At 39.8% G+C, this 72,089-nt stretch overlaps 1 protein-coding gene and 1 long non-coding RNA gene across 3 annotated transcripts; one reads left to right on the top strand and one right to left on the bottom strand.

Moving 5' to 3' along the window:
* Positions 1-26,701: 26,701 nt before the first annotated feature.
* Positions 26,702-66,760, bottom strand: TMEM38B (transmembrane protein 38B). 2 transcript variants are annotated; one of them, XM_039350442.1, is made up of 6 exons: positions 66,604-66,760; positions 57,495-57,651; positions 47,600-47,784; positions 45,715-45,802; positions 30,354-30,471; positions 26,702-28,942 (listed from the first exon to the last, which is right to left on the bottom strand). In XM_039350442.1, exons 1-6 carry the CDS (start codon positions 66,710-66,712, stop codon positions 28,730-28,732), a joined length of 870 nt encoding a protein of 289 aa, XP_039206376.1. In that variant the 5' UTR covers positions 66,713-66,760; the 3' UTR covers positions 26,702-28,729. The 2 variants fall into 2 exon arrangements, with proteins under 2 accessions (XP_039206376.1, XP_039206377.1); XM_039350443.1 differs by having other exon boundaries at positions 66,596-66,734.
* LOC120311215 lies at positions 28,833-30,320 on the top strand. The gene is made up of 2 exons (XR_005557556.1): positions 28,833-28,959; positions 30,082-30,320. It is a non-coding gene; the product is annotated as an uncharacterized LOC120311215 (long non-coding RNA).
* Positions 66,761-72,089: the final 5,329 nt, after the last annotated feature.

Raw genomic sequence — 72,089 nt, 5'->3', positions numbered from 1 at the left:
GACCAGAGCAAGGGAGAAGCCCAAAGTGGCCAGGGAGAATTGGACAGATCTGAATCCTTGAATAATCAGCAATTCAATAATCAACCTTTTGGCTAAGATCAAGCATAGGTGTACCAGATGATAACCATTGCCATGATTGGCAAAGTATGATGAAAAACACTACTTTGAAGCCAGAACAGCTAAGAGGTCCTTAAGATCAGTGGTGGGCTACTATGGTCCCTTTACAACCCATGAACTTCAACTCCCAGAATTCCTGATGCTGGTTCAGGAATTCTGGGAGCTGAAGTCCACAGGTCATAAAGGAGCTGCTATAGTTGCCCACCCCTGTTTAATATGCTTTGGCTCTAGGGGCTATCGGGAAAAAATGGCAGGAAACAAAAATGGTTCCAGCATCATGTCTGTATTGTGATTAGAAGGAATGGGGAAGGGCACATAAAATACAAGATCATTAGAGGAAAAGAAACTTCTTTTACAAAAGACATTTTTTTTCCAATGTGGTGAGAATAATAGTAGCAACACATTAGCAATGGGCACTTTCAACTTCAACAGTCAAGTTTGACAGCCTTAACAAATCAAATCCAATCCATCAAAATTTAGAAGTGGTTCTCCAGGCAAAGGCAAAGGAAGGCTAAATATTATGGTTAAAATAGTAGGTAAGATCAGAATGAAACCAGGTCACTTGATTCTGGGAAAATATTCCTTCAAAATAATAAACATTTAAGTTCTCTCACAACTCCTTCCCAAATCCATAAAATACAAGGAAAACAATATGCCAATTTGCCATTTGTCCTTAATATTTTTAACATAGCGAATATAACATTTGGCTTGGAAAAAGAAAACTGGCTGCAAACTATCCAACTTAAGCTAGCACGGGAAGCACAAGCGTAATGTGAACCCAGAGACTTGATCTGATTGCTATAGGAACCACTGGTGTACAAATATAAATAAAGTGGATAGGTGTGAAACAGTATTTTTTTACATTAAACTGGGCAGCCTTGGACAAGTCACCAAATAAGTTAATTTCCTTGGGTTTTGGTTACAAGGGTATAATGAGATAACCTCAAGCATAAATAGTTTTCAGCAAATCCTGCTGATTGTCTCCAGCTACTACTCCTGCTTATTCTTCAAAATTGGTTCAGAGGAAAGATTTACAGTATCCAAGGCAGATAACCTTGAAAGAAAAATATTGTTTCTGCAGCACAGACTTAAAATTCATCACATTCTAAGGTGCTTTTTACATCAAAGGCTGAAAATTGGGTTTTTGTTGAGAGAACAAAAAAGTCGGCCCATGCTGAGTTTTTCATGGCTCTCTCTCCAATAAAACAACCCAAACATTCTTCTCCAAATTGAAGTTGTAAAGGGAGGGGAGGGGCTGATCTGTATCTAGATGCTGCATAACTGTTGGAAAAATATTCTCATAGGGGTTACCCAATTCCAAATTGGATATTCTTGGTGCTGACCTATTCTGATGTTCCAAGCACTTCATCAGCCCCAACACCAAAACAAATACTGTAGTTCATGTTCGTCTCTGATTCTAAATTTGGAGATGACAAGCCCAGACGAGATTAATTCTATAGTTGTAGGGAGCTTGTTCTGCAGCTGGAGGAACATTCTTCACCTTTTGTCACAACTGAGCAAGCGGAACTCAAGAGTTGAATTTGCCTCCAACAAATTTAGGGCAAGGAGAGAGGAAGCAATGCACCAGCACTTGTGACTCGCAACTTGATTATCAAAACAAAAATGTGTAAGTCCTTAAGCAGTTGTACAATTATAAAAGTATCAATGGTCAGGCATAGTTCCAGCACAGCCTAAGCTTGTCTCTTCAGCTCAAGAACATCATTCTGCAAAGAATCTGAATGTGACTTGCTTTCTGGCATCCCAGGGTCCTTCAACAATAGCTCAAAATAGCAACCAGTCCTTATTTTAAATAAAAATCCCCTTCAGCAACATTGTTCTGTGTGCATCTGGGGTTGTGGATGTTAAAAGCACATAGGATTGAGGAATCCTTTGCCAGTGTCATGGTTCAAGGAAATGCAGCTGATCTGCAAAGCTAATCCCCATCTTTTTCATTGTAATTTTTTACCATTATTAGAAATATTTATTTTTTCATGCTTTATTGGCTTCTAATGTTGCAAGGCGCCCAAAGTCGCCTTGAAGTGAGGTGGGAGGCAAACAAATCTAACAAACAAACAAACAAATAATTTGTCCTTGAGACCAAAATTCTACAATACACATGGTTTTCCCTTGATATACTTTGTACAAAGGTACGAAGAAATTGGTCCTTCATGTATGGCTGAATTACAAATCTAAATGCACCTCACCCAGCATGCTAAATGACCGGTCCTAACCAAAGCTATTGTTGAATGACTGGCTCTAATAGCCTTCATTTAATGCCCATGCTTCTCAGTTAGTATGAGGAAGGACTGAAAGGAGTTAGGAACCCTGGTTCAACAAAACACTTTTGGGTTGCAAATCCAATAATCCTGCCTTAAGTCAAGCTTCTTCAACCCTATGCTCTCCAAGTGTATTAGAATACAACAATTTCCAGCCAGGGTAGAACTTGGTCCACTGGACCGGGAATTATAACATGTAATCAAGCACATCTTGGAATTAGTAGTTTGGGGAAGGTGGATTAAGCAGAACATAAAGATGCTGAAAGGACAGAAGTGGACACCAGCAGGATTGTAATCTAATTCGTCTTCCCAGCTTCAACCTGTATGAGAAAAGGTGAAGCAACTCCCACAACACCATGAAGTTAAGCTCTTTAGAAGGAAATGTAAAAGCATTAGTGCAGCAATTCATCCGAACTTCATCATGCATCGTAGACATTTTTTAAATTTCACAAAGAAAAGCACATCATTAAAGAATACTGCCGTATCACCATTCTTATGCAAATCCTTCCAGATAGTTGGGTGGAAAAATTCCATCTCAGCACGCAGTGAAAAATAAAATGTTGCTGTGTGAAAATTTCTGCTGTACTGAGCACATCTATCACATGTATAATCCAAACTACTGTATATGTGCCCCGACTACAGAATTAGTATCGATCCATTCACCATGTAAACATCAAGTACTTTCTATTATTACCTGAAATAGCATGCTATCACAATTTCTATTTCCTTCCCCCCTATCTTAAATAGAAGTCTTGCACATTAGTTCTTTCCTTCACATACTTTTTTGCACAGCTATCTAACTATAGTGTTCAAGGCTCTTTTTTTCCCCTCTGGGTTTCCTGCAGACATCTGCAGTATTACTGTCAAAGCACTTTACTTCAAGTCGCTTCTGATGGAAGGCCGTGCAACTTTTATTTACCCAGAATCCTGTGCTGTGACATGATTTGGCAAAGTTTGCCCAACAGCCTTTGTTTCAAGGCCATCTTTGCTATAACTGCCTCCTCTGTCAGATGAGGCTTTCCAAGGGTTACAGGATTTTTAAGAGGTTAAAACAAGAATGGGTCACTAATGTCAGGACATGAATACAGAAAAGGCATTAGACTTTCATTTGTGGTTTGCACTTTTAAAAAGAGGGAGGGAGAGAGGGAGAGAGAGAGAGAGAGAGAGAGTTAGAGATGGAGGGAGGGAGGGAGACGCTTATATTAATAGTTTTTAAAATGCATTAAAGATTGCATTCAGTCTGAGAAGGTCAGTGGTGTTCCTTCAGTTCATACTAGAATATTAAAAAAAACTGAGAACAACTATATTACATGTAAGTTGAAGGGTACTATCACACTACTTAACCGCTGCAGATGAAATGTAAATAGCAAGAGACTCTTACTGATGATATTACTTAAGATCGGCAGCAAGTCTCAGCTGCCAAGTACCATTATGGGATGGACTGCAAAAAGTCTTTACAACCACTAGATGAAAGAGAAACAAAAGTAATAACTCTATCCTGCCATCTGGTGGCCATCTTGACTGTTGCAGCCAGAACATATTTTTGTATTAAATTTATCACCATTCATTTAAGGCGTAGGCTTTGGTTAAGCTTACATCTTTTACTTATAGCTCCTCTTCACTGTAATCCTATAATACCACTACTCTTTCACTGGTACCTCCTAAAAGCAGGGGACAAATAAAAAGCCCAACAATTAAAGAGATCATTGCACAGGCTAACATTGCTTTCCTCCAAATTTTTTTTCCTGGATGATCATTCTAACTTTTTGTAAAATATTTTCTCTTATCATATTTATCTGTAAAGAAGAACAGTCTGAATGTAATTACTTTGCCTATCCTAAGGATGATTGTAAAGCCTGGGGGGAGGGAGGGGAGGAATCTACCTTATTTGGGAAAAACAAAAAAAAATGATCTGTGCGAGATGCCACATGTTAGTTGTCAGCATTTCTAGAATTTTCACCTATCAGGAGATACAGTCTTGTCCATATCTAGCACACACTTCCATACAACCTCTAGTTTCATAGCTGCTCCATACACATACAGGCAGTCCTTGGCTTGCAACATTTAGTGACCGTTCAAAGTTATAACAGCACTGAAAAATGTTGACTTGTGACCATTTTTCACACTTATGACCATTGCAGCATCCAATGGCCACATGATCAAAATTTAGAGTTGGCAACTGATTCACATTTATGATGGTTGCGGTGTCCTGGGATCGTGTGCTCAGCTTTGGCGGCCTTCCGACAAGCAAACTCAATGGGTAAGCCACATTGAAGGCAACTTGGTTTTTTCTTTGTAGGCAAACCTAAGAATAAAAGCTAGAGATTTTTTACTGCCAATCCTATTTTATGTTCAAGTTGGGGTTTGGGAAAGTCACTGTTCTTTATACCCCGACTTACAATCATTTGTTTAGTGACTGCTCAAAGTTACAACGGCACTGAAAAAAGTGACTTATGACCATTTTTTTCATACTTAGGACCCGTTGCAGCATCCCCAGGTTCAGATGCTTGGCACCTGGTTCATATTTATGACGGTTGCACTGTCCCGGGGTCATGTGATCACCTTTTGCGACCTTCTGACAAGCCGAGTCAATGGGGAAGCCAGATTCACTTAACCATCATGTAACTAACTTAACAATTGCCAGGATTCACTTAACAACTGTGGCAAGAAAGGTTGTAACTGCGGCAAAACTCACTTCACCTTTGTCTTGCTTAGCAACAGAAATCTGGGGGCCAACTGTGGTCATAAGTCGAGGATTACCTGTATAAGTCCTTTCCGTAGAGCAAGGGGGAAAAATGGTGAATAATTTGTTTGTGGGCTTGTCTACTTCGTCCAAATGTCAGCAACTCTGTTTCTGACTAGGTTTCAAATGACAGAGAAAGTCCAAAAATGTGCCACTGGGAAGATTTTAAATTCTGTTAATAAAAGCAATTATTGTCTGAGCAAATTATATTGTCACTTTTAAAACATATATTAGACAGGTTAATTGTAAGAGTAAACCAAGTTACACAATCTGCACTGCATGCTCTTCAAACAGCAGAGTGAACGCAGATAGATAAAGGATGGCATTAAAATATTTTTATTATTATATTTACCTCCCATCTTTATCTTGTACTACTCAAGGGGGTATACCCAATACTCTATCCCCCTATTTTACCCACCACAACCTGGTGAAGTGGGTAGGGCTGGAAAGAGCAATTGGGCCAAAGTCACCCACCTTGCTGTGCCTAAGGAAGGAATAAAAGTCAGAGTCTCTCAGTTTTCTAGTCCAGCATTCTTAGCTTCACACCAAAATGTTCTCCATTCCTACTTGCTCCACTCTGGTTTAACATTTGCAGACATTTCCCAACTCTTATCGTTGCCTCATGGTACGAGCTATCCTTCTCAATTTAGAAACCCTGATGAAATTCTGGCCCAGTACCAAAGAATATTAACTCAGTAGCAGCACTTTATTAAGCCCAGAAAAAATGGCTACCAAGCACGAGAACTGCTGTGGATGGAGCCAAGAGACATTTTGAGTTATTCCTTTTTTAAAAAAAAACAAAAAACAAACATATCTTTAATTAAGCAAAATAAAAAACAACGGGGAGGGGAAACAAAGAGAAAGCAGAAGGATACAATGTGCGCAAAAATGAACTTTATGCTAGAGTGAAGGTTGGAATGAAAATAGGATTATAAAAAGAGCAAAGTAAAGAGCTAAAACATGTTAAAAGCTATTCTAGTAGCTCCCCATTTCTTCCCCACCTTTTTCCACCAGCCTGAATGAGGCATTCCTGAGCATACTGGAATGATTTTATATTTATTTTCAAAATATATCCAAATATATATGCACAAACCTCTTAAGTGCCACCTAATGCAAAATATCTTTCATGCCTTTCAGGTTTTAAGGTATATTGTGAACTGTTAGTAGCCCAGTGCAGAAAGATCCTGCTGGTATGTAAATTGGTGGACAGACTTTTCCTGAATGAATTAATAGCAGGGCTATATAGCCTTCAGCAAGGCAAAATGAAAGTAAGGATGTTCAGAGAAACCTCTTTCTTGAAAGCAATGGGCTGTTATGAATGGTACTTAGATTTTGCCTTGGAAGACAGGCGTCAGCATAATGGAACAAGATTGCTGGCATGCAGCTGAGTTTTGATTCTTCAAGCAGGCCAGAAGGAAATATAGTATAGCCCACAGAGAAGGTCTCAGACTTCCTATTTTTTTTTTTTCTTTTAACAAGCCTGTAATCCCTTGCATCGAGGTGGAGTTGGGACAACTGAATGGAGCTTGAGCATTTATCGGCCAGATGCCCTTCCTGACACCTATGCTGAGTTCGCAGCAGATAATAACTCATTACACCCAAAAAGAGAAATATCTGCCACTACCTACCATCGAACTCACAGCCTCCTGATTGTGAGGTGAGAACTCCACTTCTAGGTCACCATGCCGCTCTCTCAGACTTCCTATAAGTCTTTAGAATTTAATCCCCACTGCTATTTAATCTTTCAGGTATGGGCTGTGTACAGAAGCAGGACATTTTAATTTATTCATTTGGAATGCATCAGCCAATTGCTGAATTTTAAGGACAGGTGAGGCAACGCCAATTTGCAAGCGATGGGACATCATTCATCACTTTCTCATTTAGAAAAGAAAAAGTACAGATGAAATTGAGTCTCCTAGAACAAAAATGATACAACGTGAAGCTAGGAATTCGATAGGCCAGATAAACTATTTTTCCCATGACTCTGGGCAAACTTCTTTGTGACCTAATAATTTCCACCTGTAAAGCAGGCAGAAGCAGAAGAGACATACAATATGCACACAAAAAAGGTCAACCAACATGATGAGTATGACAGATCTGAACTAGTCAAATGCAGGCCAAACCTTAAGATTCCTTATTTACTTGAAAAAGTTAAATATTTCCTCATATTACCTTTGTTGCACACCTGATCTCTCTCAAAGGAAAAAACTCCTCCCAAACTCTTGACTTCTCATATAGTAGCAGCCAAGTTCAATTAAAGGATTATTATCTAATTTTTGTGCATCACTATGTTTTTGTTGTGCAATGAAAAGGAGAAAAGATTTCCTATCATAAAGAAATTAATGAGCTTCCACGGTTGAACAAATATGATGCAACAGATCATTAGCACTGCAGTAAAAACAGTATTTTTCTTTCATAAACTTTCCAGCCTTGTCCATTCAATTAAATAATCAAGCTTTACATATAATCAACAAGCAGGTATCTAAAATCAATTAATACATGATACCTTACTTGTAGCCACCAAAGTGAGTTGATTCAAATCCAAGTTCGTTTTCTTTCTTGTTACTATAGTTCCTAAAATTGTCAACAAATGGAAAGATTTAAAGCATATAAAATTTTAGGGACATAATTACACTAAAACCGGATATCATTTTCATGACTGTTTCATTATCATGGCAATCCCCACCCACACAGAATCCTATCAGTTATGAGTTAATGAGAACCATTATTACTTAGCCAAGTTTTTCTTTTCCACAAATTTTTGAGACAACATACTTCAGTCTCGGCTAAGTACATGTCCTCAGTTTGGATAACAGGTTGTTTTAACAGTTTTTCTGATTAAATACTTTAGCTAAATGCTTTGCCTATTGATTTCTAACTAACAATTTGCAGAAGGGCAAACATATTTTTTCCCAAAGTTACATAACCAAAGATAATGCATCCCTTTGGTTTATTGTGAGCCACTGCAAGTTCTTTGTTCTGGAAAAATGTTGGCTAAACTCAAACTCTATTATGCAACATTACAGTTACAATTTCTGCATTAGCTGCTATAATAACATTTTTCATTTCATTTTCTCCTTCTCCTACCTGGCTCTTGTTCCTTTTCTTCAAAATGTTACTGACCCTGAAACGGAATAATGTGATAGAGGTATATGTAACTAAACCTTTTACAACAGTTTAATCTTTAAGCATTTCCACTATATGATTCCTAAACCAATGTATAAACAGATGAGATTATGTTTACTTATATGCCATGAAACATTTTCTCCATGCAACAAACAACTGGAAGGCCGTTTTTCATATCCTTCCCATCAACAAAGACTTTTTCCAAGATTGCTGTATAAATCTAACAGAACAAATATAAAATATATGGAATCAAGACCAGGAACACCAAAAATCCCTCAGTGACTCTGTCTCTCTATCTCTCTTCTCTCTCCTTCCCTCCCTCTCTCTTTCTCCATAAGGTATCCCAAAATGTTGCTGGTGTTCAAGATAAAAAAAAAACACTTTATTTTGCCTTGACATGTGAAGAAAAGACAGCACATAAATCTAATAAGCAATAATGTAATAATAATAATAATACCACTGGGTTTCCATGTTCTGATAGGTCTTTACCCTGGCACTAGTAATTGAGGTCTTTTATAACACCATGTAAAAAACTTGCTTTATCAGGTATTTTAATTGTTTGGATTACAGGAAGTCCACAATTTTTGAACAGTCACTTAGCAACTATTCAAAGTTCCAAAAGATCTACCTGGAAGATACTAACCCAGATTCAAAGTTCCAATGGCCGCTTCCTGGTCACATGACCATCGTCCAGGTGATCAGCAACCGGGCCACAGTTATGACTGTTTGTAGCATCCTGTAGTCACTTGGCTGATTTTATGACGGTTTTGCCAAAAACCTGCATTTACTTCAAATTTTCAGCAAAACTGCACCCATTGCAAACCCTTGGTTTGCTTAATCACTTCAATGATTCACTTAATGATAGTTGCAAAACAGGTCATTAAAATTAGGTTGGGCAGGCTCCGTTAAGGTCATAACCCGAGGGCCACCTATGCAGTATGGTTTATTTTAATGCTGGTTTAATTTTCATTACTGCTCTTTTTATAATGTAACCTTATTTATTTTATTTATTTATGAGACTTATATACCGCTTTAAGTGCAAGCACTCTCTAAGCGGTGTACACCAGTAAGCAATGTATATTTACATTGCCCCCAACAATCTGGGTCCTCATTTTACCTACACGGAAGGATGGAAGGCTGAGTCAACCTTGAGCCGGTGAGATTTGAACCGCTGACCTGCTGAACACAGTCAGCTAAAGTGGCCTGCAGTACTGCACTCTAACTGCTGTGCCACCTCGGCTCCTTGCCTGTTCTGGCATTCTTTTGACTAGTAATTCTTATTACTCCAGCATGCATGGAGTAGGGAGTCTGTATAAAAACCAGCAAAGCCTTTCTCAAGAAATTAAAAAAAAATGTCTTGCTTTGATCATCTCCTACTACCTCTGTGATGATGGGCAGCAAGAGGCAGATGGTGAAAAATTACAGCACAGCAAAAGGTCCCCTAGGGAAACAAGTGCTCTGTGGGGGTCTGTGATCTCAACCTCTTAAAGTCTTTAGAAGTAGGCACAATACAGTCCCAATTATAAATCTTCAGTTTGCACAAAATACTACACTAAGCCCTTTGTAGCTCTAAGGTTCTACAAAGCCAGTGTGGTTAAAGAGCAGCCACACAAACCACACTTTTAGCCAAGGTTTGTTGAAGGTTTATCCAACTCTGAAGATAACACTCCTTTTTATTCCCAGGTTTAAAGGTGGTAAGTAAAATAATTGCAAAATATGCCGCTCTGACTGCAGTATGTCTTTTTCCTTGCCTATTTTCACTCACCAAAATGTCTTCATTTCTTGTTTGACAACAACACAAGATTGAGCTACCCTGCCATTTGAAAGACAACTGAGAGATCAGACATGTTCACTGTTTCCCAGTAAACCAAGATTGTTTCTGCTGCCAGAATACTGGTTGAAGATACTCTGGTGGTTCAACTAGTTCCAAATCCCATTCAGAAAAAATATGTGTAATATAAATAAAGTTGGCTATCAATTCAAATTGAAAAGGAGTCCAAAGTTTGGGAATTAGCACTACTAGTACTTATATACTGCTTTATAGTGCTTTACAGCCCTCTCTAAGCAGTTTATAGTCAGCATATTGCCCCCCCCCCAAAAATTGAGTCCTCGTTTTACTGACCTCGGAAGGAGGGAAGGCTGAGTCAACTTTGAGCTGGTCAGAATCGAACTCCTGGCAGTTGGCAGAACTAGCCTGCAAATACTGCATTCTAACTACTGCGCCACTACAGCTCTTCAACTGATTAGGTTGTTTACAAAATAAAATTTTGTGTCACCTACAAATGCCATGCAACTGCTAGGAAACTCATTACTTGCGATTTATTCTATAGGTGAAAAATTAATTAAGAGAAGCTTATGTTTTACAAGGGGAATATATGATAAAGTATGGAAAACAAAGGTTTTGAATGGGAAGAGATATCAATTAATATGGGTGTGGCATGCCAAATCGAAACCCAATTCAGAACAGACTGCAACCCAATTCATTGAAATGTTGTGCTGCTGGTATTAAAGCAGCAATAGATATCCACTAGGGACTTGGATCAAATCTTACATCAGCCATGAATTATAGCATGCAGGTAATCCAGGATTACAGTCATCTGTTAAGCAACTGTACAAAAAACATTCCTTACAATGGAACTAAAAAAAAATGACTTACAACCTTGCACTTAACAATCATTGCAGCATCCCCACATTCATTTGATAAAAGATTTGGGCGTTTGGCATCTAGTAATAGTAGTAAAGTTGGAAGGGACCTTGGAGGTCATCTAGTCCAACCCCCTGCTCAGGCAGGAAACCCTACACCATTTCGGACAAATGGCTGTCCAGTCTCTTCTTAAAAACTTCCAGTGTTGGAGCATTTACTGATTCTGGAGGCAGGCTGTTCCACTGATTAATTGTTCTCACTGTCAGGAAGTTTCTCCTTAGTTCTAGGTTGCTTCTCTCCTTGCTTAGTTTCCACCCATTGCTTCTTGTCCTGCCTTCAGGTGCTTTGGAAAATAGCTTGATTCCCTCTTCTTTATGGCAGCCCCTGAGATATTGGAACACTGCTATCATGTCCCCCTTTGTCCTTCTCTTCGTTAAACTAGACATACCCAATTCTAGCAACCGTTCCTTATATGTTTTAGTCTCCAGTCCCCTAATCATCTTTGTTGCTCTTCTCTGTACTCTTTCTAGAATCTCAACATCTTTTTTACATCGTGGTGACCAAAACTGGATGCATGAGTCTAGCATGCATTTATAACAATTGCAGCATCCTGGGGTCATGTGATTATTATTTGTGACCAACTCAGCCAGTTTCCAACAAGCAAAGTAAAAGAGGGAAATCCAGATTCACTTAATGACTACGATTCACTTACATAATTGCAGTGATTTGCTTAACGACCATGGGAAAAATGTAATAAAACTGAGGGCAACTCAAGTAATAATTGCATTGTTTAGCAATAGAAATACTGGTCCCTATTTCACTCATAAGTCAAGGAGCTCTTCTTGAGTTTGCTATGCTGGCTGGGTTCCCCCAAGTGAGAATTTCTCCCTTTCCCCACCCGGTTTTAAGGCATAAACCCCCCCCCCCCGGTGCCATGTTGCAAAGCCATCCTTACTTCTGGGAATGAAGATGTGTCTCCATCACAAGCGTATCCCTGCTCCTCACCCAGTTCCTGGGCCTTTTCAGTCCTGACCAAAGGAAGAAGATGACATGTCAAAGAACATCCATCTAGCTCAGCCTCTTCTTTCTAAGGCTGGCCAGTCAGCCTGCCCATCTTTTTTTTTTTTCCCTGCAAACCCCTTGGGGAGAGGAAGCTGTCTGGGCGAGAGGCTCTTAAAGACTCTGCAGTCCATCAAAGATGCTCCACCATGCCCAAGGCTTAGGAGGAAGGTCTGGAACCTGTCAGTAGGCACAGGGAATTCTTTTACATTGGTCCATGCAACAGAAAAACAATGAAGCATTATCCATTTTGAGATGGAATACTAGTTGAGCACACACAACACCAGAAGGCAAGCTGTTCCACTGCTTAACGGTTCTCATTGTCTGGAAATTCCTCCTTATTTGCAGGGTTGGCTCTCTCTCTGATGAGCTTCCACCTGCTGCTCCGTGTCCTTCCCTCGGCTGCTATGGAGAATCAACACCCTCTTCCCTGTGGCCTGCCAGCATGTCTCCCCTCGTTCTTCTCTTCAGGGGGCCCTGGAAGCCAACTTGCTTCTCTACTGGGCCTCTTGGGCAATTTGAGCTTCCTTGACCCTTTGGGCCAGCACAGCCTGGCATCCCTTGCTCACCTGCTAGTAGGTCTCAATCCTGTCTGCTTAGATGAAAATATCCTTTCTTTCTGCAAATATCCATTTTCAGATGGAATGCTAGTTGAGTGGATGAAAGGGAATGACACGTATGAAACTGAGTCTGTCATACTCAAAGCATATGGAATATTTGTGACTTGATAACTCATGAACTACTGATTTTTCTTTTTTAGATTTGGTTCATCTCTGGCAACCAGTGATATCTAGATTATATCAAGGGCACATTCTTGTGGCAAGTGTTTGAAGACTTCCCAGTCTGTGACGCATAGATCAACACCCCTTCTGAAATTGTTAGAGGAGAAGTGTGTTAGTCTGTGGTAGCCCCAAAACAGAAGGAGTCTGGCTAAAGGGCAAAGACACAAACTTTTAAATGATCTGCTTTCTAATAAAAGTATGCTAGTCTGAAAAGTTTCTACCAAGCTTCTGCCCATAAGAATGAATGGGGATCATCCTTCCAAGGAGGATTAGGCCTTCATTTGATGGATTCTTTCCTACAGCGTGCAAAACAGGGAAATCTCACATCCTTCTCAGAAGGTAAACAAGAGAAAAGGCTGGATTGACACATTAGACTAAACCATCACATGCTTTCTTTTGGTTAAACAAGTGTGAATCCAGCCATTGTGGCTTGCAAACACTGGTTTATGTCTCAGACTATTGTGTAAACCTACCAATTACTGTTTATGGAATAAATCATTAAACAAGACCTAACGGTATGTGTGAGCAAGATGGATTGGGGCAAAATGATTTCGGAGCTTTTTCTCTGTGGTGCTTTACCTACGGAGAGATGGGTTTCCTCTCTTATTCCTGAGGGCTCCGAAAATGCTTTAACGTCAAATGACTTTTAATGAAGGGGATGCTAGTAATTCAAAAGAAACTCCGATAGCGTTAATAATATTGATTAAAATTCATGTGGTTCCCAACCACACCTTGCTTAGTCTGGGCATCCTTGGAGCCTTCTTAGGGGCTTCAGAATCTCTCCCTTGAAAGAATTTCCCTTGATAAATGATGAACGGACTCAATATCAGCAATAGATTCCACATCTGTTGAATGAGCAATGGAGTTCACATCTGTTGAATGAGCAATGGAGCCCACATCTGACAGGCCACAGGTTATGGAGCCCCCCTTGACTTCCATCAAGTCCTGCCAATGAGAGTCATTCTTTCCAAGGCAAATATCCAAAGATCTCTACATCCCAACAGGATGGCTAAAGCCTAGGGCTGGGGTAGGCAACCTTGACTCTTTTATGACTCATGGACTTCAACTCCCAGAATTCCTGCCAACCTAGGGCAGTGGTGGCGAACCTATGCCATGCGTGCCAGAGGTGGCACTCAGAGCGCTCTCTGTGGGCATGTGTGCCACCACCCCAGCCCTGCCTCTTCCCACGGCCCTCACTAGCAGCCCCCCCCCGGAGAAGAGTCAACTTCAGGTGCGGCCCGCGCAGAGCAGCACAGCCAAGGACATGGCAGCTGGGCAGTAGGGACAAGACTCCACCTTCATGCCCTGTCATGCGCAGTTGTTGATGCGGGGCACTGCTGGGCCGCCTGGGCGATTTGCAGTGGGCCATGGAGGCAGTGAGTGGCCAGGCAGGGAAGTGGGGCGGGGCAGAGGTGGGGGCAGGGCGGTTTTTGTGCACTCGGTTTCTAAAAGGTTCGCCATCACTGGCCTAGGGTGCATTCAACCCTTGCATCAACAGAAAGAGCATTTGGAAGTCTTAGTCCTATACAGAATCATATAAACATTTGTTTAAGGGGTCCTAAACTCTTTCCCCACAGTGTCACTCAACCCAGGAGAGGGCTGAAGCATGAGGAAGAGGTTCAAATGCTCAACCCCTTAATTGTGCCAGGGACAGTTACACCAATGGAGGTGTTGCTTGGAAAGGTTCTGCAAATGTTGTCACCTTCCACTGCAAGCTGCAAAGGTCTTTCCAAGAATCCAAGGGGCTCTTCTTCTTGAGGTTGCCAGCCTGGCCAGGCTCCCCAGGAAAAATTTCCTCCCCATCCCCAATCAGACTTGGGGGGGAGCATCCCTTCCCTTCCTCTCTTATCAAGATGGCATCTGCTCCTCTACCCCGGAGATAAGGAAAGTTTTGCAACATGGCCGCTGGGGAGGTCACACCTCAAGTCTGAGTGGAGATGGGAATTATATAATTCTGCCATTAATATCCGCCTTAGAGCAACCAAAACAAACAAGATTCTTTCCACACATATCTGCAAACTTCTGTAGTGTCGCAAGATCTGAACCTCTCAAAGGCTGAAGTTCCAGTTCAGATTTCATAATCCCTTCAAAAGAACATTTTTGGAACCCACATTAGTACAACTAAAGGACTCTCTTCAAGCCATTAAAATGGCTGCTGGCTTTGCAAAGTTCACAGGGCTGGTATTTACACAACTGCTTTGAGACACAATAGTTGTTGTATCTCAAAGGGGCTTTTCCAAAAGACAACTGAGTTTTGTTTTTCCTTGAGGAAGATATTTCGCTTCTCATCCAAGAAGCTTCTTCAATTCTGGATGATTCTTCAGAACTGAAGAAACTTCTCAGATGAGAAGCGAAATGTCTTCCTCAAGGAAAAACAGAGTCCAGTTACCTTTGAGGCAACCATGACCTGGATGACTGAGAATTTCCATAGACACAATAGTTGTGCATGCCAGGTGTGCAGAGATCCTCTAAAGCAGCTCCCCAAGGTAGGTGTTTTAATGGTTCCAAGCTTCATTTGCACTCCCACGTGCACTGCAAAGCGTCTTGCCAAGATTTTGCACACCCTTTGCTGCTCCCACAGAAAGACCAGCACCTTTCCCTAACCTGCTGCCTTATATCTTAAGTAATATTATGGCCCCAAGGAGCATAAGGTGGGGTGCATCTGCTTCCTATTTGTGAACTACAAGATAAAGTAGCTGCATGGTGTGTCAAGAAATTGTCCGTGTAACCATTACTTCTTTAGCTACAACTAGTTAGGTTCATTCCCTACGCCAAGCATATAATCAGGTTTATAAACCACAAAAGGCTGGAATTTCGGAAGACACTAAGCCAAAAAAAAAAAAAAACCACGCAAACCTCTCCAGGCTCTCCCCTGCCGCCAAGTATCAACCCGGTCAATCAGTGTAACGCAACCCTTGTCCTGCAGAGGGAGTTGCGGCGCCCTGACACTTCCAGAAGAACAAAGGGTCTCGGAAGCGGCAAGTAGGAGCCGCTAAGGTGTCAAACAAGTAATTACTACTCCTTGCACAGGGAGAGCAGCGAGGGGCAAAGTCCCCGAGCCCGAACGGAGACGGGAAGGGGGTCGAGTCGACTGCAACTCCGTGGGATTGTATTCACACGCTTGCCTGAGAGAAAGACACACACGCACGCACAAAAAAAGGCATTTGCGCGTGCAAACGCTTCTTGGGGGCCAGGCGCGCGTCACGCCATTCAAGCGGTCTGCTGAACAGCTGCGGTCGGAAAGAGCCACCTGCCGGCAAGGTGGGGAGCCGGCGGGTGGGGAAGGCGGGAAAAACGCCTCTCCCTCTGAAGGCGGGGAAAAGCTCAGCGGACCACGTGAGCTCCCTTGGAGGGGGCAAGCCGAGCGCGTCCCGGGATCAGGATCTCAGCGGCTCGGAGCGCGAAGCTCCTGCGCGCTTGGTGCCGGCGGAGAGAGTGCCGGAGGCGCATGCGTGTCCCCGCTTGCATGGCACGGTGTCCGGGAATTGCCGATAGGGTAAAAGAGGACGCCTCGCTTGGCGGCTGTTAAACTATACTACTGTTTTCCGAGTCACAACCTTGCGCGGCGACTGTACGTTAAACCCCAGAATGCCGAAGGGTTCGTGGCGATTGAAGGAACAAACTGTCTGTTTGGGCAGGTCACCGTTTCAAAGAGTGGGCAAAGTTTCCGGGCGTTTCGTTCCTAGCGATATTCTACCTCGCTCCTTGACTTACGGCTCGATCCTGTGGCGCCGTCCTCTTCCGTTAGCGATTTCATAGTACTTGAAACGGGCCGAAATAAGTCCTTTCCCCGCCCGCGCGTAGTTTTCTGAGAAGAATGAGTTTCAAAGTTTGGAGCGATCTCTATAAAGGACAGTATTTGTAGCTCAGTTTTAAATGAGGGGATCCTTGGTGCTGAACTTGGTTGTTTTCTTGAAGATGTTTCATTAACCAAACTAACATCGTCACTGGCCCTGGTGATGTAACTTAGATTGGGTAATGAAACGTGTGCAAGAAAATAAGTTGAGAGATCACCAAGGACTCCTCATTTGGAGCCAACCTTTATTGGGGGCAAGGAACAGGCGCATCTTTCTACCATATTAAGTCAGTTTATAAAAGACAGGGTTAATATATTTATGACTAAGGATATTCAGGAATATGGTAGTTAAAAGATTACAGTAGATCTCAAGATTGGGATGGAAAATGAGATTAAAAACCCATTCCAGGATAGAACTTTTAAATAGAGAGAAAAAAGCTAACTCAAATGCAGGGTGCAATAATATCTAGTATATGATAATGGTTCCTGGTTCACTTCTTGGCCACCTTCACAGAATTTGGATGCTCTGCTGCTGATCAAGAAAGTCTAAAATCTTTTTCTGAATTTGTGCAACCTATTGAACTCAAACCAACCGTATTTTACTCTAGTGTGTTGTGGAAATCCACTTAAGTGAATTCTGAGTTAAATTAATTATGACTTAGTATGCCTTTTGAGCAGAACCACACAGCCTGTGGTTGGAAACATTTGGGATGTATTCTTTAGGATTATATAGTTTGTAGCCCATGTGTGGCTGCCCACTGGGGTGTGCTTTGGATACTTCTGCAGGAAAGGGGGGGAGGTGAAAAGTCCTTTTTTGCAAACCATAGTTATAATAAAATTGTTTGGTTTGGCAAGTTATGCCAGCTTTATGCTACTGTAGAATGATGTTAGATCACGGATTTGGGAGAGAACTGATCCATTGTTCTCTGCCAGAATCAGAATTGTCAAAGAACAGTGTTCCTTAAAGAAGCAAGCACAAAACCAATTCTTAAATCAAAATGTTTCTTTTATTTTTCTCTGTGAATAGCCAGAGCTGCACACATTTCAAAACATAGGAGGATTAAATAAAAATTTCTCTTCAAGCCTGTTTCCCACTTCTTTTTTTATTATTATTAAAGAGGGCATTGCCCTGCAAAAAAAGGAGAGTGGAGTCTCATTCTGAAAGAGAAAGTGGACTTCAGAGAATTGGAATTTTATTTCCAAAAGTGATGGATCCGAGTGGTTCTCATCTGACTTGTCTGCCATGGGCTTTCTGATCCCAAGTGAAGAAACACTCTGATCTGAAAAAGTATTCTTGCCAGATGCAAATGTAATTAATACCCAGATGCCCCTTTTCTTTCCCAGAAATCTTTTAATCTCTTAAAATGTTTCTGAGTCTTGAAGGGCCCTGTGGCAGAGAGTTGAGTCCTGCAAATGTAATTCTCCAGTGTTCTTGTTTTGTGGGATATAAAAAGATTGCCTGTATTCAGCTTGCTGAGATTAACAACTACTGTCATTCACCATGCAAAGTTATTCTAATCTAAACGTACTGTATTGCATTTTACATCTCCCTCACATACAAAATAGTCTTACTATCAGTGTGCACACAAAAGAAATCTATAAACAAGCTTACCAGTATGCTTTCTGGTTGTTTTGTAACTGACCTTGACAATTAAGACACTCTGGGCAAGTCTTCTTCCCCATAGAAGCCATTTTGTAAAAGTGCTGAAGACATGCTATCATATTCCAAGTTTGTCCTTCAGTCTTAAACGGCTGGCTGTCTCAGAGATAGATATCCTAATTCTTAGATACTTTACTAAATTTTACAAATTAAGCTAAGCTGTATTTACCGTTGATTAGTGTGACTCTAATGTTGCAGCCATAAGGTTGGCTTAATTTCAGAAAAGAAGATTCACTCTCAAACAGAGTGGTCTGTTGATGTAGAAAATTCTGGGCATCTCCAGAACTAAGTAGACTTAAAATGCTGGAAAAGAAGAAGTCCTACACAGTGTCCTAAATTTTCAGCCACTATTTTTCCAAAACGTGAGATTAGACAAAGGGAAGAGGTGGGAAGGATCCAATCTTTTAATTCCTAGTGGATGGAAAATAAAACTTTTTGGCAATATGATATTGCAGGGAAACAGTGCTGTGCTGTGATTTTAGGAAAGGTTCTTTTCTCAGTGAGCATTGCTGATTAGTTTGCTGTTATTTTAATGCTCCCAAGAGATTACCCAAGCTGCTGCTGATATGAAATCTCCCCTGATAGAAACAGGGCTATCTGCAGAGGATGTGGGTCAAAAAGGTCAAGATGGTTTCTGCAGCCATGGAAAGCCCTGACCCATTTTGATTGTGCATTACGTGTGGTGAATATTAAAAAGAAGCAGATCTTTGATGCTGTCATGGCTGCCATCTTGATTTTTTAAAAACGCCCTCCCTCTCCAACCCACATACCCCCTTGGAATCTCGATACAATGTTGGCAGAAATCCATAGAAAGATTTTTTTTGAACATGCATGGTTGTATTCTTTGCAGCTATGTTTTCAGTCTTAGCAACTTTAAGATGTCTGGATTTCAACTTCCAGAATTCTCTAGTCAACCTGCTGGCTGGGAAATTCTGGGAATTTAAGTCCAGGCTATTCCAAGAAGATTCCACACCTCTGATTCAGGTGACCCTGAGGTCAAAGATAAAACCCCAAGTAACCACAATGGCTCTCCGAGAGTGTTAAGACCAGTTGACTGCAAAAAAAAAAAAAACCAAAAAAAAACCCCAACCTTGCTATCCCCCCTTATCCTGTCAGACCCTGTCATTTCCCCCCCCATGACTAATCTCAACTGGCAATAACTGTCCATCTCCCACCCCATCCAATACAACTGATGAAGCTTCCAAGATAGAAAGTGAAAAGTCTTCCTCAAAAAAATCAGTCCAGTTGCCTTTTCAAAAATAAAAACCACTTTTGATACAACTATGACCTGGACGACTGAGAATCTTTACAGACATATAGTCTTTTTGTTTGTCCAAAGGAGTGTTGCCATTTATTTTTATCTGTGACCACAAGGTCATCTGAATCAGAGGTGTAGAATCTTCTTGGAATAGCCAAAAGGACTGCATTGTGAATTGGGGATAGATGGTGTCTTATCCCTCCTACTCTATTGATTATCTGCAGAAGACTATCAAAAAGACTTATCAAAAAAGACTATCAGCATGAGAGACCAAATTATATGCTGCTGTGGATTTGAAAATTGTTCAGATATTCTAGCCACTGCAAATATGGCTGCCCAATGTTGACATAAATCAGGAATTTGCAAATTGTGGCCCATGAATCAAATGCAACGTAAATGCGGCCAGTAAATATGTGAGCAACAGATTGCCAGGTTCAAGACCTCATCCAAGTTCCTAGGGCAGTGGTAGCGAACCTATGGCACGGGTGCCAGAGGTGGCACTCAGAGCCCTCTCTGTGGGCACGTGCGCCATCGCCCCAATCCTAGGCCTTCAGCTGGGTTTTATAAAACTTTTTTGCTTTAAGCCTCCGCCACGTGTGCAAAAAAAAAAAAAGGTTCAATCAATCAATTTCAATTTCTCGCGGGAAAAAAAAGATCTTGCAAAGTTGGAATTGATTGATTGAACTTTTTAGTCCCACCCAGTCTGCCGTTATCACTGCAGCCACGCCCACCCAATGGGCCACGCCCAGCCAATGGGCCACACCCTCCCAGCACTCGACAATGCATAAATGGGTTTTGGGTTGCAGTTTGGGCACTCAGCCTCTAAAAGGTTAGCCATTCCTTCCGGGGTAGGTAAAATGAGGACCCAGATTGTTGGGGGCAATGTAAATATATATATACATTGCTTACTGGTGTACACCGCTTAGAGAGTGCTTGCACTTAAAGCGGTATATAAGTCTCATAAATAAATAAATAAATAACTGTCCTAGGGCAAAGGCTGGAGCTAAGGAGTAAGGTGGGGCAGCAGCCTATTGGAGGCCTCCCTCCTGGTGAGCCCACACCCTTCATTGGCTGCCCTACTCCTTAGTCTGCAGACATGCCAGCAAAACCTACAGATCACTTCCCTTAAGGAAGGTATACTAATGGAATGTAGCAAATGTATGAGAGGACCTATTTATTTGAAAACTCCTCAAATAAGCAGAAATGAACTTGATTTTATGCTTTGGTTAAGATTCTGTGGGACTCCCATCTCTTTCATAAAACGAGGGAATCCCATATAAGAGCAGCATATAAAACCTTTTTTAAAAAATCAACATGTTTTGTATACAAAGAGAATACAATCCAATTAAATTTGATTTGGTATAAGAATTGTAACTATTGTAACTACTTGACATCATGCTGGCATCCATCCACATTGCCTCTGTGAGAATCCAGCTGTTTTGGGCTTTCCTGAACTCTTGCCTAGCCAGAAGCTATTCCATTATGCTACTGAACTGTTTTATTCCCAGCTGGTCATAATAAGAGTAAAATAAAGTCACCTTCAAGTGATGCTCAGTGCCTGGTGACTTAACGTGGACATATTCATGCAGTTTGTTGAGCATGATACAGAAACTGTTTGCCATTGCCACCTTCTGGATCATTTTTTTTAACTTTCCATTCTCATACAGCCTGGGAATTTTCTGATTGTCATCCATCCCTGCACCAGTCTTTATATATCCTTTTATAAAATCTGAAAGAATGAAGGGTAGACAGTTCCAGCTCCTGCGTACTGTTATCTAGGACAGGCGGTGTGCAGGAATAATATTTCAAATGACTTCCTATGTCTTTAAAATGATTTGGATAATGGTAATTGAGAGGAAGGGGAATTACTTGACTCAGATTTTACTTGAAAATGGTTTGAAAACCAGGTTAGTTGATTTGTTTGCTTCAGCTGTTGTGTGACAAAAACCTCAGGGACATGATAAAGAAATAATTGGGCCAATGTTCATATTAAAGGATTTTATTTTTCTTGCCAATGTAATTTTAAACCTTTTTTCTTCCAGTGTTTTCCAATTTTTGAGATAGTTTAAAAGAATTACCTGACTATATAACTTACAAAAAAATTCCTTGAAATGTGTTAAAATTCTTTTATTTAACATAGCTTGCAGCCTGTCTGCTACCTTTGTCTTGTTTAACTCTGAGTAAACAAAGTTAAACCATAGTTTTCTCATGCTTAGAACTATTTTTGTAAAAAACACACGTTTAAATAAAAATTGTATAGACTTTGTAACCATACATTTAATTATATTATTAAAGGAGGTATTGCTTTAAAATAGATTTTCAGTTGCTTCCTGATACACTATCCATTTAATTGCAAAAATAAATTCCTGTCTATGTTTTTAAAAGCTATTTAGTGGCTTAACACTTCATACCTCAAAAAAGGATCCATAATACATCCAAAAAGTGGGGGGGGGGAGAATGAGGATGGGTTTGCATATGGTTAATGTATTCTTAAATTGCAATATAATGTCAATGGCTTTGATCCTAATTTTTTTTTTCTTTGCCACTGGTTCTATTTTAAAAGGATTCCTCAGTGTACTGGAAGTAATCACACATTTAATGTAAAGTGTGACTGGACTCTCTAAACTGAAAACTTAAAAGAATGAACTGAAAAGCAGGGCGGGATGAGCACCGTTTTAATCCCTAAAATCAGCATCTTAGATAAATTACAGAAGCACTTTAATCCAAGGCATGCCAATGACCTCCCCCTCCCATCTTTTTTCTTTTAATCCTGCCTTATTCCAAAGCCTTCCCAGAGAGATAATGTGTAAAGGAATGTGCCAGGAGCTATCCAGCAGGCGAGGCCAATCTTCCAGCTGGATCCTCAGCAGGTCCATATGGGCTTACAAACACATGCTGGAAAAACAAAAAAAAAAGGGAGAAAGAAACGCTCTAAATAGTTTGCTTATGAGGCTAAACACTACAAGGCAGTCTCATGAATGAAAATTTACGTGAGTAGAATAGGCAGTAAAGGCATTCTCAAGCTGCCCCTTCACCTTTTATAGTTGTGGTTGGGGCAGGCATGCTGATAAGTGGCATTGCCAGCTTTGGCAGCCTAGCGAGATAGCTTCAAAAGATAGCAGAAGGGTAGCTGGAATGTAGGGGAGATATTTCAGGTTTCCATCAATCCACAGCCTTGAAACATGAGATGTAGAAATCTTCCAAGAGGTTTTGGAGGACTAAGCTTTCTGTTTATTGGGAAAAAAATCTTTGAATTACTGGCATCTGAAGAACCACCATCCTTTTTTTTCCCCCCACCCTTTTGTCAGCCTATCAGATGCTATTCCCAGATCAGTAAAACTTTTGAACAGTGAATGAAAAATCTGAAAGATCAAAGGCCTGGAGACAAAAACATATGAAGAGTGGTTGCAGGAATTGGGTATGGCCAATCTAGAGAAAAAAAGGATTAGGGGTATTCCAGTATTTGAGAAAGTTGATCCCCTCTTCCATAAAGAAGAGGGGATCAACTTATTTTCGAAAGCACCAGAGGGCAGGACAAGAAACAATGGATGAAAACTAATTAAGGAGAAAAGCAACTTGGAATTATGGAGAAACTTCCTAACAGTGAGAACAATTAACTAGTGGAATACAGTAGTTTTCCTTCAGAAAACTACTGTATTGTGGGTTCTTCATCACTAGAGATTTTTAAGAAGAGAGTGAACAGTTACAGTACTTGTCTGAAATGGTATAGGGTCTCCTGCTTGAGCAGAGGGTTGGATTAGACCTCCAAGATCCCTTCCAGCTCTATTCTCATTCTTCTTTGATTTTTTGGGTGTATATTCTTCTCATCTTCACTGCCAATGCTACTTCACATACACTTACCCCAACCAAGCAAAGAAAGATCCTGCAATTATCCCACATAGCATCACTCAATTGTGGCTAAACAAGGCAAGATTTTAGCACACCAAATAACACTTTGTACCAGATTGAAGAAGAATGGTAATTTCCTCATGGTGACTCACTTTGTGGCCATTGTAAAATTGACTTGGGTCATGTGATGACCTGCTTAACAAGCGTAATGAGGATGAAATTCTGGGCTCAGCTGTGGTGGTTAAAGTGAGAATTACCTGAATTTTAAAACAGTAGCATGTCTTCATCCTAGATTTGGAAGAATATAAACAATATTGGAGTTGGAGTAAAAACATCAAAAGCATAAAAGCAGCAAAAAGACCACATAGGGCTATAGTGTGAACCACTGGAAGGGCATTAGGTTGCCATCCTGCTTTTCAGTCTGCACCCAAACAAGTGGCTATCACTCATGCACTCCAAAACCCTTGAATACCTAAGCCAGCAATAACTGCTATATTGTCAGGTGTAGTCCAGAAGTACAGCTCTGCCTCTACTTGGAAGAAGATTGACATGGAATGAGGGGAGGCCAATATTGATTGGATTATTGTAGGTGCAACAAAGCTATAATCCACTATTTTGGGGATGGATTGATGTGTATGTGCACCCATGTGTCCTTTGGAACCAAAAGAATAACTTCTTTCAAAACCTTTGATATATTCCTCTTAATCTAACACTTTCACACTAATCCTACCCCACTGTTTCTCAACCTTGACAGCTCTTAAAACGTGTGGACTCCCAGAATTTTAAATATGTTAAGTTGACTTAAGAGTTGGCAAAGTTGAGAAATACTGTCTTATGCTATCCATGAGTGGTGAAACCTAAGTGAGTAGGGAATGTGCTCCAGAAAGCCTAGTGAAGGAAATATTGTCAGTTCATTACTGTACAATGGTATCTATGTATATGCATTTTGAGTCAGACACATGATGTTGTTATGGGACAGTTTTCTTGGCAACATTTTCAGAAGTGATTTCTCCTTGCCTGCTTCCTACAATCCTGGGTTGCCTTTAACCACACCAAAGTGGATCTCCCCATGTGATTACTTGGTTAAAAAGATGTTAAAGAGTAAAAGAATATAATAGGAATTGCTTCTTTGTGTACTTGTGCAAAGAAAATTCCACACTGGGGGAATTTTTTTCTGGGGGAAGGAATTGTTATTTTATATTAGGTTCAGCTCTGCAAAAATTGGGTAGTCAGCTAAAACAAACCCATATTTCACCTGGCAAATAGCCACACTCTCCACTTCTCAGAAGTTGGTATTTTACATCTTCTATAGTGAGGGGGAAACAGACGGATGGGCTTGCAGACCTGTAAGAAAGCCCTTTGACTGCTTGACGCGAGCCATGCAATATTTTGAAAACAAAGACGGTCTGAGAGATTTTGATGGAAATGGCAGCTTTACAACAGTGAAATGTTATGTTAAAACACACAATAAGCAAGTGTACTCCTTCTTAAAAGTCTGCTGTCTCAGTCGGATTGAAACACTTATTCTTTAAAAAAAGTATGAAAGCAAAAAAAATATATGCTTATATCTAAGGCAGGAGTGTCCCACCTTGGCAAATTTAAGCTTGTGGACTTCAACTCTCATAATTCCCCATACTGGTTGACGAATTTTGGGAGTTGGAAGTCCGTAAGTCTTTAAGTTGCCAAGGTTGGATACCCCTGATCTCAGATTTAAGACTCACAGCTGACCCCAAAGAGCAAAATGAAGTGCTTAAGTGGCTGCCTCATAAATGGAGAGAGATTTTAAAAAATAGGTAGTTTAATACTATAGTGCTAGGAATGAAGGAAAAACAGCCTGACACAAGTGAAGCACAGGCTACAGCATCCCAGCTGTTCAGTTCAACAAGCTGGTGTGAGCATTCCTCTTTAAAAATAATCTTTTTCTTCCCTCAGGACACTCACGATAGTTCAAAGTTTCTGCCCTGGTATTCAAGCTCACTGAGATTGGTTGTTCCAATCAAAGGCCCCCTTTTCTCACTCCCAAGACCATGATTTCTTATACTAGCAGGAGAAAAAAAAAATGTAGTTGCCTAAAGGCAGAGAAACATTGCATGGACAAGATGTTAAACTTCTGAAATAAAAAATGAGCACTCAAAACTGCCTTTCCCTTTGCTTTTTATTCAATATCTATTGACATGTATAATTGCCTCATGGCCTATTATTAAAAAAATTAAGTAATCCAGGGATAAACAGATCTCTGGTCTTTAAAATCCCCTCTACTGTGCGTGGAATAGGCTTTCATCCAATTATTTAGCAAAATGATACCAATTATGATGGGCAAAGTAAAAAGTGGCCTATAAAATGATGCAAACAGTGCTAAATATCAAGTACTGTTTCCTTTATATACAAGGCAATTTTGAAATGAAATGGAAAATTGGAAATCTCATGGAAAAACTGGGGTCGCCAAAGGCCCCAAATTATCTGTGTTTCTTCCTTGCTTACTATAAACCCAGAATTCTTAATCTAGCATCTGTTGTTTAGAAGTTGGAAAGAGACCATTTAAGTAATATCACTTAGCTTGTCCTTAATATCTGTCTGTTAAGATGAGCTTCACTCATGCATGAAATTATGAAAAAAAGATTACTTAGTGCAGGGGTCAATGTCTAAAACATAAAAATATGGGGCAGAATATACTGTAGGTCTTTTGCCTTCTTCAGATTCCAGGGATTAACCAAATGTTTAGTGATGGATCTCAATGTTGACTTCCCCATCAATGTTAAGAGACCAGAACTGGAGAAGGCATAGCAGAAATCTTTCTCCCTGATACCATTCTTATTCCACATTTAAAACAGATGCCTTGTGGTTAGATGGCAGCTCTTCTGGTTTTACCAATGCATCATTGGGTGCTGAATAAATGCTCAGAGCAATCAAACTGGTCAAATTCAAAGAGAATTCAGCCCCATACTTCTCATAGTCTAGGCCAGGGGTAGGCAACCTCGGCTCTTTTATGACTCGTGGACTTCAACTCCCAGAATTCCTGAGTCAGCTATGCTGACTCAGGAATTCTGGGAGTTGAAGTCCACGAGTCATAAAAGAGCCGAGGTTGCCTATCCCTGGTCTAGGCTAACTGAAATGTTGTGCTCTGCAAAAAATGTTAGCTAAAGTCTTCTTCAGCTCCTGGTGACTTCAGGGAAATATCCATGTAGGTTAATTTTTTTTTCTGGCAGCAAGACAAAATGACTTACCAAAGCTTACCTGGATCAATGGCCCTACAAAGTAAGCCAGGAAACCAAAAGCAAACATACTAAAATACTGTTGTCCAAGTTGTAGTTCTTCCTCCTGTCTCTCAAGATTATTCACACAACCCATAACAAGCCTTAGTAGTCTCTCATCCATGTATAAAACATCCAAATTTGATTAAATCAAAGTTTAATTGCCATTTCAATTAAAAATAAGCAAATGCAAATATTTTAAATGGGACGAAATGTGCTTCAGGTCCTGTAGAGAAAGAACATAAGCTTTTCTGGGTGAAGAAGCAGAATGTGTAAGCCACTAAACTTTTCATGTCCATGTATTTGCTGATCATATTATTAGCACACTAAGAGCCAAATTGTTTCCATTGTTTAATAGCAGGTTTTTAAAATGCTGAATTCAAATGCAAGGCATACCATCTTCTAACTAAGTATCTTACAGTAATTTTAAATACATTTTCACATTAATGTGTGCTATAAAGCCTACACTGTAATTACAGTGAGATGTTGACAAGAGTACCAAAGGCATTTCACAAAAAAAAAATCCTGGACTAAAAAACATCAAGCCCAATCATACAAAAGACATCAGTGATTTTACCAGCATGCATTAAAAAATCCTCTCATAAACATCTGAAGCACATTGGCTGCTGGTGTCTGACTCAAGTATTTTCCAAGTTCAAAATAATGCTACAAGGACATTTTAATACACTTTTTGGACACTTTTGTTCTAATCTTCAGCAATAGAAGAGTTAGAATGAAAACTGCCCTAAATGATATGACAAATAGTTATTCTTTTTTTTAAAAAAAAAAATCCCTGTTTTCTGCTTCATTTTTGATCTGGATAAAAGATTTTTAGTAGTTTATAAAAGACAGATTACAAATGTTAGCCTCAAAATGCTTGTGAACAATATCAACCAAAGAAATGGAGGCACTTTGATTTAAGACGAGGGTAGGCCACTGTCTGTGCATTATAGGCTGTTAGGTGATTAGGGAAAAGGAGATTTCCCTGCAATTCCCACCAACCTTCCTGGCAGGTAAGCTGCAATCCCTGTCTTGTCTTTTTAAATCTCAGATAAGATTCCAAATAATACTCTCGTTTTCAAAATTATGCATAAAGAGTGTCTCAAAGTTACATTACATAAGAATTTTGGTCTCAAAAAATTTCACTATCCTGCAAAAAATACAGCAGAGGTATTTACAAGTCATTTAATGTCCAAAAATCTTAAAATTTAGTATGAAAAATTGGTGGAAAAATATATAAATTAGCTTGTGATGCGAGCCAAGTGTGAACACTTAAGAATCAGGTCATTAGTATATCTAAAATTAAGAAGTGTCAATATCAGAAAAAGTATACATCCCACAAACCCTAAATAAAAATATTTGTAAATTGAAAGATCGAAAGCACATATTTTTGTCAAGAAAATATCAGTTCAGTCATAAGAAAGCAATAAGAAATATACAGACCAAACATACATATGGTGAAAACTCTCCCATTGCTATTTAAAAGTGCCCAACTTTGGAGGAACCATACTCTAAAATCTGGTTCTTATGTATTTCCACTATGAAAAAGAGAGAGAGAAAATACTTTGACAATTTTTTAAGTTAGGCATTATTTTCTTAAATAAAAAACACAATAAAAATGAGTAAACTCACAGTATTTGATCACAGTATCTTTGTCATTCTTCGATGTCTTTTGTATTTTGATTTTAAATGTGGTTAGCTTCCCAGTCACTATAGTGAGATGGTCAGCCATCTAAACTGAATAAATTTAATTAGAAAAAAAACCTGACATGATGCATCTTATTCAATTTTAGTTTAAAAAACATAACCAACTTCAGAAGCTACACAGAGCCGTAGGGCAGGAATAATAGTCAAGCTTTGTCTAATCTGGCACCCTTAGGGCTGTGGTGACTAGAAAGCATAGGAGCTATCATCCTAAAATGTCCAAATGACAGCGGGATGGGGACTGCTGCAGTAAACAATAAGAGCAGTTCATGGACAATATAAGAGATTCACTGAACTGCTGTTTGGCCTGAAAACTTCTCTGAAGGACCAGTGCAGCAATCTTCTTGTCACAGAAATTACCTCATGCACAATAGTCATTTCACATCATCAGGAAAGAGAAATACTACATTTTTATCGGCACACACAAACAAGTCATTTTGGCTGTCCTTAGCACTTTGAGGTTCTCATTGAGCTTTCTTTGCCTGTTTCTTTTGGACTGCCTCACTCTTCTCTCCATCAAGAAGACAGTCACAGGCTGAGGAGATGCCATTTAAGGGTCCTTTGATCTCATCCATGGCTTGTGAACCAGTTGGCTTCTGGCCAAAGAAGAGGCGAGCCAGTGGTTCCTCCAGGGAAGCAAATGGAGAAGTAGTGCATCCTGTCACCATCATGTTTATCTGCAAGAAAACACATAGTAAGTGCCTCAGCTCTGCAACTAAAACTGGATAAACTCAGCCTAAATAATACCTTTCTGAATTTTTACTCCACTTTTCTTGAAATTCAGCAGTCTGCTTTTCATAAACAAGGTGGGGAAAGCACAGTTCTAGAATTCTTTCCAATCTTTTTAGCAGCACTAACCACAAGAGGAGACTATATTTTCTCCTGTGTGACAAAGTAATGAGTGCGGCTGTGTGTCTTTGCTCTCTCCTTGTGTTGCACTTGTATTTGGGGGGGGGGGTATGTGCACATTGGAAAGCACACTGAATACATTCCACTCTGGATCACTTGATTAGGAAACAGGCAAAAGAAAGGTTAAGATTAAAGCAATCAGCAACATTCTGAACCACTGCCCGACTTGCCTCTCCCCTAGAGATTCATTGGGCAAATTAAGTCTGGAATAATTTTCCCTGAGATCTCAAGCCACACCCAGGTCCTTTTCAAATGTAATCTTTCTTTTGCCAGTTTCTTCCTCCATACCAAATTGGAGGCCATTCTGTTTGGTTTTCCAAAATTTACCCTGCTGATAGGGCAGAGTTCTGAATCCCTTGACATAATTTCTTTCCAACATTCTGTTGAGCTGGTGGAATAAATGAAGAGGCAGGGTTGCTAAAGATACATTCTAGTATTGAAGGTTTTTCTTCCCAGAGAGGATTTTGCCTATTAGTTCTGCCTTCCCAAGGAAAAGAAGATAAATAACTGTAGTGGGGAGGGAACTGATTCTGGCAAAAGGAAATATGGATTAAATGGGTTCTGTCCAAGCTTGACCAAGTGGTCAATCATTATGGCCCAATAGAAAAGTAAAGTACATTTACAGATGGGCACTGTTCATACATACTGAAAAGCCAGCCAAATCCTTAGCAGATATTGTCAATGGGATCCCAGTTGTGCTGATAAATACTAAGCCAAGATATAAGCAATCCCATGAATTGTCATTAGGAGAAAATATAGTTGGCTTGGCAGTGAACAGAAATACTGTGCAATAATCATACAATACAGATGTGAATCACTCCCTGGAATGCGAAATTGTCTCAAATTAAGGTTATGGAAGTGACGATTTTCTCACACGTTCCTGACTGGTTTCCCTTTTATTCTTTAGATCCTAATAGAAGACAGATGTGGAATATGAATACATATATATATATATAAAAACGGAATGATGACAGCTAGAATTCAACACATCTGGAAAGTACTGGACTGAAAAAGTCTGACATACATAATCAAAGCTAGAAGGGATCATATAAGTATTATTATTTAATGTTCAAACTATTGTATCTGCCATATGAATGTGCCTAATAGATGTTATTATTGTAACACAATAAAAATATGTTGAACACACATCCACAGAAACCATAAACCAGAAAAACTTACCTTTGTGATGACCAAAAAGAGGGTGTAAAGTAACATGAGATTGTGCTTTGTTATTGGAAGATAAAAGTTGCACTGCATTGTGAAGAGCACTGCTCCCATCAAACTTACTTTCACAGGACTGGGGGGGGGAAAAGAAACATACAAAAGGCAAGGTGTATTTTTCAATTCTCTATTCTCAAAATACATATTCACTCATCATTGCTGTTAACACCAAGGCTCATTAACAGGGCTTCCTTCAGACATTTAATCTGTTAACTTGTTTATAGGGACCAATGCTCATTAACTGGCTGGCAATTCAAAATATGTTTGTTGAATTTTTAATGCAGCAAGGAGTTAAGTCCAACTGATCTCAATAATACTTATGCCCAAGAAGATACGGTATTGGCCATCTAAGAATCTTGGTTCTCTTATGCTATACTATTAAGAAAGAAAAAAGGAAATTCACATGGACTTCTCTTCTAATTAAAACACTGGAGTTGTTTTAATTTCTCTTCAGGTTTTTTTTTAAACCCTCTATTAATATGTAGAGTATTACGGTAGATAATATGCATACTTGTGAGACTTCTATACTACTCCAGGCAATAGAACACACTTAAAGTGGCACATCAATTGGATAAAATTAAATGTAATAATTAAAAACAAATTAAAAATAGAAACAGTAGAAAAATCCCAAAGGAATGATAAAACAACTTATTTATGGAATTTTCTCTTGTAGATTAAGATAAGGTGATAAATGGATCACTTGGAAGCAGATATGCTGAAAGGCTTGCTTCTTGTGGTGCTAATCAGGTTTTCCAGATATGTAGCAACTAGAAAAAGGTATCATACAACATACAAGAGGAACATATGCTGAGATATCCTAGACATTTTTTTACATCAGAAGTGTGCGATCTGTCTCAATGATTGTATGTGGTGTTGAGTTTGGTTTCAATTTACTTGATCATGCCATGCTTTGGAGCAGGAATAGGAAACTAAATCCAGCAGCCCCAACCTCTGTTGAACCATGCTACGTTTTGTGGCTCTGAACCATCTTAAACAACAAAGCTCATGTCTATGGTTTAGAATTACATTTAAATCAGCACTAAATTGCTGTGTTCTGTATCTGCACAAGGTAAAATCCTTTTTAAAATCCTATTAAATTTGTTGTGTTTATTAGAATTACAGTATATAGCTGCCCAATTCACATAATTGCAACTCTGAGCCATGTACGTCAAACAGCACACACACGCATATCAATATTGCAAGTAAGACATCCCCACATCAACAAAAAAGAAAATCCATAAAACAATGTCTTGAGTCCATAACATTGTAACAAAATGAGCTTTTTATAAATATTCCTCTTTTCATCAGCTTTGCATTGCTGCTTGTAAATATTTAAAGCTGCTTTTTCTTGGCCAGCATATATTTTTAAAACAGAAAAAAAAACCCTACACAACTGTGATGAATTAAACTGATGGAAATTATAATGTTCATAATAGCTGAAGGATTTAGCTCATACGCCCAAGCATACTGTCTTCCTCTTTTCTTCCTCTACCTGAGCAAAGCTTATTTCTGGCAACAAATCTGCTTGAATTTCTCCGTTTCTCTCTTGTCATTCTTTATTACCAAGGATAGTGCTATGGAAGCAGGGTGCCTAAGTGCTTCAATGCCCCCGCTGCTTTTATCACACTGGAAGTCACAGCCTTGTTTTCAAAATAATCATTTCCACAAAAAAGCTCGTCAGGAAGTCAGACAGGCAGGGCAAAGGGACCTTAAAATGCCCACCGTGAGTTCATTTACCTCTTCCAGCAATAGGCCATGGCCGGCTGGCCAGTTACAGCTCTGACTTCCTATGGCAGAAATAAAAGTAGAAGCAATTTAACATTCCCGATTTAGCTTCTGCGAGGCCAAGCTGGATGCTGCAACTCAAGCAGTATGCCCTGTGTGCTAGGAATGGGTTTCTCACAGCACATTAATATCACTCCTGCAAAAGTTAGGAGCCATTTAGCCACTGAATCCAACTCCTAGCTCTGAACAAGAATTGAAAATCAAGTAACTGTGACCACTGGCTCTCCTGCCTCTCATCCAAAGAAAGGGAGTCCACCATTTATCTGGGGTAACAGCTTCTACTGTCAAATTGTTCTTACTATTACTTCCATTAAAATATGCCTTCCTGTGACTTAAATCCATTATAGAATTGGTCTTCCAGTCAGCTGTAGTTTTTTTCCCCTTTACTTGAAATTTTTCTTTTAATTGTAAGCTGCTCAGAATCACTGAGATTTGAAATTCAAAACCACAAAGTAAAATAAATGACTATGATTATATTTCCCCTTCAGTCTTCTCGCGGCAGTACATTCAATCCAGATTCTTCAATCCTTCACTGAACTTCGTTTGAGATCAAGTTCTTGGATCACCACCCTTCTTAGACCCTGTTTCAGTCCCATAACCTGCCTAAGGCAGGAGTCCTTACATCAGTGTTTCCCAAACTTGACAATTTTAAGGCATGTGGACTTCAACTCCCAGAATTCCACAGCCAGCGTTAATGGAGTTGAAGTCCTCATGCCTTAAAATTGTCAAGTTTGGGAAACACTGCCTTACATCATCCTGGACAAATGACTGTCTAATCTTTTCTTGAAAACTTTTCAATAATGGAATGCCCACAACTCTAGGAGGCAAGCTATTCCATTGATTAATCGTTCTCACTGTCAGGAAATTACTCCTCATTTCCAGAATGTGGACATTTGTCCACAAAATACATACGATTAAGGATTCCTTGTAAAAAACTGGGCCCAAAATATATAGGACCATTCAAAATAACTCAGGTAGTCAGCCCAGTCACGGTACGACTTCAGCTTCCCCGGTTCTTGGGGAAAATTCATCCTGTGTTCCACAGTAGCCTGTTGAAGCCAGTATCCGAATATCGAGTAACAAATCCGCCTGGCCCTGTCACATCGGACCATTATGAGGTGCAGGAGATACTGGACTCACGAATGAAACGCGGTAGACTGTACTATTTGGTGTTATGGAAAGGGTACTCGTTGTCAGAAGTGTCTTGGGTGGTTGAGACTGACGTACATGCACCCCAGTTGGTTAGGGCGTTCTATGTAAAGCATCCAGGAAAGCCGGGGGGGGGGAGATACAAATACAAGTGCTGTACCATAGATAACATGTTGTACTTTCCTTCCTAGGGGGAACCCTGGTAAGGGGGGGTGGTATGTCGGGCCCTAGGAGACATTGCTGTGCGGAAACCCACCACTGGTTGCTCCAATAAATCCTGAACTACCTGGGCCTGCCTTCACCGGCCATCCCTAGACTCCTGGGGCTGCCGCTGAAACCCCATGGTGATTAATGGCTGGTGTCCTCCTGCAGGAATGAGCGAAGACGCTTCACGAGGCTAAACATGGGCCCGACATCACAGCGCGGATCTCCCCAGCTGATTCGCGCATGGGCACTAACACTAATGGGCAGGACGACTCACACATGCGCACAGACAGCTGGGAGATAAGCTGGCAATTCCACGCATGTGCAGAGACAGCCAAGAGACAAGCTGGCAAAACCGCACATGCGCAGAGACAGCTAAGAGGCAACCTGGCAATACCACACATGCGCGGAGGCAGTTGCTCATCAGGATGGACTTACAGCACCTGGGATGTTTTGTTACTTTGGAAGACTGGATGGTGGTTTTTCGGGGGTAATTGGGTGGGGCTAGGTGGTGTTGGGTGTGGGGGATACAGGTGTGGTGTTGGGTGTGGGGGATACAAGTACTATATAAGAGCACTGAGAACGGATGGTTCTCAGTGCCGACTTTATTCATGCTTCACCTCATTAGTAAAACATTGTTCCTCGTTCCTGCTGGTAGTTTCTTTATTTACAACAAAATCTCGGCCTAGGACATCGTAACAGAATCTACCTTTGATGTGCTTCTTATCCTGCCCTCAGGTGCTATGGAGAATGAAATCTAATGATCACTGTCATGGTTCCAACAGATGAAACTCTTCAAAAGAACTTCGAGGCATTGTTTACCTTAAAGAATCTTTTATTCGAGTAGCATAACATCGGCACTGCATAATCAAAGCCAAAAACTGAATTCCCCTGCCCTGGGCACATAGTATCAAAGCACAATTCCCTCCTCCAATTAACAGTCATAAATCACACTCCCCTATTAGCTTGAAACACGGGCTTCCTCTCCAGTTCTCCAGTTCTCTGGGCTCAATAACCTTGATTCTCACACTAAGCTTAGTGTTGTTATGTCTAGCTAGACTCTCATTCAAATCCCCCCCCCCAACATCATCTAACTCTAAAAGCGAAAGGGAAAAAGATGGCTACATTTCCACCTGTTGTCAATGCAAAACATCCAATGTTAGCAGCATTGATAATCACTAGATCAGTTAGTTGGCAGATTAACAATCTGTTCTGGAGAAACTGTGTAGATGTGCCCAATATCTCTCATGTATATCAGAATCCCTTTCTTCAACTCCATATGGGCTGCGCTTCCGGACTGCACAAATCCAAGTAACTATTATGTTGCAATTAAGTGAGCAGTTGTTAGGGTGATGGATCATTAGTCCTTTGGGGAGAAAAAAACAACTTGATTGGACAGAGTATTCAGACCTTACCATGCCACTCTGATTCGCTTTCTGAATGGCAACTGAATGTGAATTTTTCCAATTTCAGTCAGGGGAAACTATGAATCATGGCTCTTATAGCATCTTACATGTCTTCACCTTCTTTCTCTCATATAGGGTATCTGAGATAAGTTGCCTGTTGCTCCCCTGGAATGCACCCCCTCCCTCGTGGGGATCCACTTCCTCACTACATGCCATCTCACATACAAAGTCTGCAGACAGCAGCACAGCATGCCCTGTCCCAAATGCCAGTGAGGGACATTCTCTGAGTGGGTGTAGTTTTACATCAGCATCAAACTGGAGGAAAGCACAGCAAAACAGCTGTGAATGCACTTCTTACATATCATGTTCTTATTTTCTTCCCATTTCTCTAACTCAGCTCATCATTAATTTTATTTCTGAAGCATGAGTCATCCTATCCAATTTTGGATTGCCCACAGAACTGATTAGCTTTCCTTCCACCCCTTGATCCAAGTCATTAATAATAACAAAGAATATAAGGCCCAATGGTGAAACCTCGTAGGCTCTCACTTGATATTCTAGGTTGAGGAGGAAGCATTGATAAGCAGGCTTCAAGTACAATTCCCAAGCTGATTATACTGATCCAGTTAATTGTCATGCCAAATGTATACGGCATTCTCTCATTTAAGATGGTTATCCAATATAAAAATAAAGTATGGTCTGGGCCAAGTAGTATGTAGATCACTGAATGCTTTTAATTCTTTTGAAGATATTAACGGAAAATATCTCCTCTTCTCCTATCAGCTGGCATTTCAGCCATTCTCCAGTTTCTTAATGATAATGCATAAAGGGTTTTGTCCAGTCCATCAGCAAATTCCTTCAGTACTTTAGGTTGCAATTTATCTGGCCCTGACGATTTATACGCATTCAAAGTGAATTCACAGAATAGAGAATGTCAGAATTGGAAGGGATCATGAAGGCCTTCTAGTCCAACCCCCTGCTCAGGCAGGAAGCTCTATACCAGGGGTCCCCAACCTCTGGTCCATGGACTGGTAATGGGCCACAGCATGCCAGCAACCAGGCCACATAAACAAGTAAAGCCCCATCCACAGGATGCAGGTAGCACACAAAATCACATCCCTTCCGGTCCACGGAAAAACCTCTCTCCACGTAACTGGTCCCTGTTGCCCAAAAGGTTGGGGACTTCTGCCCTATACCATTTCAGAAAAATGGTTGATCAATCTTTTCTTAAGAACGTCCAGTGTTGGAGCATCCACAACGTCCAGAGGCAAGTTGTTCCACTGATTAATTGTTCTAATTGTCAGGAAATTTCTCCTTAGTTCTATGGTGCTTCTCTCCTTGATTAATTTCCATCCATTGCTTTTCGTCCTGGCTTCAGGTGCTTTGGAGAATAAGTTGACTCCCTCTTCTTTGTGGCAACCCCTTAGATATTGGAACATTGCTATCATGTCACCCTTAGTCCTTCTTTTTATACCCAATTCCAGAAACCGTTCTTTCTTAGACTCCAGTCTCCTAATCATCTTTGTTGCTCTTCTCTACATTCTTTCTTTTAATATCTTTATTACATTGTGGCGACCAAAACTGGATGCCATATTCCAAGTGTAGTATTACCAAGGCATTATAGAGTAGTATCAACACTTCACACGATCTTTATTCTATCCCTTTGTTAATGCAGCCTAGGACTGTGTTTGCTTTTTTAGCAGCTGCAGCCCACTACTGGCTCATATTTAAGTGACCGTCCACTAGGTTTCCAAGATCCCAATACATTTTTCCTCAACGGGATTCTATCAATCTTGTTCTCCTTCTCTACCCAACTCTTCACAATTGTCTACAAGAACCTCTTGTCAAATAAGGAATCATTCAGACTTTTCTTAATTATTTATTTATTAGCCAGCTGGGTGACTGGGCCAGTCTCTCTTAATCCTCCACACACAACCATTTGTTTAGCAACCTTTCAAAGTTACAACAGCGCTGAAAAAAATAACTTACAACCAGTCCTCACACTTAACAACCATGGCAGTATCCCCATGGTCACAGGAACAAAATTTGGGCACTTGGCAACTGGCCTGTATTTACGACAATTGCAGTGTCCCATAGTCATGTGATCCCCATTTGCAATCTTCCCAGCCAGCTTCTGACAAACAAAGCCATTGGGGGAAGCTGAATTTGCTTAATGACTGCACGATTCACTAAACGGCAGTGATTCACTTAACAACCATGGCCAAAAAAGGTCATAAAATTGGATGAGACTCAATTAACCACCACTTTTCTTAGCGACAGAAATTCAGATCATAAGTCAAGAGTATCTGCATCGTCAAGTTCTTTTTAAATTTTTGAGCAGGAGTAGATACTTTTAACGCCTCCTTCCTTTCTGTTGCTTCAGTTTCTTTGATCAAATTGTGTCCTTCAACCACAAGGACTGTACTACAATCCTGGTACTCAGCAGTCTTATACCTATGGAATCACATTTCCTAGAGTAAGAATTATGTTCGTCTTGTGTATCTTCCACACTCTGAGCATTAATGTACAAAGGACGTTAACTTTTATGTTCTCAATTACATTTCACCGAGTGGTTTAATAGGTCCCATCATGGCAGCATTCCCATTCCCTTCAAATCTTTATTGGAGGTCTATAGTAAAGGGTTTTGGTGAGATGCAATCCATTTTGTGCCAGCAATCCATCATCCAGATAATTCAGACCATGGTACCAGTAAACAGATGGCTCCCATCTGCATAATTTCCAACACTAGTCATACTCCTGCAGTATTCTTTTTTTCCCCTTTCTGGGTCTCTTCATAGACTTAAAGTATGAAAACATCTGTGGGTGCCCCGTTTCTGAATCCTCTTCCTAGAGCTTCAGAGTCATGCTGTTATAGTTGTAGCTGCTCTTGACAGTGCAATCGGTTCCCGAAATGGATTAGCAGGGAGAAATAATGGTAAGTTATAAGCTAAAATTTGGCAATTCATTGCTCAAATCTTCATATATTTTCTTCAAATGAAATTATTGCTCTTGCACTTGCTTCAAATATATGCCAATTTTTATTTCAAGGCAATACACAAACTTGACGCAAGCATTCTAGGTCATGCCCGTAAACCACAGGCATATCGTCTTCACTTCTGTTTATTAAGGCATTCACCAAATAGGAAAGGTTTTCTCTCCTTGCTCTCTTCTGAAGTTAGCTAAGCACCAGCTGTCAACTTAGAAGGAAAGGAGATTTGAGATTAAAGATTCCCCTTCTTAAATTTCCCTGCTGAAGTCCGCTGCCAAGTTCCTCTTAGCTTATTCTATCAAGTCTTACTCTCAATTATTCTTAATATTATTCTGAAGTTGGACCTTCTCCATCTCCATCCTGCTTCCTCCTACAAAGCAGGAAGTTCATGGATGGCAAAGATAAAGCGGGACTACTAAAAAGCAAGATGTTCGGAATCGAAGGACAGATCATCTTTACCTCCCGTTGCAATTCTTTCCCCGAAGCGAAGCTTACATATTCATATATTTCACTAATATGAAAGATTAAGATCATTTTGCAAAAATGCTCTCCATGCTCTCCATACGTAAGATGGGTCAAAAAGGAGACTGTATTGTTCCAATAATCTTTTCCTTGCAGACTCTCTGCCAACATCCCTTGAAAAGAAATCATTGACATATAGGAAAAACTTAACGCTAAACTCCAAAAGCAATCTACGGAAAAACTTGTTCAAAGATGAGGATTGATTTCATAAACCTTAAGACTAGGCTTAAGATCTTGCTTCCATACTTTGCACTCAGATGATAGCTTTGATGCTTCTACCAGGGATTAATGCAAAAAAAGAGGGGGGGGATACTTAATGTCTCTACTGAAAGATCTGGATTTCTCACACTTATTTACCAAGCAAAATTTAAGAAGTTGCTACAGTATTAACCTTTCAACTGGTAAACAGCTCAAGGCCAATCTCTCCCATTATGATCTTAGTCCGTGATTTAGCTCCTCAAGGGAGGTCTTGCTGAAGATGCACCTCTTCTGAGAGACCTGGTACACAGCAGATGGTATGTAGTACTTCTCTTGTAGAGCTTTTTCGTGGAATTGTGTTGGGCCCTCACTCTCTTGGTGTTCAGAAAAAGAACATTTGTAAAGATACATCTCTTTCTCCGTGTTAAAACATTAAATTGATACTAATGAAATATAAAGTTAACTATATTAATATTAACATTTTAAGCTTTTAACATTTTATACATTGTTTTAATTTTGTTAGCTGCTTTGAGAATTCCCTAGAACGGACAAGAAATAAAAGAACCACATTCTCAACAATGACTGAATTAGCAACTGCGGTTTAATCCTATTTCCTAATCAGGATCTGATACTAATCACTTATTCCTGTTACGATTCATCAAGTCAACTCTGATTCCTGATGACAAGCCCCTGCACTTTTCTTGGCAGCATTTTCAAAAGTGGCTTGCTAATACTTTCTTCTAGGACTGAGACTCGCCAGACTGTGCCTAGGGCAGAATTAGAATTCACAGTCTCACAGTTTCTAATCCAGTACTTTACCTACCAGATGAAATTGGCTCTGTATCAATTTATCACAGAAAATGAAAGGCACTTATCACTGGTTCTGAGAACTGATAAAGAACAGCAGCTGTGGCTAAAAAAGAAACATTGCCCCTCCAGCAGAAAAAGAACTGCACATTTGATCCCTTAGGATGAGTGTAACTGGTTAAAACGCTAACCATCTATTCCTAGATTAGTCACTACTATAATCCCTAAACCATCTTGTATGGATCAAGACTACATCTGGCCTACGACTTCTTTCCTACTACTTTCTGAGAATATCAGTGCACTTAATAGCATTGCATTCTAGTCCCCAGGCTTTGAAGAAAATAGAATTGTCTTAAGACATGTCCCTCTAAGTCAGTAGTTCTCAACCTGTGGGTCGCAACCCTTTTGGGGGTCGAACGACGCTTTCACAGGGGTCGCCTAAGACCATCAGAAAACATATTTCCGATGGTCTTAGAAACCGAGACACCCTCCTCTATCCGGCCACCATCCTCCTCCTCCGCCGGCTCCTCCGCCTCCAGAGCGCCCTTCTCCTCCGACAGTGCCAGCTCCTGCCGCCGCAGCGCCATCGCGCATGCCCCCGATGCCACCCTGGGCTAGCTCAGCAGCCGGTCCGAGCCGAGCTGCACTCCTGGTTGCCCGGCTGCACTCTGCCCCCGGCCGCCCTCTGTGCCGCGCAGGAGCCTCCCCCACACCGCCTGCCCAGCCTCCCTTGCCGTCGGAGGCCGCCTCAACCCTCTGGTGCCCGGCGTGGCCATGGGGCTGCCGGGCAGGAGCGGCTCCTTCCCAGCTTGCTGGGCTCCAGATCTCAGAAGCGGCCAGGGGCGGGGAAGAGAGCGAGGCGGCGGCGATGCCCGTATGTGCATCAGAGGCCAGCCGGCAGGCCAGGAAGGGAGAAGCGGTGCCTTCTGAATGAGAGCTGGCGCTCTGGCCATGCCCCTCTCGCGTGTGATGGGCTGCGTGGCATGGAAAGGGGCTTCCGCAACCTCGCTGCTGTGATGGCGCTCAGGAGGCTGGAGGGGCGGGCAGGTCCCAGGGGGCGGCTGGGAGAGGGCAAGAGGTGCCGGGATGAGGATGGGGGGCTCCAGGTTGGCGGGTGTGAGAGGGTAGCTGGCGGCTCCGAGGCACACGGATCCTCCGTGCAGCTTCCAAGGCCCCAGATGTGCCACCGCTTGGCTCTCCACCAGGCTCTCCACCAGAGCCTCCCCCCTCCCCGGCCAATTGTGCGGAGCTGCTTGTGTGTCCTTGGCAGTGCCTCCCCCCTTCAATCTCTCTCTCCTTCCTTCCTTCCCCCTTCAATCTCCTTCCTTTCCCCTTCAATCTCCTTCCTTTCCCCTTCAATCTTCCTTCCTTCCTTCTCCATCTCCTTCCTTTCCCCTTCAATCTCTCTCTCCTTCCTTCCTTCCTTCCTTCCTTCCTTCCTTCCTTCCTTCCTCCCTCCCTTCCTTCCTTTCTTCCTTCCTTCCCCTTCAATCTCCTTTCTTCTCCATCTCCTTCGTTTCCCCTTCAATCTTCCTTCCTTCCCCTTCCTTCCCTCTCAACATTTTTGAGCAAGGAAGAGTAAGCTTCTCCAGCAAGCATTGCTATATTGTGTTTGTGATTAATCACTATGCTTTAATTATGTTCAATTCGTAACAATGAAAATACACCCTGCATATCAGATATTTACATTACAATTCATAACAGTAGCAAAATTACAGTTATGAAGTAGCAACGAAAATAATTTTATGGTTGGGGGTCACCACAACATGAGGAACTGTATTAAAGGGTCGCGGCATTAGGAAGGTTGAGAACCACTGCTCTAAGGGGAACAGTATAGTTGTGGTGGAAGATAACTAAAAGGCAAGCTGAATAGAGAGAGTGGTTCTACTCATAGCAGGCTCTATCTGGATTTTGCCCACAGAAATTCAAATTCAAGCAGGATTGCTTCATAGCTGAGCTCTCTGCTTTAAATGTCATAGGTATCTACAATATTCTTATTATTGTAATCAGTGCTGGACTGATTTTTATAGTCTTAAAACTTTAAAGTAGTAGTTGTATAAATACTTTTGGTGAAAGTAATTGCATCTTCTCCCCTTCTTAGCAAAGTATGCAATGTTAAAACAAATTCATAGTGATGATTTTCTAACTATAGTTTTATACTTGTTCCTTGTACATAATATTCCTGAGGGGAAAAACATTCAATGAACTATTCCAGCAATTCTCTGATCTCAAGTGTAAATTAGATCTAGGGATAGATTCATAGGTATGGTATCAAAATACTAAGGACAATTTTGAGATATTTAAATAAATCAGGGGAGCATGCAAAAGAGACATTCTTGTAATAATGATGAATTCCTTCACATAGACTGGCTACATTTTCAAGTCATGATTTCTATATATCCTAAATAATTCTGTCTTAGAACAACCGATCTTAGAACTGACCAAGGAGAAACAACCCTAGTCTTAATCCTAAGTAGCAACCATGATCTGCTGCATGATATAATAGTTGCAGAAATAAGAAGATACAATAACCGTAATGCTAGTGTATATTTAACATACAAACAAATGGGAAACCGCCAGCAGGCTCAGAGTTACCTTTGATTACAAAAGAGAGGAACCTCTCAAAAATGAAACTAGAAGAAAAAAATTAAGAAAGCCACATCTCTCCATAATCTCAAAAAAACTAGAAAACCAGAAATCTAGAAAGTCTTCGGCAGAATAAAAATATAGCAGCCAAATCTACAAAGAGGCCAGCCTTTCTAGCAGTATGCATGAAGCTATGAAAATTTAGAGGCAAAGAAAGGAAACAAGGAGAAATTGATAGGAGAAGCATGCAAAGACTGACTTCTGGAATTCTTTCTAACTTCTTCACCAGCAGTGGCCATAAAAAGTGTCTATTATTTATTCCATGTTACAAGATGGTGTGTGTGTGTGTGTGTGTGTGTGTGTTTCTGCTGTTCTTGGATTGCAATATTGCATATTTCTATGTATGTTTGCTTTGGGATGGACTGTAGAGTTTTAGATCTGGATTACATGACCAAGAAGAAGCAGCTACCCAATTCCCAAGTAGGATTTTTTTTTTTTCCCCTGGAATGTATTTCTCCACATCTCTAGCTGGATCCAGCTCGTTTTCAAGCGGATTTTTTTCTTCTGTTATAATCTTTTTTTTTCACCATAGCACATTTTTTAAAAAAATATATTTTATTAGATTTTATATGGGTAGGGAAAAGGTGGGGTCAGGGCGGGTACAGGGAAATCGGGATAAAGGGGACAGGGTGTGGATAGCTACAGTAAATACGTGATTCAGCGAACAAGCTGTCATTCGGGTCTTCATATTGAGTATTATTGTTTATATAATACTAGACATTTATAAGAATAAATCGGTATAGTTACAACTGACTTTTAGTAAAACAGTAATATGCCTTTAAATAATTAACATAGTTGATAGCATAGCAACTATTTCCAATCATCAAGCTTAATACTTAATATAGTAAAACTCTAAAATCTCTTCTTATTCTAATGTGTTTCAACCCACTGATTAAGATTTTCCCCAGGTTTTATAGAAGATTGAATCCTCTTTCTCCTTCATCTCTAACGTTAATCTGTCCATTTCTGCACAATCTAGGATTTTCAAAATTATAATCTGGTCTGATGGTAGGTTTTCATTTTCCCAAAATTGGGCGAATACTATTCTTGCAGCTATCAATACATGTAATATTAAATAATCATTTTCTTTGCCGTAGTTAGGTCTTAATATACTTAACAGGAACAGTTCTGGTTTAAATTCTATCTGGATTTTAACCCATTCTGTTCATCTTCTGGAAAGTTATGCTGTGGACAGATGGATGGATAGACAAGTTCAAAACTTTACATAACTTCATCTAACATTCCATTGGCTTGGAACAGACAGAAAATGTGCAAATGAGATAAGGAGAAAGAAGAGGAAGCATTTAAAAGGTATATGACAAAAAAAGGGAAGGGGGGAAAATAAGATGATCTTTAGATGTATCTGAAGCAAAAACAAAACAAAACTAGGGAGGCAGTCAGACATTAAATGATAAAGGAAGGAAATATATCCTCAGAGAGGACATGGTAATTACCAAGAAGCTGAATGAATTCTTTGTCTCTGTGTTTACAGATGCTTGAACAGAAGCCGCTAAATTTTAGCAAAAAAAAAAGCATAGCAAAAACTAGCAAATTCAATGACCTGCACATTCTAAAAGAAATGAATATGCCAGCCAAGTGGACAAATATAATAGGAAATAATCAAGCAAGCACAGAGGTTAAAGGGCAGATAGATACCTGAGTCTGGACTGACTTTTTTCAAGGAGAAAGCAACCAAATATCTGAACTGCAGTAAGAAGAGAATATATTATAGAACAATTTGAGAGGTTACATTGCATAATGATGAGAGCTAATTAAAAAACTCAAAATATAAAATTTGAGCAATTATAAGGATCAGGTAACAGGACATCCTGCAGATTATAGGCCAATTAGTTTAACATCTATTTTCTGAAAATGGGTACAGTTTTTTTAAATAAAAATAAAAATAAACAACCTATGAATATGGAGGAACAAGCCTTGTTAAAGAATTGGCAAAGATATATCCTGCTTTTCAACAGGATGGAAGTGACCCGTCAACACTTAGATTTTCAAAAGGTTTTTCACAAAAATTACTTGTCAATAGTTGCTGCCTTTTTAAAAACTGGTTTTAGAAGAGCAAAGGATACAATAAAATGGACACATTTCTAAATGGAGGATAATAAACCGAGTCTCTCAAAGATTTGAGTTTTTAACATATTTAGAACAGTTCTTGATTCAGGGTGAACTGTCTAAATTTGTGGGCGATACTAAACCATTCAGAGTGGTAAAATGCAAGAGTGTCCATAAAGAGTTCCAGAAGGATTTCATTAAACTGGGGAAATGGTTAGCTAAATGGCAAATGCACTTTCATTTGCATAATTGTAAAATAAAGCATGCTGGGGCAAAAAAAAAAAAAAACTCCAACCCTAAATTCACCTACACATGGCTGGAACCTAAGCTTTCTACATTTCACTAGAAAAAACATCTACAGCATGCACTGCACATCTGGGTACAGTTCTATCACCACAAAGAAAAATGACACAATGAAGCTGGAAAAGATGAAAAGGAATACTATCAAAATGATTAGGGGACCCATAACACTTCTCTTCCGTAAAAGGGTTTGTTAGTCCCCGATTTGTAAAAAGATGACCAAAGAGGGATGTATTTGAGGTTTAGTTATGCATAGTGTGGAAAAAATGGACAGGGAGAAATTATTTTCCTCTCTTAAAACAGCAGTACCAAAAAGTTAACCGGAAGATTTAAAAGAGATGAACGGAGATACTTTACACACTACATAATTCTGAGAAATGTATGTCCACAAGATGAGGGAAGAACCATTAATATGGATGACTTTAAAAAGAGATAAAGCAGGGGTGTCCAACTTTGACAACTTTAAAACTTGTGGACTTCAACTCTCAGAATTCCCCAGCCAAGGTTTGATATTCCTGGAGTAGAAGAATACTTGAAGGACAGGTCTTTTCAGAGGCATCTGGTTAGCAGGATGAGAACCAAAAGGTTGTTTTATTCTAGGGAAAATGTATTTGCCAGCATCAACGTTCTCCACAATATACAACCTAAAGAATGCATTTTAAGACTTTCACTTAATTCAAGAACTGGGCCAAAGTATTTGGTTATCATTATTCATCTGTTTAGAAGCAGCACAAAGACTTTGGGGATAATTATCTGAGAGTGCCAATTTCCCATTTTCCAATAAATGCAGAATTCTGCTAGGTTGCCAGTTGCAGTTTGTTTATATGACAGCGAGATTTTGATTTAGTAAATAAAGAAAGGAGCACATTTCTATAGTCTCATGTTATAGTCTCATTGTCACTAAATGAATTAATAGAATTCAATTATACACGGTCCACAAAAACCCCCACCGTTTATGTCCCTGAGATTCCTGGAGTTATCTGGCCCCAGCACTATTCATTTTCTGCAATTATAAGGACATAACAGTATTCTGCAATATGCCAAGTTCCAGTGTCATGTGCTTAAAGGTTTTTCAGATACCAAATTAGTGTGGAGAAATATCCTCTCAAAGGGAAAGAATTTAGAAATAAATCATTTTATAGTATTGCTTAAAGTTACATTAACTGAAGAGCTACTTTTACAGATCTTCCAATGGAAAAAAATGTCCCCAGAACTGCCAATTGTTATGTGCTTTTCAATGACTTACTATGACATCTTCAGCAGTTCATTAGTTTCAGGCTTCCATACACCTCTCACCAACTGTTCAAAGTTGGATATTAGACCGCCACCAGCTCCTGTAATTCAATACAAATTATTACATGCTTAAATTGGTTCAAAAGATCTTAGACACTCAATCCCACTTCTAGTTAGGACAACTGCAAATCCATCACATTACTTTCAGAGGCACAAGATAGGGCCCTTTAAGTTATAGGAAGAAATGAAATGACCTATTTTACAGTTATTGAAATTGGATCCTCAAATTGAGACTCTTTAGAAAGAATCCTATTTTGAGATGGAAAGGTTTAATCTTTGTTAGAAAAAAAATGGAAGCAACAGCTTCACTCTGAAGTCTAGAATCTGTAATGGCCTTATACTGTAAGAAACCAATAGAGTTTAAAATAAGACAGGACTATATCTCACTTGGTGAAAATGAGGAGAACTAATTGGTTATAACATGAGACCAATGTGCACAAATTAAGAACTTGAAAGGAGGGCTGCAGAAGGACTGAATTTTTCTCAACCCTGTTATAATCCAACAGGCAAAACAGGTCAACAGGCTATTTTATGTCATGGAGCCCATTCCCAATGGACACCATCATCACCCTTTTCTTTCTCAGATTTCATTTTCAATGGAAAAAAAAATGGGACTTCCCAGTACAAAAACAATCCATCCAGCCCAATTTTGCACCCAACAGAGTATAAATCCTCCTTGTGATCAGCTTATCAAATGCAACTACCAGGCTGGCCTGTATCCTAATCCTACATGGCCCCATTTGGTTAAAGCAGTGTTTTTCAACCTTGACCACTTTAAGACCGGTGGACTTCAACTCCCAGAATTCTCCAGCCAGCCATGCCGGCTGGGGAATTCTGGGAATTGAAGTCCACCACTCTTAAAGTGGCCAAGGTTGAGAAACATTGGGTTAGAGAATACAGTAATGAGTAGAAATTGCTTCAGACAGGAAGCTTTAGCAGATATTTGGAGAACTATCCTCAGTTCCTCTAAGGAAGTCAGAAATGGATAGATGTAAAATGCATCTATTACTGAAGAACTTTGAATCTAGAGTGCCCAGATTGTGTAAAAAGGACTGTTTTTGGAAAGATGTTTGTATACTTGACATCAGAGGCCATAAACACACACACATACACACACTCACACACATACACACAATGCTATATATTATTTTAATTATATCTTCATTTATATGTTATGCTCGCTTTTTTGTTGCAATTGTTTTAAAGCAACAAAAATTTACTTTAAAAAAAACAGCTCAATGCAGGTAGTATCCTCACATACAAGTTAATTTTACACACATTTACTAGGCAGAACTTTCTGCTGATCATTAAACACAAAGGCATAACACCAGATATGTGAAAAGGCTCTTGGCTCTTAAGTTCTTCAATTTATTTATATTCAGATCTAGATGTTAATTAAAATGTATGTGAAAAAGATAAAGAGAAAATTAAGAAAAGGGTTTTAATCAAATCAGAAGACATAGGGAAACTATCCAACATTAACTGAAAGGAAAATAAGACAGTTTGGGGGGGAGCAAACTGTAAAGCTGGATTTGAGATAGAGGAAACTTGTTACTATAGGTCAGCAATGTTAACCATTGCAGCAGATTTTATCAAAAGGCTATGAAATAGCACCATAAAACTAAGACTGCATCTCTGGACATGTTGATGCTTTCTATAAAGGGAATTTATTTCTAATTAGTCATTTTCAGAGAGCTGAGAAGCCGATAACAAATAACCCTGAACAGTTTTGTATGGAGTCAGCCTTTCCTCTCCAAATGGTCCCAGATACTCTCCATAAAACCAAATAAACAACAGCCTAAAAATTAGTTTTAGAACAGAGAGGTTTCATATATTACCTCTGGCCCAACCAACTCCTATCATGATTAGCCAGGCATCTGCAAAGCGTTTATGCGCGTGAACAATTCCACCTGTTATCTTCCAGGTTCTTGTCACTTCCTTCATTCCTGCAATCATCAGTCGTATAGGTGGAAAACATAAACAGCGGTAGGCTAGATCACGTGGGCAGTAAAATATAAGATACCTAAACAATCAGGAGGAAAAGGTTCAGTCTCCCAAACATGCTTATAGGAAAAGAATGCCAACTATGCAAGCATGAAACACATTCTCAATTAAGAAACCTTCTTAAACATAAACAATAAGAAATAGCAGATAGTGTAAAGCTGCACGCTGCTTAAATATGTATTGTTGGACTTTCAATAAATTAAATTTCAATATCTATTATCTTAGGATACCTGGCTAGTTAAACATTCATTTAAATATGACTGCTCCTTATATGCTTTTTAAAAACATTGGCTTTATTTCTTACCACATAGTGATTTTTCAAATTTTATGTCTGGGAAAATTATATAGTGGATACCTAGCCTTAAAGGTGGCCTTAATATATAATATGGATGCCTTTTTTTAAAAAAAATATTCTTTAGTTATACTTATGACTTGAGAATGTAGAATATATGCACACATACACATTCTAGTTATATAACTGCAAGATCGCATGACCTTACATGCACGTTCTTATTAAGCTTAACACTTTAGCTTAACCCCTGTATATAAAGAACATATTTGACTTAGACATATGCCAGACATATTTCTCAGTCAAATATGGAGTTTGTAACAGAAAATTTAAGTACAAATAAGAGAAATGGAAAAAGAAAATGCAGATGCAGGATCACAATTCAATGGGGAGGGAAAAGGAAAAAGGTGATAGGAATTCAATATGGAAAACAAAACATAGATTTGCTTCCATTTTTCAGGTGCTGCACTTCACACAATTCTTTTATTCCTTACTAGTAAAGGAATGAAATTATTTTGCACTAGATCAGGGGTAGGCAACCTTGGCTCTTTTATGACTTATGGACTTCAACTCCCGTGCTGGCTCAGGAATTCTGGGAGTCCACGAGTCATAAAAGAGCCAAGGTTGCCTACCCCTGCACTTGATTATGAAACCGTTTACAAAAATACCCCCAAAAAACTAAGCAAGCCTGATAAGTCTGCTTAAGTGAAAACATACTAGTCCTAAGGAAAAATTCATGATTGCTTCAGTTGGGAGAAGCTTCAAGGAGTAAAGAGACGGCATAAATGCTTCAGCTTTTCCCTAAGTGCAGAAAGGTTGAGTGCATTCAAAATGTGTATCAAAATGTCTCAATATCAACTGCTACCTTTCTGGAATTGAGTTCTGCTAACTTTCTTTTAGATGACTTGATGCCACTTCCCTCAGTTTTATCGCTCTCTCTGTCTGCTCCACTAGTATTGTCTCTGCCAATTCTCTACCTTTTTGTTTTTTGCCCTTTTGGGAATCCATTCTCCTGTAAATTCGAGCTTCCAAACAATCCTGGTATTTGGAACAGCTAATAATTCCCTTTTATCCAGGAACAGCATCATTTTAATTACATAAGGTTTAGATTTTTTTTTTTCATTTAAAGCATTAATTGTAAAGATGCAACTCTGGCAAGATGCATAAACAAAAAGAAGCAGATAAGAAAGAAAGAGAAGGAAGATGATAATCCGTTGAGCAAGAAAAAGCTACTCAACTGGCTTTTGGCTATTCCTCTCTATTCCTAATTCCTTTTTCTTTTTTCTTGTGATTTTTAGATTGCAACTTTGAAGGCGGGGCTGCTTTGTAACTATCTTTATAAGTTGCTGGAAAAAAAACACCTTACAAATACTGTACCTCAAATGTCTACCAATCAAATCTTTTATTTCAAACACAGTTCAACATAAATCCTTCAAATAAACGCATGCTGATTTTGAAAGAGGTTCCTACACAGCTTTAGGACAATCTGTACTTCCAAAACTACCAGGGCGGCATTGATGATTCCAATTTTGTTCTTACTATTAACAAGTATAAACTATACAACACCTTGCTTCTGCACAAGTAGATTAAACTCTACTGCAAGTCCAACTCAACTCCTGGTCCTTGTAATTTGCTTCAATTTACAGAAATGGCTTGTTGTTGCTTTGTTTGGGGATGTTTTTAACTTCCTAACCTTGCTGTAGCCCTGGGATTTCTTATTCATTTATTTACTATAAAAATTATATAAGGCTGGCTGCCCAACTCTGTAACAATACTGGGTAGCATATAGTAAAAACAATCATACAATTAAAAGGACAGTTTCCCACCTCCGAAAGAAGAAAATCTATCATGAAAAGACAAAAATGCAACTCTTGGATGTATAATTTAAGGCCTGGGGAAAGTGTTAGATTTTCAGAGCTCTTTAGAACATTGTTAGGATTTGTCCAACGTATCCAGTGTTCATGATATATATTGGCAGTGGCACACTGGACTGTAATCCTAATTGAATTTCAATGCCTCTAGAGAAAGATCTAAGCAACTTTCTCCTACTGTCCCCGTGGGTATCCACAGGGTTAGCCATTCAGTTCCTCTCAGTTTACTCAGGCCAAGGAAAGCTCTAGTGCTCTTTAAATCAGTATTTTTTACACTTGGCAACTCACTTGAGGGCCACCCAACTCCCACAATTCCACACATCTTAAAGAATATTTGTAGCTCAAATATTGTGCAAGTGAGGATGTGTGCATGCTCACGCTCGTCGGCCATTTCCGTGGCTGAGGAGGAGCTCTTGGTGCTCTCTGAGCGTGGCTATTTTCTTGCAGACGTTTCATTACACAAACTAGGTAACATCATCAGAGCTAGTAACTGCGTAATCAGTGCTAGGTAACATCCCTAGCACTGATGACATTACTTAGTTTGGATAATGAAACGTCTACAAGAAAAAAACTAAGCTCAGAGAGCACCAAGGACTCCACACATCTTACAATTGACAAGTTGTTGTTTTTTTTAAAAAAAAACTGGTTTAAATGAAGTAGACATTTGTTTCCAAAATTCCCTGTAAATTAAGGGAAGTAAACTCAACATATTGGAATGCATCGGGTTGGGAAGACTAGCATACTGGTTTAAATGAAATCAAGCTACTGGTTTGCCTTAACCCTGCCCACCCTTTTGAAATACAGCCTCTTCCATCCTACCACAGGCCAAGTATGGCTCTCAAGCCCCAAAGGCTGCACAACCCTTCTGTGCATTATGTGTTTCCTAGGTTTATAGAGATTTCCTAAATGTTTAAAAGCGGGGGTGGGGGGGGCTTTGTTTCTTTAAGGATGGGCGGACAAAGTTCTTTGCTGTCTAAAGCATAAAAGATTCTTGGCAGTTATTCTGAGGAGAGTCTGTTTTGTGAAGCAGGCATTTCTAATATTTAAATTGACAGACCAAGGGCCAAATTTTCACCTCCTGGGGAATGTAGGTTTACAAGTTATCAAAGGCAAAGACAAGCATAGGTAGAGAACTATTCGTGCCCATGGGATTGTTGAGTTATCCAATTTGGGGAACAAGAAGAAAGTGGTCTGGCCTACCTTTTTTCAGAATGACCTGGAAGTTTAAAAGGTAATTTTCAGAGAAGCAGAAGTAGCCAAACATGTGGAAAACCACATTGGCAGAAAAATCAATAAGGCATAAAAAAGTTATGAAAAATCTTATACAGTAGAATAGAGTTCCCCAACGTAGGAGGCTTTGCGGACCAGTGGGGAGGGTGAGAGGGGATGTTCTGCACGAGCGGCCGGCAACCATACACAGCTCCATTTGCGCAAATGGTGTGTATGTGCACCTGCCGCTCACTCAAATGGAGGGTGCACACACACGTGCTTGCCTGCTCCTTGTGCAAGTGAGGATGTGTGCATGCTCACGCTCGTCGGCCATTTCCGTGGCTGCAAACCTGACTAGGGGGCCATGGCCCACAGGTTGGAGACCTCTGCAGTAGAAGATACATTTAATCAAATCTGGTCATGATATCAGATACATTAAAAATATTTTTCTACTATTTTTATCCTTGGCTATATACATGCCATTAAATTGACAGGAACAGGAATGATTCCAATGCTTCCTTTTAGATTAGAACATCTTAATCTTAACTTATATATTTCTAATTACCGTATACAGGTAGTCCTTATGACCAACATTTCTGTTGCTAAGTAAGATATTTGTTGAGTGAGTTTTGCTCCATTTTACAATCTTTCTCGCCAAGGCAGTTAAGTGAATCACTGCACTTGTTAAATTACTAACTAAATCTGGCTTCCTGTTGCCTTTGCTTGTCAGAAGGTTGCAAAAGGGGATCCCCAGAGACTCTGTAACAGTCATAAATATGAGCAAGTTGCAAGCAAGCATCTGAATGACTATGGGGATGCCATAGTCTGAAAAACGGCCATAAGTCACTTTTTCCAGTGCTGTTGTAACTTTGAACAGTCACTAAACAGACTGCTGTAAGTCGAAGACTATCTGTATTTTTCTTTCGATTGTGTATAACTGTATAGTTTTGATGTTTAAATTATTATATTTTCTATATTCAGTTTGGAATCCATGTAATAAATAAAATACTCTTCTAAAAAGTGCCCTATGCAATTAACTAGGGGTCAGGTCCAGGGTATGCAATTTGGGAGCTAAAGGCAACACCAGATTTGCAAGCTCTCTCATTTAGAGTAACTGCAGAGGTAGCAGCAGCCACAGGAGACGACAGTGTGTTTCAGGAAAAATAAGCCTTTGCACTGAAAAAAGATCTGCAAATTGAACAATACAATTCACCACACCGTAAAACCTTGCTTAAAACTATGCCAATTGCCCTGATTTCTCCATTAGTTCACAAACGGTGGTTGTGTTAACCTAAAGATGGACATGCCCCTTTTGAAAAGCCCATTAGCTCATACTACCCGCCAGTCAATATGATGCTGTATTGATTTATGAATTCATGTCACACACACCCCATCCCCTCAGTGGAATAAAATAACCTGTATTGTCATTTGCCTGTATATACAACAGCACACATTAAAAGTGATTAAAAGACATCAGTTGGCTTCAACAATGTTTATGGAATGTCTATGGAATCCAAACTGGACTGATTTCTCAACCCACACAAAATTGTTCCAAATCAAGAGTTGCTTCATAGGTCAAAATTTTCATATCTATAGATAATCTATGCCAGAGACCAGTAATGTATTCAGGTGAAGGGTGTTTTTTAAAATTCTTTGTTGATGTTAAAGATACCAAAAAGAATTATACAATTCATTTTTAAATAGAGCAGTATTTATGAAATCTAATGTAGTAACAAGGGACCTGGACCAATATTTAATACAAAAACTGGAATTTTAGAGATTCTTGAATGCCATCTAGTGGTGCTCAGCTACTATACTAGCAAACACTATGCTGCTGATTCTCAAGCTATGTGAAAGAAAATTCACTTTATTATTTTCTGGGGCAGCAGGTTAAATTCCATATAAACAAATCAGGCAACCCAAATATGTATACACTGCTAACATTCAAGCCAAAAAACATTTATGCCTATGAATTTAGGAAAACTGCTTTGTATGAATCCTTATTCAACATGAATACTTTGTCCTTGATAATGATTTGCCTGAATAATGGCATTACTTAGAACAGGGGTGTCAAACTCAATTTCATCAGCATTGCGGTTGCCCTCAGGGGGCTGGTTGGGTGTGGCCAGGGTGGGTGTGGCCTACTGGGTGGGCGTGGATGGAGTGGGTGTGGCCTACTGGGTGGGCATGGCTAGCTCTACATTGTTCACGTCAAGGGTGCCTGTGGGGGCCTGGGCAGGAGTGGGACAGATCTAGGGTCTCTGGCAGAAGGGGGTGGGACCAGGGCAAGCGCCAAGGCATGGTCCACTGGAGGAGCCTCACTGTTCCTCTCAGGCCATGCGGGGTGAGGGGCTGGATGGTGGTGCGGGCTGCCCGGAGCCCAGGGCAGCAGAGGTCAAATGCCCAGCCTGGCCCTTGAGCACCCGCGGCACCAAGCCCAGCCCCACTTCCTCAAGGCTGCTGTTCAAGGTTCTCCTGATTCCTCGCTGTTTCCAGACAGCCTTGTGAAGCTAAGACTGAATGTGTTTCAGCATAGATGGCCACCACAAAATTGTACATTGGCTCCTGCCTGGCCTGGGCCAGGGCCAAGGCAGAAGGGGCCATTCCCTCACTGTTTCCAGGATGGCTTCACGGGCCACATGAAACCACTTTGCGGGCCACATCTGGCCCCCGGGCCTTGTGTTTGACATGTCTGACTTAGAATGATTGCTTGTAACAACATATTATTGTGTATTCCTTTACTCATTGTATATTTATCCAATTTTTGGACATCACTGCTTTCTAAAACAGATCACATCAATTAAAAGAAAAAGAAAAAGACCCTGACCTCAGAGATAAAAATTAGGAAATGAATTTTTTCAAGATAGAATAAAGGGACAAATCATAAGCCAGTTACTTTATATTTGTTTCAGCCTACATACATCTTCACTTGTTCTATTGTGAACATTATGATGCTCCCCTTGTAGAGGGATGTGATCAGATGGTTGCCTTTCAGCTCTCCATAGAGCTGAAAGTCATAGTGCGACATTTAACAGGAACTAAGTAATGTCTGTGGAAAGCCCAAAGGTGCTTTTTCAGGAGGCAACTGGACTTTGTTTTTCTTTGAAGAGGTTTCGCTTCTCATCCAAGAAGCTTCTTCAGCTCTGACTGGATGGTGGGGAATGGAAGGATTTGTATTTCTTGCAGAAAGCTGGTCATTTGCATTCTTTTAGAGAGTGGTTGAGGCCATTTGGAGGTTTATCTGTATCCTCAGGGATACAGATGTGTGTGCGGAGCCTTCTTGGCTGCAGGATGTTTTCTGTCCTGTGTCCCTTCGTTGTTGAAGACAGGCAACGCTATTGGGGATGAGTCTGTGTTGTCTGCATCTCAAACTGAAGCTCAAATGGTTCCTGTGGTCTGCAATGTTTTCGGGAAATCTGTTCATATTCCTGCACCATTCGAGGATGTTCATCCCAAAGTGCATAACTAAATGTCTATGGAGATTCCCAGTCACCCAGGTCATGGTTGTTCCAAAGGTGCTTTTTCAGGAGGCAACTGGACTTTCTTGTTTTTCTGTCTTCTTTGTTTCACTTCTCATCCAAGGAGCTTCTTCAGCTCTGAGTAGATGGTGGGGAATGGAAGGATTCCATTTTCAGTTGCCTCCTGAAGAAGCACCTTTGGGACAACCGTGACCTGGATGATTGGGGAATCTCCATAAATATGTCTTGGAAAGGAACAGAATGCAGGGTTTCTGCAGCTGCTTCTTACCATGACATTCTTGCAGAGAGGCAGGGAATGAAGTTGTCCACTGAGCTTGGTCTCTTTCTGACTGATTAAGTTAGAACATTGTGCTTCATAACCATTTAAGTCTCCAATCAGTAGCCCTTCGTACACAAAGATCATTCTACCGTAAGCGTATCCCACCATATCTACAATCCGGCTTCAGCAGCTTGGGATAAATCTCAACTTGTCAATCATTTGTGACAAGATTAGCAAAACATGGATTCAGATTCCAAGTTGTTTTTTCCGTTTATGAAAATGGTAAGGAGGCAACTCTGGCAATTTCCTCTTTACCTCATTCCTAATACTACCATCACCCACTCACAGATATCCCCCAGCATCTCCAGGTAGCCCACAAGAACATATTGATGTGTGTATATATGGATAGATATCTAAAGAAGAAAATAATTTGGAAACACCATGGTGTTAGCAGAAACTGTTCACGTAAGGAAACTTTGAAGTCAAGCTACATGTTTCCCAGAAGAAATTTTGTCTGTCAGGCCACAAACCAAATGGCTTAAGGCAAAAACGTATTCTCACCCTGCCATTAAGTCCTAGTCCATATACATTAGTGCTTGAGCTAAGAAGCTTCTGTGGTGAAAGTAAACTGCACTAAACAAAATGTACTCAGCAAAACGCAGGCGGTAAGAAGTTAATTCAGCAGTTTATGTTGCAGCAACTGCAAAAGGCTGAGATTCAAGCATTCCAACATCATTCAATACCGCTAATGAGGTTTATTACTTAATGAGAGGCCCTAAAAAGAACAGCATGTATTTTATTTATGGGTAATAGGACATCAGTGTCAATTGCAAAGCAGGCTAAATGCTGTTCTTGGGTCTCTTGGTTTGTTAAGTTCACATTGGAGTGTGCATAAGTGTGTGTGTGTGTGTGTGTGTGTGTGTCTTTTCTCTATTCTTTGTGCTTTACATGTTAAATTTCAAGCAGTCACAGGAAAGGCAACTGCCATGAAGATAACAGATTGCTGGCTTCCATTTATAGTCTAAGAATGGATGTAGGCAGCCTGGCTGACCCAATTTTCATTTATGGAAAGCTAAACACCACTGGGTTTCAATTGGAACTTACTCCTAAGCAGCCTGTAAGAAAAGCATCAATGAACACACTTTAAATTCTAAAATCTAAAACCAGCCTTTTTCCCTTAGCATTTTGTTCTACATTTTGCTTATAGACAGATGTACCCATCAATCATGTGAAAATGGCCCATCTCCCATCAGAAATATGAAGTATATTTTTAAAAAGAAAGTACAGCATTTAAAATACCTTCAATGCACTTTTTTTAAAAAGGTGAATTATACTGGTTAAACAATGTTGAGTTACTAGAAATGGAGAGAAAGAAGGAAGGAAACAGGGAGGGTTTTGCTGGCATTGGACTACAGACAGTCCTCGACTTACGATTGTAGTGAAGTCTGCCTACCACAGTCATAAATCATGACAATGGTAGGCAGACTGCGAATACAGGTACAGTTTTACCAAAAAAAAAACCAGAAGTAAATGTTGGCTTTCAGCAAAACTGTCATAAGGCACAGTCAAGTGACCACATTTGACTACGGGGGTGGGGGGCAACCATCAGAATTTCAAATTTGGGTCATAAGTAGCTCCAAGCTAAGTCTTTTGTAAGCGACCAAGTCATAAGTTGAAAACTACCCATAACTGATTATGCCAACCCATCAGCGTTATTCATTTATTTTTTTCATTTATTAATTTATTGCCGTACAATCACAGGATTCTTGGAAGTTTCCAAAATTTGTGTGCAGGGACACACACAGACAAATATATATATTTATGATAGAGAGAGACAGAGAGAGACATCTAAAAAAAACCCTAAAACAATTAAAACCCAGACGCAATACGGTAACGGATATTTGTCCCAAACGCCCTCTGGAAAAGCTCTGTCTTTAGCTTTTTCTGGAAGGCAGATACCGTTGGATCCAAATAAACACCCAACAGGAGGCCATTCCAGAGGCACAACTCCATATAATGCTTCAGTCTCCCTCTCTCCCTCATAATAGTTCTGTGCAAAATTCATGGAATATATTTTCACAATCTGGAGGTTAACTATATACTGTTAATTGTTGCTTTTATATCTGCCACTGTATATCAAATGCTTATTCTTTTACACGTTCCTAATTTCTTTCCGAGAAATCCAAAGTGCTTAATAGTTAGGAGTTAAATGATTACTAATTAAGACTAGTTAGTAGTTATTAATTAAACAATTAACAATTAAATAATTAATAATCTTTCAATTTATTAAAACATCTAGACAGTCCCTTGTATTTAAAATCAGACATTGTTTAAATTATCCACAAGTCTATCCATCAGAAGACTTTTTGTTCTCTCGAACTAAAAAAAGCTTTCTCTAGGATGAAGGGTTTTTTTTCCCCTTCCAAATTACTGATAGAGCTGTAAACATATTTATGCAAATTCGCTCGATTAACAATCTTAAAATTCACTGACAGATTCCTTTAAGCAGACGACAACTTTAAAATGAACTCTTTATAGCGTGGCTTGAAGCCATATAAACAATAACTTTGAAAATATGTATTATTTATCAAAAAAATGCACTATGTATTAAAAGTTACTTACCAGACGGATGAGGCAAGGAGGACACCTGTGGTGTTGGCAAGAAATGCAATTAGAGGTTCTGCTAGCATCAGCGAAGATAATATGGACCCACCGAAACAGTAAAGCATAGCACTAAACCAACATGCAAGTGGGCTGCCATATGCGACTTCAACTACTCCTGAAAACAAGAGAAGATACAAACAGCTCTTTATAAGGAATTTTCCTTTTAATTTTGCTGCAAAAGGAGAAAAGCCAACACATGGTTCTTTAAATTCCCTGATCGGCTTACTGCGCTAATGGTAATAGCATTTAAGACTTATATACCGCCTCACAGTGCTTTACAGCCCTCTCTGAGCGGCTATAGAGTCAGCTTATTGCCCCTAACAATCTGGGACGTCATTTTACCAACCTCGGAAGGCTGGAAGGCTGAGCCAACCTTGAGACCTGAGCAGCATGTTCTAAGGAAAATAAGGGGGTCTGAGAGGAGGAAGCTCTCAGTGAAGAAACATTAAAAAAGGAACCCTTGGATGGAGAGAGCAGGTTGGTAATCAAAGCCATGGGAAAGGATGTGATAGGAGGGATATAGTAACCCCATAAAATGGCAGAATAGCTTAAGAAAAATGGTGGAAGATATGGGTTAGATTCAGTGAAGGCAAGGAGGGGAAGACAACAGAGTCACAACCTTCCTGTTAGTGTATACTATATATCCTGACACTGCCTTATGTTCACTCAAAAATCCAACATTTCTAATGTAGAAATTAAAGGAGTTTTAATGTTATTAATAAAAAAATAAACTAGTGCTAAATGTTATTTAAATGCTGCCTTCAGATTTTGGCTGGAGTGAGATGAATAGAAGAGAATAGAGCTGGAAGGGACCTTGGAGGTCTTCTAGTCCAGCCCCCCGCTCAAGCAGAACCTATACCCGTGGTGGCGAACCTATGGCACGCGTGCCACAGGCGGTACGCGGAGCTGTCTCTGGTGGCACACAAGCCATTGCTGGGCCGAGCTGCTCCCTCCTCCTCTCCGTGCATGCGCAGCTTTCCGCAGAGCTGCACATGCGCAGTCTGGGAATAAGCAAGAGGCTATAAAGGGAGCAACTTTCGGCGGAAGCAGGCATGGAAAGCGAGGCAGCAGCCCTATGTGCGTCCTGATGCATGAGCGTGCCCTTGCCCTGCCAGGCAAGCGGAGTCATGGCATCTTCGGCAGAAGAACGCAGGCAGGCAGCAGAAGGCACAAGGAGCCCCAATCCCAGCACAGCCCATCCTCCCCCCCCTCAGAAGAGCTGCAGGGCTCAGGAGCCTCCCCCCATACCCCCACACCCGCTGAGCAAGATGCTCTCCTGCCCACTGCCCCACCCTCCAGAGCAACATCGAGTTGGCCATACCCACCATGACCACGCCCACCCAGTCTACCATTTCTACAATAGCCACGCCCACCTGGCACCCAGCAATACATAAGTGGAATTTGGGCACTCGGTCTCTAAAAGGTTCACCACCACTGATTTATACCATTTCAGACAAGTAACTGTCTAGTCCAGGCATGTCAAACTGCCAGCCTGCGGGCCAGATGCGTCACGCCCATCCCACTACTGGCAATGGGGGGAAAGTCATGAGATTTCATGTGATGTCGCGAGTTTGACATGCCTGGTCTAGTCTCTTCTTAAAAACCTCCAGTGATGGAGGGCTCACGATTTCTGAACGCAAGCTGTTCCACTGGTTAATTGTCCTCACTGTTAGGAAGTTTCTCCTTAACTCCAGGTTGCTTCTCCCTTTGATCAGTTTCCAACCATTATTTCTTGTCTTGCCCTCTGGTTCTTTGGAGAACAGTCTGACACCCCCCCTCCCTCTTCTTTGTGGCATCCCCTCAAATACTGGAATATTGCTATCTTGTCACCCCTAATCCTTCTTTTCTTTAGACTAGCCAAATCCAAGTCCTGCAGCCATTCTTCTGAGGTTGAACACAACGTGGGAGATGTAGTTTACATGAATTTGATCAAAGTGGTAGAGCCCTTGCTTCAGTTTGCTGCAATTATGAAAGGGATCATAGTGCTACTCAGAAGGTGAGGGCCAGAGATGGTCAGAGTATACAAATAACTCTTAAGTCAGGGGTCTGCAACCTTGACAATTTTAAGACTTGTGGACTTCAGCTCCCAGAATTCCTCAGCCAGCTATGCTGGCTGGGGAATTCTGGGAGCTGAAGTCGACAAGTCTTAAAGTTGTCAAGGTTGCAGATCCCTGCTCTAAGTGTCTCTTAGGCAGCTTCTACTGAACAACATGGATCTAGCACTGCCAGAAAGCCAGGCTGCAGGGGGAAAAAATTCAGTCCAAATTTGTCCTTGATTAAAAACTAACTACTGCAGAATTTACTGTGGAAAGTATTAATACAGGGGTCTTCAAACTTGGCCCTTTTATGACTTGTGGACTTCAACTCCTGGCTGAGGAATTCTGGGAGTTGAAGTCCACAAGTCTTGGCCCTTTTATGACTTGTGGACTTCAACTCCTGGCGGAGGAATTCTGGGAGTTGAAGTCCACAAGTCATAAAAGGGCCAAGTTTGAAGACCTCTGTATTAATAGTACAACTTAGAGGAAAGAAAAATGATAAAATCTTGATTATTTTGAAGGCAGCAACAATTGGGAGGGAACTAAGAAACCTGTCTGTAGAAAGTATCCACTCCTCAATCATCTTGAGTCACAAACAGCTTGGTCTGGAGAGCTTAACTAGGAGGAACACACTGAAGGTGTTACCTGATATAATTTGTATTCAAGGGACATAGTAATTGGAAACCTTCAGTTTTAGAATCTGAAATTATGCTGTTGTTCATAAAGCAGAGCCGTTTGGGGGAAGCGGGCATATCCTCTTTCAGGAAAGTTTAAACAATTTAGACTCGATTAATCTGAAATTTCAGAGGGAATTCCTTTGAAGAAATCATACTAATGTTTATAATTCATGTTTCCTGATATATGATTGAATCATCCATTGATAAATACAAAGGGATTTTTTTGATGTGGGCATTTCAATCATCATAGCTCTTTATGGGGCAGTGGTAACTCAGATAGGAATGGGGATTGTTGGGAAACAATTTAGAAAAAAGTTTGAGTTGATTCTTTTTAAGAATGGAACCCCCACTCAGTGTGATTTGTTTATACATAAAGTTTCTTCTTTCGATTAAATTGTTTCCAGATGTATCCTGCCTCATTGTGGTTGGGAAGTTCTCCAAGTCAATAATACAGGAAGTGATCATTTCCCCATTTATTTCTCATGAAAAGTAGGGTTTTACTGATTAGGCAGGGGTAGTCCTTTGTGGATTTGACAAACACAAATGGGTTTCTTCAGACAAAACTATGTAAATTCTGTTGGATTTATGGTGAGAAGAATGATTCAAGGGAATTTCAAAATATTTATACTGTGTGATACAGTTACTACAACTGATCAGGCTGTGCCTAATAAAATCTAAAAAAGAAAAATCAAATGTTGGTTTCATGATAGGTTGCTGAATGTGCTAAATCTACATGAGCAGATGAACATTTTCAAGATATTTAGTTGTTGATGTTAACAATCAAGAAAAGAACGCTGCAAAGACAGAACTATAATGAGTACATGGAACCTAAGAATCATTAAGGTAGGGAAGTTCAATGCAGTAAAAAATAAAATGAAGGCATCTTTGATATTAACAAATTGAAATGGACTGGAACTAGACACTTTCAATTAGGAGATTATGCTATTTACAACTACAGGGAGTCCTCCATTTACAACAATTGGGTCCAGAATCTTGATCGCTGAGTGAAGCAACATGTCTTGAGACCAATTTGTACAACAACTATGATCCTGACTCTCCTGACTGCAGGTCATTAAGCCTTAGTGCAAGGGAGAGGGTTCAGGTCTCCCAGGTGTGGTGCGGCCAGGAGGGAGCCCAGACCTCTACATACATTCACAAGACCCAGGCCTTCCCCAATGGGGAGAACAACAGTACCAATGATGGTGTTTCCTAACATTTTTGCCAGATCTGAGGTCCATTCCTCCAGCATGCTGAGAAAATCCATCATTGCGCTGGAAAAATGGGCCTTAAATTTGGCAAAAATGCTAGCAAATGTTCTGGAAGACTTATGACTATGTTGAAATTCTATATACAGTAGAGATGTTTACGACAAAGATACCTCAGAAGATATACTATATTTATAAAAACCTTTGAAGATAAAGTTAGATCCGTTATTAGTTATCATTAAGTTATCTTTGAGAAGAAGCAGCTTTACTTCCCAACCTTCTGGACAGCTAAGGAAGACACCTAGCGACTTCATTGGAAGAAGCACAGTCAACATTTCCCCTCCCTTTTTGGAGAGTCTACAGGTTGGGAATGGGAGCAAAACACTTCCATTTCCATACTTACAAACTGTACAACTCCAAAACAAAATTCACTGCAATTTAAGAGCACAATCCCAAGTGCCAAAGGCTGCAGCAAGCCTGAGTAGTACTCCCCCCCCCGCAATAAACCATGGTTTGACATCTCTTACATGTAACACTAGACCAAAAATCTGCAAGTCGTGTTTTGCTTTAATATAATCTGTGAACGCAGACTACTGTCTCCAAAAAGAAACTTGATAGATTTTACTATTTGCAAGTATTCTACTGTAACAATAAAATAGCATAAAAGAAACATATAAATCTTATCACAACTCTTTAAAGAAATGTAGCATCAGAATCTTTCAGTTTGTCTGAATGTTTTAATCCCTTATGCCAGCAATTGTGGTAGGCAATTAACCCAAAAATGTAGCATATCTTTTGGGTTTACTTTATTTTTTTATTTTATTTGCATTTTAAGTTGACTGGTGATTGTTATTATGATTATTAGTGTCACTTTACGTTGCTTTGATAAGACTACATTTGGAATACTGTATCCAGTTTTGGTTACCACAATACAAAAAAGATGTTGAGATTCTAGAACAGTGGTTCTCAACCTGTGGGTCGGGACCCCATTTGGGGTCGAACGACCATTTCATGGGGGTCGCCAAACCACGCTGTCCACCATTTTTTTCCCTTTTCCCTAGCTGTCCTACTCCCTCTTATTGGTGGCCACACCTACTTGGGAGTCACCACAACATGGGGAACTGTATTATGGGGTCACGGCATTAGAAAGGTTGAGAACCACTGTTCTAGAAAGAGTGTAGAGAAGAACAACAAAGATGATTGGGGGCTAAAGGCTAAAACACAGAGGAACAATTGCAGGAACTAGGTATGTCTAACCTAACTAAGAGAAAGATTAGAGGTAACATCTGGTTAATTCAGAAAAAAAAATCAGTCTTTAAAAATTTGGTTGTCAGCCTTTTTATGCTGGAGATTAGTAAATAGCAGGAATATTAGTGCAAATGTTCAGGAAATCTCTCCTGATGGTTCCTTACTGATTAATCATTATTGGCGAACCAGATTATTGAGATGAAGTTATGGTTTAGAGAGCTTAACATGTTGCTAAATTGTTCTTCTAAAAACTGGAATTTTTCTATTTATGAAGAACTTTGGATTTGTGCCTGCAGACCCCTTTTTTAAAAGCCCCCAAACATAGGGAAATACAACTACATTTGCAGGTTTGCAATTTACTGGGGATGGATCTTTACAAGCTGCGAATAAATTTATGTATAAGAGTGCTGGGGTGGCTTCCAGAGAGACAATTTTTATCCTTTCTTTCTAAAAAATTGTTTCTATCAATTTGGAAAAAGTAATGTTAGAAAATGAAACCGAAGAAAGAACTGTACTGTTGCCTTGCAAAAATTTGTACATGCCACAAGGCAACCTGGGAGCACTTTAGAAACTGAAATGGAGAGGCCACTGAACATTATTTTACACAAGAATTACATTAGCATAAAAACAGTGTCCACAACAGATGGCAATACCTACCCAATGATGTCTATCTTTAATATTCAGTTTATATTTTATTGCTCGGATAGCTTAGTGCCCATATCAGAACGTTATTCATAAAACTCAGAGCTGTAAATTTTTTAGATTTTTTTTATTCTTCATTTTTATAAATAACTCAAGGTGGTGAACATACTTAATACTTCCCCTCCTCCTATTTTCTCCACAACAACCCTGTGACTGTGAGTTGGGCTGGAGAGAATGACTGGCCCAAATTCATCCAGCTGACTTTCATACCTAAGGTGGACATTAAAATGTCACATTACCATTGTAAATTTCAGTTAGAAGTAAAATACGGTAATTGTTACTTTTTATATCCTTGCAATCTCAAATATTAGAAGTTTTAAAATTTAAAATAATAGGTAGTAAAATAGAAATAATTGATTTTTTCCTGTATTCTCTCTCTCTCTCTCTCTCTCTCTCTCTCTCTCTGTGTGTGTGTGTGTGTGTGTGTGTATGTATATGTGTGTGTGTATATATATATATATATATATATATATATATATATATATATATATATATATATGTTGGATGAAGCACCTGGTCTACCAAATATAGGATAAATCAGTCTGTTCCGCGTTTCACTCCAATTTAGGAGTATTTTATTTAGGCAGACGTCACTACTGTGAACACTGTAAATTCAAAATTTTGTGGCTTTAACTTTAACTCTTTGTCAGCCACAAAATTTTGAATATATATATATATATATGAAAATGTGTGTGTGTGTGTGTGTGTGTGTGTGTGTGTGTGTATTTGTAGGTCTTTGGTTATTCGGGTTTTCTCCTGCGTAAAATTGGATGTGTCTTGACGACATTTCGACGAAGTCCCATTCGTCATTTCAGGCTGGTGTTTTCAGCTTCGTGCTCCTCGAAGCACGGAGCGGAAAACACCAGCCTGAAGATGACGAATGGGACTTCGTCGAAACGTCGCCAAGACACTTCCAATTTTACGCGGGAGAAAACCCGAATAACCAAAGACCTACATACAAACACCCGCGAAAACCTCAGAAAAAAAAATATATATATATAGGTGTGTGTGTGTGTGTGTGTATTTTGAGCGAAAGAGAGAGAGAGAGAGATCTTTTCTCGTCATAATGTGAGGTGGCATTTTTCTCACCTAAATTGACTCTGAATTTATAGCTGAACTTTTAGCTCCAGTCCATAACGACAAGAAGTAAGTCACTAAAGATTTTCATCTTAGGTGGCCAAGGGACAGAATCGGGAATGGGACAGATCATTTCCAAAAACAAAATTCAATTTAGATAGATTATAACAGAGGATATGTGTATGTGTGCACACACTAATATTATAGTAGTGTTGACAACCAAATTACAAGAATCATTGGCCTTTACTAAATATTTCAATTTCTGCCTTGTTTCCCCTTCTCCAAGACAACATTTACTTAATTTAGTAAACAAATTTATATAATTGCCCAAGTTAGACATAGATGATTCTGAGTGTTTCTGAGTGTTTGGCACCATTTAAAAATTCATCACACTATAAAAAAAATGTTTTTTTAAAAAAAACCACCCGTGCTCATGGCAGCAACAACACACCAAATCAGTCTGCTCCATCTTCATTCATGATCCCCAGACCCATTGACAAAACATTTTTAGGGCCTTTCCGAAAAGCAACAAAATGGGGACCAACCCTACCTACAGTGTGTGTGAAGATATGCATCCAGAACAATGCAAGTAATCTTCAACTTACAATTTTTCATTTGGTGACCATTTGAAGTTACAGCGGCACTGAGAAAAGTGACTTATGACCATTTTTCACACAACTCTTGGAACATTCCCCCATGGTCACGTGATCAAAATTCAAAAGTTTATCAACTGACTCATATTTATGACTGTAGCAGTGTCCTAGGGGGTCATATAATCACCTTTTGCCATCTTCTGACAAGCAAAGTCAATGGAAAAGCCAGATTCACTTAACAAAGATGTTATTAACTTAACATCTGCAGAGATTTGCCTAACAGGTTTGGCAAGAAAGATCGTAAAATGGGGGCAAATTCACTTAAGTGTCTCACTTAACAACAGAAATGTTGGCCTTAATTGTGGTGCTAAGTTGAGGACTAGCTGTAAAGGAGGGAAAAAAAATGAGTCAAATCGGAGCAAATATATTTACCTGTTTGAGAGATGAAGCAGGCAAATGTATGACTATTCATATGAAATAACTCCCCCAAATTTACTGTCTTCTGATACTACCTCAAGTTACCTTGTCATTCTGCTAAAAAAAAATGAAGCTAATACTCTGCATGCATTAAAAATAGAAAATTATCTCACGGATTATTTCCTAGTGGATGTTACATAAAAATAACTCTACTGAGTTGGTCAAACATCTCTCTTGCCCAATATTCTGCTTCTAAAAGTAACACCAAGTGCCTTTGGTAAGCCATTTACTTTATACTGAACTTACACAAGATAATTTCCACCTGACACTGCTGGCTAATCCTTGCAGATCTTCTAATCTCCATTTTTTAAAAACATTCAAATAAATAATAGCTTACAAAAACTATGTGAACTTTTACACTATCAAGAAAACATGACACAGTACAATAAAATAAAATCCTTCCAGCTAAGCCACTGACTGACAGGTGTTAAGGATTTTTTTCCCCATCAAATGTATATGAAATTATTTGTGATCCAAATACATAGGCTATATTGCTTTCATAATATTACTGAAGTCCTTTTAAACATCAGACAAAAACTTGTATTACTTCCCAAAGCAGTTGATCCTTTTTTTAAAAAAAAATAAGAGTACAATATTGATGTATTAGTATGCTTTATAGAGAATGTTTTATAATTTTATTAGAATTATAATTTGAACCTTTGTAAAACTGTGAGTTACTGAAAACAAGGTATGCTTTTTTTTAAAGGGGGGATTTTCTACGTGTTTGTTCATCCATAAATGTCATGAATGTCAAAGTTCATACATTAATTATGTTGCATGTAAGTAAAAATAGCCATTTTGTCCATCCATAACCAATCCTCCAAATACCAAAAAAATAGGAAGTTTAATTTTTATCTAGAAAATGTGTTAACTATCTTCAGCATAAGCTAGTAGACTTCATATTAAACAAGGGTGAGTTGTAAGCCCTTGGTCGCACCTTAGGAAACCTTGTTGACTCTGGACATGGTCAGGAGCTATGGTTGCTCCTTCCGGAATTTCTAGAACTAAAAACAAGTTTTCTACTCCGGACTTCGGCCTACTTACTCACTCACCCCGCTGCTCCTTCAGAGACAGGATGGAAGCGGTATAATGCGCTAAGTCAAAGAAGGGAAACATGGGCAACCGAGAGAAGCGCAGCGGCAGATCCCCCAACAGCTCCATCGCGGCAGCTTCTGGTGCGCATGCGCCAACACTGTCAAGCGGCGTGCGAAAACGCCAAGGTAAGCTTGCCCGAGAAGGGGGCGGAACCAATTTGAAAAAGGCGGGGTTACAGGCGACTCTAACGCCCTCCCCGTGCATCACGGCCTATTGCCGCGTGCCAGAATGTGGCTAGGCAAATTAAAAATCCGCCCATCTTTGCTCGTAGGCCAAACTGCCGTCAGTAGGGAGGGCGGAACAAAGAAGCTCGCGCCACGAGCGGAGGAATGATTGGCTCGGTTCGAGTCTAACGTCGTCCAAGGCTGAAAGGCGATTGGTTCAGCTTTGTAGGCGGGCTGAATTGGCGAGAGTTAGTGATTTGCCAGTAGCAGGAGCGCGCATTTTGGGCTACGGTAATCGGTGGAAGCGTTTCTCGTTGAGATCCTTGAGAAGCAGTAAGAGTAGTTACTAACCGCCGGTCTAGGTTCAATCTATCACTTGTCTTGAAAACTAAGTGAATATCGCAAAATCGAGATAAAAGGAACGAAAGCTACAATATAACCGTACTTACACTATATTAAAAAGGTCCCACCCACCTCCCATACAGGGCTTTATAGACGACTTCACCGGTCAACCTATTAAAGCACCAGAAGGCAAGACATGAAGCAATGGATGGAAACTAATCAGAGAAGCAACCTAGAACTAAGGAGAAATTTCCTAACAGAACAATAAACCAGTGGAATGGCTTGCCTCCAGAAGTTGTGGGTGCTCCATCACTAGAAGCTTTTAAAAAGAGACTGGACAGGCACTTGTCTGGAATGGTAGGGAGTCTCCTGCTTAAGTAGAAAGTTGGACTAGATGACCTCCAAGGTCCCTTTCCAACTCTGTTATTCTATTACTGGGTTGATGCCTTTTGGATGTTCTGGGCTACAAATCGCAGACTTTGATACCTGTCCCATAATTGCTTCGGTTGGTATTTCTAATCCAGTGTGTAAAGGTTCACTCTGTTTTGCAAAGTGCTACTTGAGTCTAGAGCAGTGTTTCTCAACCTTGACCATTTTAAGGCATGTGGACTGCAACTCCCAGAATTCCACAGCCAGCCATGCTGGCTGTGGAATTCTGGGAGTTGAAGTCCACATGCCTTAAAATGGTCAAGGTTGAGAAACACTGGTCTAGAGAGACTCTTACAGCACAGCAGAGCACTGAATAAAGTTGTTTTAGTGTTGTGGCAACTGCCTGGACAAGTTCTTGCAGTATTTTTTTTTATTTATTTTTTTTAGTAAAATATCTGAAGTGATTTGCCATTGCCTGATTCCTAGGGCTGAGAGAGGGACTGGAGCAAGGTTACCCAGTTTTGTGCCTAAAGCAGAACTGAATACAGAATATAGAATGACAAGAGTTGGAAGGGACATTGAAAGTCTTCTAGTCAAATCCCCTGCTCAGGCAGGAAACTAGAACTCAGTACTAGACTTAGCCTGGTATTTCAACCACAACTCCAAATTTGCTCTCATGAATAAAAGGTTAAGTTCTTGCGAAGTGATGTGTTCTATTCTAACAAATGCAAACCAATTCTCAGCATGCCAGCTCAGATGCAAGCTATCTGGTAGAGCTTTCACCTAGTTAAGACATTTGGGTGGCTGAAACAACAAGGAGGATGGGCTATCTAGTTCTTTATCCCTTCAGAAGCCCCTTTTTTTCTCATCTGTCAAATACAGCTATTAGCTGATGATAACTCTAGCTTTATAAAAAAAAAATGCATTCATTACTGAGCTCTCAGAATACAAATGGGTCATAAAAAGTACAAAACATATGTTAACCTTATTTTTGTCACTTCATTAATACCATATTTTGGGACCTGTGCAGTGGCTACGAGTCCCACTGAAGCCCTAGTCCAGTGGTGGCGAACCTATGGCACGGGTGCCAGAGGCGGCACTCAGAGCCCTCTCTGTGGGCACACACACCGTCATCCCAGTCCTAGGCCTTCAGCTGGGTTTTATTTCGCTTTAGGCCGCTGTGTGCAAAAAAAAACAACACGTTCAATCAATCAGTCAATTTCAACTTCTCGCAGGAAAAAAAAAGATCTTGAAAAGTTGGAATTGATTGATTGAACTTTTTAGTCCCACCCAGTCTGCCGTTACCACCGCAGCCACACCCACCCAATGGGCCACACCCACCCAGCACCCGCCAATGCATAAGTGGGTTTTGGGTTACAGTTTGAGTACTCGGTCTCTAAAAGGTTTGCCATCACTGCCCTAGTGAGATACATTCTTCGCTAAACTATACATGTACCTTGCTAAACTACATATGTAGATACAACATAATTTATTGTTGAAATGAACAATTGAGATTTGGAATCTGGGTGCTTCCAGAACAGGCTCTTAACATGCATAAATAGCAGTTGGCAGTAGCATAATAACTTCTTGTACAGATATATTTAAAATCCTATTTCTGCATAAAAATTGAAGCTACTTCTTTAAGATATGTAGTCCAATAAAATATTTGTCAATGACCATAATCATTAACATAAAAAATGCTGTAAGTCAAATGTTACATTTGTTATTAGAGGAAATTCTCTTAATCTTCTTGAGCACTGATTGTAGGTCATTTAGCAGATTCGTCTGCAATCTGTTTGATTAATTATACCTATTCTTTACTCAGCAGTGTTAAACAGGATTCTTTCTTTCCCCTTTTATTCGATAAGTTGCAATGCCAGCCTCATCCATAACTGAAAAGTAGATCTTGAATAATTATTATCAGACATTAAGTTTGCAGACATCATAAAAGCACAAAATCATGTTTTTTGCAGTTCTGCTTGATTTCCACTGAGTGGCAATAGATGTACACACAGGAAATATAAATCCAATTATGTCTGACTTCTGCTCACAGGTGAAGCAAGACTGAGGCAGAAGATCAAAGAAAGAAGAAAGATGTGAACACTGCCAGCTTGAGATCAAATATGGACTACACTCTATCCTAACAGTTGAGATAGGATGGTATGGGAAAATTCCAAATTGGTTCTCGCCGATGGAGGCAGTGATTCATTCTAATACATTAGAGAGAAAAAAGATGATTAGGTATAAAGAATTACTTTAACCGAGGAAATCTCAAGTCAAGAGAAGAGTTGGAGGAACAAAGAATACCCATAGATTGGTCGCCGTATTTACAAATTCAATCTAGATATAATAGGGATAGGCAAGAACATGGAATTAGTCAGACCCCACACCAACTTGATAAAATTCTAATAAGTAAGGAAGGAAAACTATTATCAAAAATTTATAAATACCTATTAGAGATAGAGTTAAAGGAAGAAATAGTGAAGGGGCCAATGATAGCGTGGGCACGAAATGTGGGGCGAAATATAAATTTAGAGGAATGGGAAAGATTATGGAACATAAATTGCAAATTGACGCTATCAACTGCATACAGAGAGAATCAATATAAAATGATTTACAGATGGCATTTAACACCAGCGAGATTGGCTAAAATGTATAAAAATATAGACCCAAAGTGTTGGAAATGTAAAATCAGAGAAGGAACATTTTATCACATGTGGTGGCTGTGCCCCAAAGCAAAAAATTATTGGGAACGAATAAGAGATTGGATACAGGAGATAATGGAGATACAAATGGATTTTAAACCAGAATTATTTCTTTTGGGCATAATAAATTTAAAGATGGAAAAACAACTCCAACATATCATTATACACATATTGACTGCAGCCCGTATAACATATGCTCAATGCTAGAAGAGTGAAAATATTCCCACAAATGATATGATTATGTACAAAATCTTGGAATGCGCAGAAATGAATAAACTTACGCTAGAATTAAAAGACGAGACAACAGAATTTTATGAAATTTGGAATAAATGTTATAATTGGCTAGAACAGAGAAAGGAAAAGACATAATTATTGATGTACATAAAATGTAAATAAGATGTAAAGAATGCTTAAAATGTATAGTACTGTTCTGTTAAAAGAAAAGATTTATGTTTATGTATTTTAAGTTTGTTTGGGTGTATGGTGTATGGTGAAAAATAATAAAAAAAATTAAAAAAGAGATAGAATGGTAACTTGCTCACAGTAGATCCCTGGGCAATATATTTTAATTGGCTCAGCCAAAACTCTAAAGCACTCTTCATCTGTAAAAACAGGCTTGCTGGATCAAGCCAAGGACCATTTAATCTAAGCATTTTGTTATTCACAGTAGCAAGCCAAATATCTATGTGGTACCCATAAATAGGAAGTGAAAAGCTACCCTTCTGCATTCCTGGATCTGAATGCTTGCTGCCCCAATCTGAGGGTGAGTTGAGTCTTCAGGATCAATAGCCCTGAGTAGATACAAGTTCTATGAATAATCTATATTTTAAAAAATCCTCTTTAAAACCATCCAGATAAATAGCCCACACCATGTCTTGAGCTGATGAATTCTTAAAGGTTTTTGTGCACCATATGTATAGTTTACCTCTTCTAGTTCTTATTTCAATCAGTTTCATTGGAAGGCTCCTGGAATTAATGTGTCAAAAGACAATAAGATGCCTCTTTCTCCATTTTTCCATACAATGTGTGATGTTACACAAATCAGTGAAGTTGGTGCCAGCAGTTTTTTTTTAACCTGAAGAATCCCAAATACTCTCAGTTTCTATTGAAAGAGCTATGTTTGGTTCCTCTAATTTTAATGCCCCTTATTATATACTTTTTTCTCAAATGTGGTAGCCAGACTATATAATGCTGCAGATGCATTATACGTTGTATAAGGAATTATAACTTGAATAGTGTTGAAGGAAAGTCTTCATCATGGTTCAGTCCAAGCCGGGGATAAACAACATGGCAACTGCTTTAGGAAGAAGGTTGCAGTTTATTGAAGAGGAGAGCCAGACAGAAAGATGGCTCTGGAAGAAAGAGAATGAGCACATGTGAGTTTTTATATCCTCTGGAGTCTTTGGTTTGGAGTTGTTCCTGTGGCATGAATTTTGACCTGTGTGTGCCTTTTTGGTATTCTGATGGTAGTGGGTTAATCCTATTATGTCCTAAAAGTCATGTCCTCCTTTCCTGGGGCTGTGAATAAAGATATATTCAAAAACTAAAACACACATCACTGAGACTAAGGAATTTATTTAAAAACTCAGTGTCTCAATGATCTCTGTTTTAGTTTTTGAATATAAATATACCCGAGACTCGTATCTTCAAAACTATTATATACACTATTATATATATACACACACACATACATACATACACATACATACACACATAACATACACACACACACAAAGTTTCAGGAGCTCTTTGTTGTCTGTTTATGTTGAAAATAATTGGGTGAACAAATAAAACTGATTCTGTTGTTGCTGTTAATATCTGCCTCATCAAAGAGGAAATGTAAGATGATAGTTTTCAGACACA

The sequence above is a fragment of the Crotalus tigris genome, unplaced genomic scaffold, assembly GCF_016545835.1.
Source record: "Crotalus tigris isolate CLP2741 ecotype Arizona unplaced genomic scaffold, ASM1654583v1 scf7180000018334.392729, whole genome shotgun sequence".
NCBI lineage: Eukaryota > Metazoa > Chordata > Lepidosauria > Squamata > Viperidae > Crotalus > Crotalus tigris.
Note: the sequence above shows the minus strand (reverse complement) of the source record. Positions and strands in the feature narration are given on the sequence as shown.

Bases quoted from the DNA above. Each gene is read 5' to 3' on its own strand.
- TMEM38B (XM_039350442.1), bottom strand. From the start codon at position 66,712: ATGGAGCTGTTGGGGGATCTGCCGCTGCGCTTCTCTCGGTTGCCCATG. The intron at 57,652-66,603 runs GTGAGTGAGTAA...TCTTGTTTTCAG, and splicing joins GTCTCTGAAGGAGCAGCGGG to GAGTAGTTGAAGTCGCATAT. The intron at 45,803-47,599 runs GTAATATATGAA...ATTGAATTACAG, and splicing joins AGGAGTTGGTTGGGCCAGAG to GAGCTGGTGGCGGTCTAATA.